Raw genomic sequence first — 72,089 nt, 5'->3', positions numbered from 1 at the left:
CTGGACTCTCCCAGAGGTCTCTGTTTCTGGCTGTGCTTGATATCATATCTACATTAAACTTTCTCCTCTACCGTACCTAGGAGCAGTCATGGCCTCCTTGTTTTTATTTAGTGAGCTTTGTGCACTCCGGACAAATGTTGAAGGAGTGGGGTTCTTTATAGGCAAAGCCTAGAAAAAAACATTAAGAGTAAAAACCTTATTCTGGATATTTCCATAGAAGGGGGAGGTCCAGGACCCTCCAAGACCCTCCTTGAAGCGTTGGTGAGATGCTGATATAGGAAAAGTTGGCTTGATTCATACTACTCTCTGATCTCCACCAAACGGCACAGTCTGTGATAGGAAGGGGAGGCCTTCCTGCTGATGGAAGTGGAGCCCAATAGACAGGAAATGAGGGTAATGGTCAGGGTCGCTCAGATAAGCTTTAGGACCACTAGGGTCAGAAGCTGCCATGAAGGCTCTGGAAGCAGATGTGGTTTATGGTGCCTTTTCTTTATCCGCCCAAGCATCCCGTGCTCTTTGGAGCCCTTCTTCAGGCATACTCAGTTCTGAGCATGACCACTGGAGGTCTTGCCCTCTGCAGTGCAGGGGCAGCTGCTGATGCTGTGAAGACCCTCCCATTCAGAGAAACACCCTTGCCTACTTTCTACTCTGCAGGAAGCCTGTGGCTTGTGGATCAGGGCAGCCACATCACAAAGGCTCACATGGCACTTTCAGTAAGCCCAAATTCTAGGGATGTTTTCCCTGCCAGGGTACTTTCTTTTCACTTAGAGATAATAATAGGGTCATTGACTGACTGGGTATCTCATGTTGTCATGGTTGATTCAAATACCATCCACAGCTTGGAAAGGGCTATTCTGAGGCTCCTTATGTGTGGTCTGGGTTCCCGCTTGCCTGTGTGGCATTGTATGGGAAGGTCATCATAGGAGTCAGTTTCTGCAAGAGGCAATAGGGTGTTTGACTGTGTGGACACTAGCCACCACAGAAGTCCATTGCTCAGAGAAGGAAGATGTCCTGGGTTGTGGGAAGGACTTCAGTACACTGGGCAGCTGAGGAAAGAGCTGTACATCCATCACGATCTTGTTAGCATTCATCAAAACCGCCTATGTCCTTGGCTCAGCGACAGACAACAGGGCTACTTGAGTTTGTTATGTGAGTCAGGCTAAGTTACTATTGATGTGTCCAGGGAGGTGAAGTAGGCAGCATCTTACTGGCTCTGAACTTTGGGGACTGAATGGGTCTTTGTTCTCTGTGGTGGTTTGAAGGAGAATCCATAAGAATGAACACTTCTTTCCCAGTAGGCGTTGTTTTTTGGGGAGGAGGTCCAGCCTTGCTGGAGGAAGTTCATCACTGGGGGTGGCCTTTGAGAATTCATAGCCTTGCCCAGCTTCCAGTTTTCTCTCGCTGCCAGTGAGCATTCAGCCTCCTGTTCTGGCTGCCATGACTTTTTTCCATGATGGACTCTTATCCCTCTAGGACTGCATGTCCAAATAAACTCTTCCTTCTCTAAGTTTCCTGGGTCAAGGTATTATATTATAGCATCAGAATAGTAACTAATACAGTGTTCTTAGCCCCAGAGTCTCTATGTCATGCAATGGTATTGCCATCCGTGGCCACAAAGAGCCTCTGTTGTGCCTGGCACTTTTCCAGATGGGCCTCTCAAGCCACTGCATGAATGCACTCAGTGCTATTCCATAGAGCACTGTTCACTACAAAGTCTACTTTGGCCATGCCATGTGCGGGATGGCCATGGGGGAGCCACAGGCAATGCAGAGGAAAGTGCTGAGTAGAGAGTGGGTCGTATTTGCACAACACAGGGAGCTGGGCATGTGCCTGGCAGAGAGCTGTCATTTTCTTGCAGTCACCTTGAATCCTCTGGGCACTCAGCACTCCCTGTGTATTAGGGAGGTAGAGGCTGGAAGGTGGCAGGCACTCAGGTGCTGAGAGTGGAGACGCAGGAGTAGATTGTGCCCATGCAGATGCTGGGCAGTGAGAGGGGGGCTGGGGCTCCCCAGAGGACAGGTCCTTAAACTGTCTAAGGAGCCTGGGCTCACAGATGTGTTCATGGAGCAGGAAAATGCAAGACCTTTAGAGTGGTATGGCTGGGCCAACAGACTGTAAACTACCCCACCATGCTGATGGGGGCATGATCTTCTCACTCATGTTGCAAGCAGAGGCTTCCACCATAGCCATTCATGCAGCAGAGCTGAGCATATAGGGTTTATTCTTGAACTAGCCCTGACTCTCCCCATCCTCTGCAGCCAGCCAAGCCCCGTGAATGCCTCCCTTAAACATCTCTCACCCAGCTTCTGGCTTCTCTTCCTTATTATTCCCGTCGTCTCTCCATGATTACTCCAAATCCTAGAGGTCTCTTGGAACTTTCCTCCATTTTGGTTTCTTCAGGCCTGTGTCTTCTTCCTCTGACCAGGGGGCTCCAGCTTCCAGGGTCCCAGCAACAAGGTCACCACGGATACTGCAAGCACCATCATCCCTGTGCAACTTGAGCAAAACTGCCCACAAATACTTGCCTGTATATGTATGACACACATGCATAGGTCACCCACACAAACGTGCACATGCACATGCTAAAACTGTCTGGAATTCCAAGAAATACATTCATTTCTTTTCAGTCTTGACAAAGTAAAGATTTAAAATACAGGTGCTTCCTGAAGGCCTGTGTTCACGGCTGCACAGCACGGACCCTTGGACTCCTCCCACAACCCCAAACCCGCGGCAGCAGTTTACGAGGTGTTGTTTTTATATTTCAAGCTCTGACTAGGACTGATGAGAGCACAGGTACCTTAAATGAAAAATAATTAAAGAGATAATTGAACTGCTTTAAAATCTTCACCTGAATGTGAACTCAATCGTTTTCAGTTCAGGAGGAAGGCAGACTCGACAGGGGATGAGACTTTCCTTTCGTTCCTCGGTGAACTTCTAGAGCAGGCAATTACTTCGGTTCTCGGTAATCTATTTCCTCTTAGTAACACATTAGTAATCAAAAGTTGAAGGCTTTCAATTTGCAGTTTCACTTGAAAGTTAGGCGCACGGATTTTGTTCAGATGCAGCCTCTTTCCTAATTGCCACAATATACCTGCCGCCCAAGGCTGGCCATGCATTTAGGATTTAAAGAGAGATGGGTAGGCGAGGGAACAGGCAGAGGAGACAGAAAGTGACTTGGGCATCCTGTGTTCACCTTCAAGTGTTGCTGCTCTCCTGAGGGCTGAAGAATGGCTGGTGATTGCATGTTGGAAGTGGACACCCAGGGGTGTGCCGCCCGCTTGTGCCATGTGCACTAGAGCAAATATATTCCTGCAGTCCAGAGTCTCGTGCTTAATGCAGAGTGATCTGTACAAGGAAGAAGGGGGAATGAGGATGCTTGAAGAGAGGGTACAAAAGGAGGGGGTGAGAAACTGTCTGACCTGCTGGTGAGGAAGGAGGCACGTAGGAAGCCCACCTCACATCTGAAGGCTGATTACTGAAGGCATGCACATCCCTCCCTGCAGCAGGGATGTCTGCAGAGAAGAGCACTTCATATGCTGGACACAGTCCCCACCTTGGCCCTGGCTCCCCTTAACACTAAAACAAGGAAGATGAGTAGTCATCCTTATACTTGCTGTCTCACAAGTGTGTAGTGAGCTCTGTCTTTAGCAACTGTGGACTTCTGTCTATGAGCCCCAAAGCATGCAAGGTTTCTAGGTGAAAGAGAGCCTTGCATAGCTCTGAATCTCCAGGAGAAGGGGTAATGCTATTCTGCACCAGATTTAAGGTTGTATATCAAAACAAATGGTGGTCATCATTAACACATTAACACATAGTGGGAAACTGTCCAAAAATGTACCAAGGCCAACCCTTTCAGCTGGTCTATAGATGATGCTTAGATCTCAGGCTAAGTCCACAGGTCAACAGCAGGGCCATCTGACTCATGGACAGGCTCTTTTTTCTGATCATCTAGACTCTGCTGAGGCCCCCTTGGCCTGCCTATCATAGCTGGTACTGGGTAGACTCCCCACAGCCATGGATGGCCTTCAGAGGTGCTAGCTGAGAATCAAGCCAAACATGTGGACACACACCCTAGTACCCCCTAGTAACAGCAAACACTGACCTTTGTTGAGAAGGCAAAGCTAGTGAGGTATTAGAGGAGACGATGGGGAGGGGCTTTGGCTCTGCTGGAGGGCCAGGGAAACCCCTCTTGGAAAGGTACAGAAGCCCAAAGCCAAACAGTTACCATAGTTAGTGAAGGTCAGTGGGTGGGAAACGTTCAGGACAGAGGGAAGTATAAGGAAGTGTTCAGCAGAGGATTTGGTTGAGTGAAAGGCCAGGGTGGGGTCTGCAGAGGGGCCTGGGCTCTGCTGTCACTGTCCTCAGACTGACTTGAACATGGCCCTGACCCTCTCACTCTTCTATTCCTATCATCTGGCTCAGTCTGGGTTCTCAGAAACCATAGCCTTCTGCCTCTTTGTTAGGGTTGCTACTTTGACAGCTGTCTTAGGGAATGAGGTGGGAAGGTGTAGAACTGTGGCGCATCCTCTCTGTTCCTGCCGGTGGGCCTAGTGCTGATTCTTCTGCCATATCCTGAGGTACCATGAGAACTGTATCCAGGAGTCCACTGTGGGACAGGGAGGAGTCAGCATGTCAGGAGCAACCTCCTGTCATGACCTGCACCCATAGTCTTCTGAAGACCTCACACATCTGAGTCCTTCATGAATGGGTACCAGGCATGTCTTGCAGCATCTCACATCCCAATATTAACAGAAAGGTTATCTGCCGAGGGGAAAGGCATGAGGCAAGCTGCTGGTGGATAGAGCATGGGAAAGAAGAGACGAAGGGTACTGAAAATGCATGGAGATCTTTAGACTACCCAAGGGTCCATGTCTATAACACACCCAGGGGAAGTTGACCACTTAAGTCCTACTGTGTCATCTTTTCTGTTTGTCTCCTAAAATCCCCCCTAATTGCTGACCATGGCTTGACCCTCTGGTATGGAGCAAATGCTTGTGTCTCCAAGTGTACATGCTGAAGCCCCAACACTCAGGGTGACAGTGTCAGGAGGGCAGAACCTTAGGCAGGCCATGAAGTGGTGAGAGTGAGGCCCTGATAGATGAAGTCAGCACCCTCGTAAAAGAGGCCCAAGGAAGATGAGCTCTGTGTCGTGTGAGGATCCTGGTAGGAACAGTAGACATTGGCCCTGGATTTCCACCTCTACATTGTGAACAGCCCCGGTCTATTGTTTGAGTCCCCAGTTTGCAGTATGTTGTCACAACTGCTTGAAGACAATGACCTGGTGATTGGTGCCTGATTCCCACCTGTCCCTCAGCTCCTCCACAAGACCCTCCCTGACCCCAGTAGATGGCCTATTCACACCCTCTCTTTCCTGTCCAGCAGCCATATCAATATTTCCACTCTGTTTCTACCAGAAGCTTTTCTTCTCAGCCTCTGTCCAGCTGTCCCTACCCATCCTGCAGGTATAGGATCAACAGATCCTCCTGGAAAAAACTTGAATCCTCACTATGCCAACCTGGCCCCATGCAGTAGGTTGGGACAAGGTCCAACCTTCTTGTTCAGCTGCCTAGTGACATATGGAGTCATGCTAGTTTTTCAGTTAGAGAAAATTATCTTCTCTCTGACTCCTTTCATTTGGTTCAGTGAGGAAGTTCTTGGCCCTCGAAGTACTTTACATCATTGTAGTAACTACACATGCTGTACGTGAAGCCAGATGATCCAACAAGTGATACACAGGAGAGAGGCAGTGGAATGCCACTGGGTGTGGATCTGGACCACAGGACAGGCAACCAGGCTGCAGCTCCTCAGAAGTCACGATCTCTGATCACAACTGAAAATCCAAAGGACCTCCTTCCATCACCTCCACTGCAGGAGCCATGAGGTCCAGCCTGTGGGAACTCTGACCCACCATAGATGCTTTACTATGTACATGTGGGAAATAAAAATCTTTTGAACCTGGCAACTTGAGTATTGAGGTGCTGGGAATATTAAAGCATATATGATACCAATTCAATCACATTACCTACTGGTTTGCAGCACATTTCAGAGAGATGTAAACCGGGGTAAAAGAGGGGAGGCCAGACCACATGCTGTTTGCCACCCAGAGGTTGAGAGCTCAGAAACAGTGATTCAATAGGTCTCCACCTGTCTTGTCTCATCCAGTGGGATCGGGTCTGTCTTCTCCACCTCTGGAAACACTGAGCCAGGCAGGGCTCCATAGAGCAATGACTCCTTAAAGACTCCAGGCTCTAGCCATGCCTCCTATCCACCTGCTGCCTGTCTCTGTTGGAGAAAATCCCATCTCAGGTTTCATCTTCCAGTTTTGGAATGTCCCCTCCATTGTTGCCATGCCTACCTTGTCTACCCATCCCTGGGTGGTACACATTGGGCCTTTCCTGGAACACATGGGATGAGTCTATAACCATGACCCTTTCCCTAGGTGTCTTGGGAGCTGATCAATCAGAGTATGCCCCGGGAAATCACATTTTCTGACTGCAGAGTAAAGTTGAGGTTATTCAACCCTTGAGTTTCTATCTCTTCCATGTGAGGGGCCAAGTCAATGTCTGGGAGTCGGGGGCTGTGGGACTTAATGAACCTGCCACTCACAGGCTACATTGGGGACACTGATGCTCAGGGACACCTGAACTTGTTGTGGATAAAGCAGCAGCACTTGAATTGAATGCCAGCTTCTCCCTTGCTTACTTTGTATCTGGCAAGTTCTTTGAACTCTGGAAATTCCTAGGAGCTCTGGGGGCAGAGGTGGGGAGAGTGATATTTGAAATCAAATGGAATCATGATGGAAATGCTGTGATGCACATGGAACAGCTCAGGGTGACCCCAGAGCGCTTGTTATCAGCTCCTCCCCTGATCCTCAAATGAACCCTCTGTGTGCCCTTTTTATCTCAATGGTTCACAGAGCTTGACAAAGCTTACTGCTGAAGAACCAACTGAATCCATCCTTGAGGCCCTATTTACAGCCCTGATACAATCTTGAAAATTACTGGAGCTGGGCATGGCTGGACAGGAGCGTGCTCTATTAGTACAGGAGACTGCTGCCTGCTTAGGGACGGGCTTCAGAGCACCTGAAATAAAGACACACAAGGTGTATTTCACGGAGGCACACTGAGCCCTGCAATCCTTTGGGTGAAGATAATGAGTTTCTGCAGAGAAAATGATGCCCTCTCCCTATGCTCCATTTTCTAGCCCCCCCCCATCTTTCTTTTAACTGATATTATCCCAAAAATTACCAGAAGGCTACGGAAAGAGACCCAAACTCTATTCATCCCTTGTCTGCCCTCCAGAGTTTCCCTTAAGTCTAGGCCACACACTCACCCTGGGTCCAGTACCGTTACATTCTTTATGAAAGGAGGAGCCATTTAGATAATGGGGCTGAAATTTCCAATATATTACTTTTGAATCCATGCTAGGAGTGAATACCAAATTGCTCTCCCACACATATTATTAAATGAATCATCACAACTGTGGTTACCTTGCACTGGGCCTGCACCACAAAGGCCCTGTCAAAAATCAGTCACAGAAGGGGGAGGGGCTCACGGGCCCTACCTCATACTGCTGAATGCAGACTACTGCTAGCTTCCGGGAGAAGGGGAGTCATTTGTCCTGAGTCTACCAGACTACAGTGGACAGCTCCAAACCCATTGTCACTCAGACAGCCCTGGCTAAACTCCGGGGAAGACAAAACAGAATGAATTGACATGAACAGGACAAAGACTTTCAGGGAAAGCAGTGGGCAGTGGGGAGGTGGAAGGTCAGAGTGATTGGTACACATTGAGTATCTGTGCAAAATTGTCAACGAACAAACTTAATTCACAAAAAAACTCCAACGAGAAGCTCATATTAGTTAACAGTGCTAACGTTCGTCTCCACCTCATGATTAATCAGAAAACATTGTCCTCCTAAGTGGTGGATGGATAAATACAGCCTTCAAATTCAGTTCTGAGCATCTCAAAGCCTGAGGGTATTTGCTATTTTTCTCAGTAATCACATATTTTTTTTTTCTGTCATTCAGTTCCTATTTTCTAAATCAGTAAAAACCTATTGGATGTGACTTGGGAATTTTCAGAAAACTAATTGGAATGATGTTTAACATGATGACAACATTTTGGAAACATTGTAATGCTGGAGAGCCAGGGACAGAAGCCCTTCTGGCCCCCAGTCTCCTGTGCCCCGCCTTCTATTTTTAAATTGTTAATCAAAACTATCCGACTTATTGCTTATCGGGAGATGGGCTAAATCTTTCTATGCCTCCAAAGCTGTTTAAATTATTCACTGTGCTTACTACTTTCACTCCTGAAGGGAGATTATCCCTTTTAATTGGAAATCTTCTATTATTTGTGTCTGAAATGTTTGAAAGAACAAGCTGGGGCGTAGCCGCTATTAATAGCCCACTGCAAGAGAGCATAATAAAGCTGAAGTTGCATGGAAGCTATTCATCGAGAGGCCCATTAACCAGTCGTTTCTATTAATCATGCCCCAAACATATGAGGGACAGTCTGGGCCCCCTCACATCTTACCGGGTGCTTTATAACTTCAGCTTTGTGCCTGCTTAAGCAAGGCTTCTGTTTCTTCATAGCTATTGTCTGCATGATTAGATGGCTATGTTTCTGTAGCAAGCCGAGCACCATTCTGGAGAGGGGAGGTGTGTCTGGAAGTCAGACCCAGCTGTTGTACACCCAGTACAGCAGCAATAGCCTGGGCTTCTGTCATGGGCTGCGAAGAAGAAGGAGTCAGCTGGCTGATGATGGAACTAGTCTATGAGAGCTTATGTTTCCAGTAACCCGAGAATGACTGAATACCACCTGTAATTGATTGCAGGCACAAGGGCCTAACCCACTCCTTAGGTCACCCAGAGTCCTACAGCAAAGATGAGATTCTGAGGGATGCCTGAGATAGGCACACCAACTCGGAGAAGCTGTGAGGTCTGCCACTGGGTGTTTGAACTGGTTCTACCCAAATAGAAAGATGAATTTAGTGCTCCCAGGCTAATGGGAAAGCCACTTCCAGGAACTCCTGGTGAATGGAGAGGTTTTTGATAAAGGCCCCCGGCCTGGTGTCTTGTTGGGTCCATGAATTTAGCTGTTATACAATTCCCACAGATGAAAACAATCATCTTCCTCCCTCTGTGTTGTTCCACCCCCTGTTCCTTCCTGTTGCAGTGACCCAAGATCTATATGGTGGTTTTATGGGGAGGGATTCCCCCTCACCCAGGAGGACACTGCCCTCTGAAAATTGGCACTGAATTTCTACTGTGGTGGGAACCAGGGGAAATTTACCCAGTGTGTCCACATGGAGTGTTCCGGACAGGGGTGAGACTGCATCCTTAGCTGTGGGCTGAGGGGTGTGTGTGTGTGTGTGTGTGTGTGTGTGTGTGTGTGTGTGTGTGTGTGTGGTGTGTGTGTGTGAGACTACTCCTGTGAGAGCCCCACACATGCCCAGGGCCTTGTGTTTAGAGGTGCACAGCTCCTGGACTCCTTCTGAGCCTGAGTCACAGATGGCAGCATGGCTGCTGTGTCTCGGCCAGGTGAAGGGGCTTCTGTCCACAGACTCAGCGTCACCCGTGCTTCTTGACTTAGGGTGACAACTCTCTAAGACTGCAGGACTCCGCCCATCATCCATGTTAGAACCCAGGAGAAGGACACTCAGCTCATCTCAGCCTGGAAGCAGAGAAGGTACCAAAAATAAGACAGTTCTCCAGTGTATGCCCCATAAGATACTTCCTCCAACTAGGTCCCAACTCCTAATTTCTCCTGATTTCTAATTTCTACCACCTCCCAATATGCCATTGGGTGGATTAATCTACCAGTGAGCTTAGAGCCATCAGGATCCAATCACTACAGCAAAACCCCAGCTCTGAACACTGCTGCAATGGGAATCCAGCCTTGCACATACAAGTGTCTTGGGAGATACACCATACCCAAACCTTAACAATGATCCTAGAACATTATGAGTTCTTTCCATTCGTCTAAGTCTTAAATTTCTTTCAGCAACTTCTCTTAGTTTTCTGGGCATGCATTGCCCACCCTTTGTCATCTTGCTTCTGTGTTCTGTTCCTTTTGATGCTATGGTAGGGGCTGCTTCCTTAGATTCACAGTCAGTTACTTCACTGCTGCTGGACAGAGGCAGAACTGGCTTTTGAATTTTTAATCTGGTACCTCATAGTTCGGCTAGACCCATCTATTTATTCTAGTAGCTTCTCAGTGGCTCTGTAGACTTGCCTGGATACAAGGCTGTGTTATCTGCAAATGTGCCTTTTTCCTTTCAGATCTGGATGGCTATTATTTCTTTTTCTTTCCTAATTGCCCTGACTGGAACTGCCAGTACCATGGTGCGTAAAAGCGGCCAGAACAGAGTGAACATGCTGCCTTTGTGCCTGATCCCGGGGAGGCTTTTGTAATTAGGCACGGGACAGCTGTGGGCCTTTGTTGGACTAAGATGAGCACTGTCATAGTTAACTGGAAGCGTCTTTTGGTAGGAGGCTGGCACAAGTATGGGTAAACACTAAAACTGAGCAGCATCGATGTGTGAAGAGCAGAAACCACTAGAACATTAGACAGTGATGGGTATTTCTTTAAGTGCAGAGGTTTGGGCTATGAAAATGGAGTGATTTCACTCACCAAGGAGGCATGAATCTCAGAGCAACTTGGTGACTCTGTATCTTTCCTACAGAATCCTACTTTCTTGGTTCCTTTGCTGAAATGTGACAAGCTCCTTTGCTGGGGGCTAGAGGAGGCAGTCAGGTCTTGAGGAGGGTGCTTATTGTAGACTTATTTATATTCTGATTGCCCACCTTCGCTCATACACTCCTTTTCCTGATGAAGGAGAGACATCTGAAGCAAATGCTTGTAATTTATAAACCAGAGAAAAGGACTGATGACGTTCAGCCAATTAAGTTGTTTAGACTTTGAACACAGTAGGAGATTCGGATTTAGAGACACTAGTAGGCTTCACTCAGAATACACTGAGCACTCCACAGGAAGGGATGCATTACCATGATCCACTGTGGACCTCAATGTGGCACCTGGTGAGTGCTGCTGGGGAGAAAGATAGACTGACTCCCTTTTGGTCCACACCACAGGAGTAGACTAGGACTCTGGAGGACAAGCATGGCTTTTGTGGGGCTTGAAGCCTGACTCCCTTTCTTTAGGCTGGACTGCCCTGAAGCAGCAGAACATAGGCAAAGCTGTGAGCTTCCCCTGTTCTAGATAGGTCAGAATTTTTGCTGAGAGTAAAGTGGGGTAGGGAGATGGACCCTCATACTGGGTTCCAGACCAGTAACTCTTCATCATTACTATGTAAGAGGAGACTTTGTGAATCTCATTGAAGCTTTGTTTATCTTAGAAGGGTTGACAGTGCCAGCATGCGAATACTTATACACACACACACACACACACACACACACACACACACACACACGCACGCACACACACACACGAGAGAGAGAGAGAGAGAGAGAGAGAGAGAGAGAGAGAGAGAGAGAGAGAGAGAGAGAGACTTTACCAGGCATAAATATGTACAGTCATGCACACATACACAAGCATAAGCAGATATTCTTACAAACATACACAGACACACGTATATGCATGAAAACATGCAGAGGCACACATGCAAGTACACACAGGTATACATAACACACAAGCACATATATATGTAAAACATGTAGCCACATGTATATATGTACATGCAACATCCTTTGTGAAAAGGCACACATGTACAGATAACTTCTTCATATACATTCACGAACACATATACACAGCTCAACGCATTTACAAAACTACACATGCACACACATACATTGTGGAATATTTTACCACCATAGACCCAGTAGGCTCTCACATGTCACAACCAATTTATTAAAAGCATAACAATTGGTCTGTGCAATGAGTGAGCTGGAGTGAGCAGTTCATTATTGACTCAGTGCCAGTTTCATGTCTCTGCAGCTTTTTAGGAGTGAGGGGGAGCCAGCAGTCAGGAGTGAGAAAGATGACTGCATGAGACCTTGCAAAATAGCACTCAGGGAAGCTGTGATGTTGGCAGCAGCAGGCAGATACAAGGTGAATTTGAAACAGCACTACATGGCATTAGTTATGGTAAAAGCCACACACTCCATGTATTGTGTTTTATATTGATGCTGATTCATTAACAGTGTGTACCTGCTCCCATTATTTTTAGAAGAAGATTTAAAAGGAAATCAAAGTTTGTTTTCTGACTTTTTTTTTTTTTTAATACAGACGAAGTCTATGGTGATCTTTGGGTTCTGTAACTGTGACAACCAGGCACTTTCAGTGTCTCCCTGACTCACCAGCTCTCTAACCTGGCCAGCTGTTTTCTCTCTCAAATCATTATTTGGAAAATTGGTAGATAATTTATTTTACTTCAGAACAGTTTTTGTCAAGATCTAGGTCAGCCTGGGAGAGTGATATTTATGTGAGCATCTCCTGTCAGAGTGGAAAGGGACAGAAGATTTAAAGAGCCGTCTGTGCAGTGGACCAGACTGGAGGATGCTTCTGTGCACACTTGCGATCTCTGCAGCCACTGTGCCTAGGCCTGTGACAGTGTGTGCTGTGTGTCTGCCTGGCACCAGCCAAGGGAATTAACAGCTATAAGTAATCTCTCTCTACCTCCCTCTCTGAACATAGTTTTGAGTTCTTTATCTGCTCTATGCTAAAAATGTATTAAATATTTAAGTATAATCTATATTAGTCTTTATTATATAAAGAAAGCATTTAGACTTTTTCCTATTTGGTACTTTTGGTTTATTCTCAATTTCTTTAATCTTGGAGGAAAAGGAGCAGGATTATTGGCTAATAGCCTTGATATGAAACATCTTTTTGCTTTTATAACAAGGTACACATATTATACAATGCTGTATGGTGTTGGCTATATTAAAAATCATTAGTGCCATGTACTGCATTTTTATGAGTGTGTGTGTGTGTGTGTGTGTGCATGTGTGCAGGAGGATGTGCATGTGTGTACATAGGCATGTATATGTACACTAGGGAACAACTTTGGGTGTCATCCTCAGGAGCACCATCCACCTCCTTTGAGATATGTTCTTTTATTGGCCTGGAGCTCACCAATTAGGCTAGACTAGTTAGCAGGGGAGATTTAGGATCTTAGGACTTTGCTTCTCCTATGCTAGGATCACAAGCATGCACTATCACGCCCAGAATTTTAAATCTCTTTTTATTTGTTTGTGTGTGTATGTGTACGTAACTGTGCATGCCTGTCTGTCTGTAGGTACGCATGAGCGTATGTCACAGTGTGTACAGGTGCCCACAGAAGCCATGGTAGATGTCATATCTCCTGAAACTGGATTTATAGGCAGTTGTGAGCCACCCAACATGGATGCTAGGAAACAAACTCAGGTCTTTTACAAAAGTAACAAGTACTCTTAATTACTGAGCTATCTCTCTAGCCTAGTGCTGGCAGTTTTATGAGTGCTAGGGGCCATCTTGGGTCTGGTGTGCTGCATTTTTATACTCAATGTTCATAGACTTGAACACACACCTGCATCTGCATCACACACACACACACACACACACACACACACACACACACACACACGGACACGGACACGGACACGGACACAGACACGGACACAGGCACAATGATATGCATGTGTTCATCCCTTGGTATAGGGCCAGCACCTGACAATCTTTCCCACTGTTCCCTGCAGATACCAAAGTCTGTGGACGTTCAAGTCCTCTGTATAAAAGGAACTAGAATTTGCATGTGACTTGTGTACATCCTTGTATTTGCTATAAATAATCTCTGGACCACTTCTAACACCTAGTAATGCAATGCTACTATTACATGCAGAGCTCTTACACTGAACTCATTAGAGAATAATGTGAATAAAATCATCTGTGTATGGTTGCTGTAGATGTGATTTTCTTGAAATATTTTTGATCCATGGTTGGTTGACTCAGAACCTGCAGAGACAGAGAGCTGACAGCATAAATTGACATGAAACCAAGTGACATGAAAGCAGACTTGGCCATTCCTCAGGTAGATGCTTATGGTGATTCAGCCTCAAAGGAAGAGATTGTCCTTGTTGTGACCTTGATTGCTTTCTGAATGACATCACCAGAGAAAAGCCACCAGCTTTCCAGAGAGAAGACATTGGCCTTCCACTTTACATGGTCTCCACCTGCATCAATCATTTGAATTGACTAATATTTGTACACAAATAAAAAGCCAAGTTGCTAAGTCGTATATATTTGGTAAACTTTTTTAGTGTTTTCTAAGTATGGGCATATTGCAAGGTGTTACTTTTTTAAATGGTATATCTGTAATTTATGAATATGGTGAAAATTATTGTTAGGCAAATTTGCCAAATTATTGTAATTTTGTACTGCTCTCTTAATTCCATTTCAATGTTACTGTTTCATACCTTACTGACTTTAATTGACTGTTCATTACACTCATAAATTTGACAATATAGCATAAGAAAAATCTATTTAATATTCAGAACTACCACAGCAATTGAACTGTTCAGAGGTGTAGTCTCAGAACTAAGTTGTTTTACAGAGAAAGCATTTGTGGGGCTGGAGGGATGGATCAACCATTAAAGGCTAGGCTCACAACCATAAATATATCTTTTCATTTTTTTTTTGAGACAGAGTTTCTCTGAATATCCATGGCTGTCCTGGAACTCTCTCTGTAGACCAGGCTGGCCTTGAACTCACAGAATTAAATCTGTCTTTTCCTCCCGAGCACTAGGATTAAAGGTGTGCAACACCACTGCCCAGCTGAATTTTTTTCCATATTCCATCCGTTTTATCCATCCATCCTTCAATCACCTAGAAATCCATCTATCTACGTGTCTGATCATTATCCATCCATCTATCCATCTGCATGCCCATCCATCTATCTATCCATCTGCATGCCCATTCATCCATCTATCCACTTAGCTGGATCCAGTCATCTTCCCATCCATTTGTTCATCCATCCACATTTATCTATTCTCTAACTAGCCATTCACTCATCTGTCAGACCTACTAACCTTCTATACTCTATCTAATCATCTATTCATCTGTCAGTCTTACATCCATCCATTCTGTAATCTACCCACACATCCATCTGTACATGCATACATTTGTCCATGTATCTATCCATCCACTTCAAATACTTATGTAGCAGTATCTAATGCCAGGCTCTGGAATGCACATCACAGGAGCCATCTTTCAGACAGAGGGAGATCCATGAAGGCCCCATTTATCATGACTGGCTGCTGCTTGGATGTGTTTCCATCTGTCTTACCAATTGCATTATTCCTTGTGTCCCAAGAACTGACCTGTACAGATGACATTATAGGTGTCATGTGCTGTGATTCTCTTGTTCATCCAAGGGAAGCCCACAGAGGATCCAGGACAAAGAGGAATCAAAACATTCATTCCCTTCACCCCTTTCTGGGAGGTTCCCCCAACTCTGCCTAAAAAGAACCAGGCTACAAGGTACCATTTTCCTGCATTCCATTTATCATACTGTAAGCTACCTGACTGGGGAATGCTGCTCCTACTCTTCACTACTGTGAATGCACAGAAGATAAAATAAACGATTCAGGGTCTTGTACAGACTAGGCAAGCAATGAACCACCTCTCTCTTGGCTAGGGTTGATTTTATTTTAGTTGTCAGCTTCATATTGCCTAGAGTCTCTTGACAACGGAGTTTGAGAGACGTCTATGGGGGATTGATAGATTGATAATTGACATAGGAGAGCCCAGACCACTGTGGTAGGCATCATTTCTTACAAAAGTGGTCCTGGTCTATATAAAAAGCCAAGCTTGTACCTGAGTGAGACAGCAAACAGTATTCCTCCATGATTTCTGCTTCAGTTCTGCCCTGGTTTCCCTCAGTGATGGACTATGACCTGGAAGTGAAGCCGAATGAACCATTTTCTCCCTAAGATGCTTTTGATCTTTTTACCACAGCTTTTTTGGTGTTTTACCACAGCAACAGGATGAGACTAGGATAACTTCATTTTAAAAACAGATTTTAGGACCTGGTTCAGCAGTTAAGAGCATTTGTGGCTCTTGCAGAGGACTGACTTTGTTTCCTATCACTCGTGTGGGACAGATTACAACCTCTATAACTCCAGGTCCAGGTACCCAATGCCCTCTTTTGTTCTCCAAGGACACCTGCAGACAGACAGACAGACACACACACACACACATAACTTTTTAAAATAAATTCTTGTAAGGAAATCCTTTATTTTTATTATTTAAAGCAAATTTTTAGACTTACTTTTTATTTTTATTTATGTGAATGTGTGTGTGTCTGCATGAGTGTATGCTGTGTGTATTCAGGTGCCTGAGGAGGCCAGAGAAGGGCGTTGGATCTCTTGGAGCTGGAGTCACTGTGAGCTTCCCACTGTGGGTGCTGAGAACCAGGCTCCAGTCTTCGCTGCACTCTTATACCTGCTAAGCCATCTCTCCAGCCTCAAATAAAATAAATTATGTGTTTGAGACAGGGTCTTTCTGAGTTGCCCAGGCTAGCCTTGAATTGATATGTAGCCTAAGCAGGCCTCAAACATAATTCGACTGCCTCAGCCTCCCGAGTCGCTGGGATGGCAGGCTTGTGCCATCCAGCCCAGCTAGAATGTGTTTAGGCCAGTTTTTTTTTGTATCTGAATGGATTCTCAAACATTAGATTTCAGAATTAGACAATGTACTCTCCTCTGTATACTCAAATATGACATGAAGACCAGGTGCTATACATAAAGGGGCCTTAGCAATGACCGTATACATCGAGGTCAATCCTCATTTCTGGGCACGTTTTTATCATAATAGATACAGGTGAAGTGTAACCGAATAAAACTCCTCTCCAAAGGCTTTACAACCAAAATTTGAGGTAATGTCATGGGTTTTCAATGGACCAGTCTCAACCTGGTGCTGGCTCAGCCTGAGATTTGCAGACAGACAACCAACCAGGCTTCAAATAACAGCAATATTTCTTACCCTTCTAAAACACTGAAAAGACCTCATCCTGCCCCAGTGACAGTGACTCCAGTCACTCTGACTCAGCTCTACCCAGTTCAACTAAGTCAGCTGGGAAACTCTGTGGGACCCACAGCGGTGGCGGCCTGCATAAGCTGTAGTGACAGCAAAGACGGACCATCATCATGGGGCAGCCCAGGGGGCCTGCAGCTCTCAGCATGGTGGCTTAACTTCTGTGAAAATGGCCTGCTGGCCAGCCACTCCAGATCATAGGACCAGACAGTGAGGTGGACATGCTCTTGGCTGTCTCTCATGCTGTCTCTTGAGTCTATAGATGAGAGGCGAGGTAGGTCATAGCGTTTGAGCGAGAGAACACAGAGCGCTAGTAAATAGTCCCCTATTGCTTGTTTCAGAAAACTGTCCCAGCGCCTGTCACTGCCTGGTGATGAATCTTGAGACCCATCCATCGGGCCATAAGAGGAGGGAAGTAGCTCATTGCTGCACAAGGACCTGCATCAATCAGGCAGTGTCTGGCCCTCAGACACTTGAGGCTGTCCTTGTTCCCTTTAAATGATGCAAATCAAATACAAAACCCAGCTCATTACTATGTGAGATTTGAGAAAAATGCAAATGAATACTTCCAAACAAGGAAAATGATGGAACCTTTCTCATCATCTCAATTTAAAGAAAATAACACCCTCCCAGAAGCTGTGACATTTCACATGGTGGCATTTGAGCGGGGACACCGGCTCCTCTCTATGGGCCATTCACAGCACAAGCTCTGCTTTATGGCCTAGAAGCTAAATGGAAACAATGGAACGTTCTGCGTAGTTCTGGGAAGGAAGGTCCATTGGGGGCGAGATGTTTTATAGGGATGTTGAAATATATCTTCTTCCCTTTAGCTGTGTCGGCTGAGCTGACCATACACTGGGTCTGTATTCTTCTGTTCAAAGTGCGCCGACTCTCCCTCATCCTCTCTTCCTACCGGAAGTTGGCACACAGTTTGGTAGCTGGGTTCATTCTCAGAAGGCAGCAGTTCCTTCTGGCCCTGACTTGGGGGCAAGAGAACACTGCTCACCTAGAATGAAGCATGCACTACAGATTTTCAGGAGGCCCCTGCTTTGCGACTTCAGGTTTGGTAGGATCTGGTCTTCAGTGGCAGAATGATCAATCTGTGGCTGAGTAGTGAGATCTTGTTTGAGCTCAGCTTGGCATCACGGACCCCTGAGGGGATCTTCTTTAGAATTCCCAGGGTCCTTGGACTGATTAGAGTTGCCGCCAGAGATATCTGAGGCTCCCTTGGCTCTCCTGCCCACTGCTGAGGACTCAGCAGGGGCTTCCTGAGTGTGTGGGATCTTCTATGATTCCACAGTGGAGTGTCCATCCACATCTAGTCTGCAGTGCCTCTAGGCTAGGAGACAGGAAAGTCTGCTGACCATGCTTGTATGTCACAAGGTCACTTGTGGGGAACTAACTCTGTGATAGAAGCCACCCTGGAAAAGGAGGCAGGAAGTACCTAGAGAGTTGACAAGGAAGTGGAATTCTGAGAGCATCCTTTCAGCCTTTTGTGGCCATTGTGAGGTTGGCAAAAGAAAAGTCAGAAACAGACCATGAGGTGCAGCCACTAGAATTGATTCCCTATTTAGCGGGTTCTGTGTCCAGTCAGTAGACCTGTGATCACTGGCAGACACAGGAGGTATGGCTGCCGTGTGATGGACTGGCACAACCCGGAGCCTGGAGGGTTGTGAACTTATCTGCAAGCACAGCATTTATTCTGATAAAAGTGCAATTTATTCTAATTGGTGTCATCTAAGCATCATTTCATTATTGGCAAAACAGATCTCTTTAGTAAATGTTCAGGAATAGCCTTCATGGCAGTTTTAACCGTCACAGATGGACCCTGACAGAAACTGCACTTAGCAAAGAAGAGTCGCTCCAACTGACCCCCACTCCCTGTACTGAGAGTGCTCCATGGCTGTCTTTCTGAGGAAGCTGGGATCACAGTGGAGCAGGCAGGCACAGGAGCACAGGACATTTTTCCTGGCAAAGGGTGGGCTGCACTAATTTGTGTAGTTACCGGGTTATAATTGTACTTGAAAGACAGCAGTTTTTCCCCCTCTGTGCTGAAGCCGTTTGGAGGCCTGCATGAACACGATGTGTGACAGGCAGTGTCTAAGTGCAGCACAAGACTCAGATTTATTTAGGTCACAGTATGGTTAATAATTAATGCAGATGGGCTGCTGATCTGAAAAGTTCTGAAGGGCTCGTTCACTTTGCTTCAGACACTTGATATTCCAGGCTGTCTTCAGGATTCCGAATTGCTAATGAGCTCAGCTTTGCAAGGCGTTAATCACGTTGGCTTGAAAAAGGCAGTGGGGATGAAGAAAACCATATTGAAAACAAAAACCCACGTGCACGCACACATAATAAGAACCCCACGTGTCCTCAGTGTAAACATGACTATTAACACACTATCTTAACTGGGGAAGTCGGGGAAAGGGCTTGTCACTGATAATGTTCTGTAAACAAGCTTAACAGTATATTTACCACAGTACTGAAAGGAAGCCGACATTCAGTACAAAGATCCAGAACTTGGCATAAACAGATCTAAGTTCAAATCCCATCCCTGCCCATTAGGTGGCAAAATGATACACCTGTTCAGCAATACACAGGAGCTGGTAGTTCATTCCTGTTGATCACCCTGACGCTCAGGAGGCAGAGGCAGGAGGATCAGGAATTCAAGGTCATTTTAGGCTACATAGCAAGTTCCAGGCCACCCTGGGCTACACGAAACCCTGCCTTGTCCACGCTTGCTTTCAATTGCTGTGATAACACCATGACCAAAAGCAGCTTGCAGAAGGAAGGATTTAGTTGGTTTACACATCCTAATCACAGTCCATTCCTGAGGGAAATCAGGGCAGAAACTCAAGCAGGCGCAGAGGCAGGCGTCAGGGAGGAAGGCTGCTTACTGGCTTGGTCATCCTGCTTTCTTATACAACCCAGGACCATCTGCCCAGAAATGGCACTGCTCACAATGGGCTGGGCACTCTCATATCAGTCAATAATGAAGAAATGCTACACAGAGACTTGCTCACAGGCCAGTCTGATGTAATTCTTCAACTGAGGGCCCTTCCTTCCAGGTAACTCTGGTTTGTATCAGGTTGACAAAAACTGACAAGCATACTGTCTCTAAAGGTTAAAAAAACACAAAACAAAAACAAAACAGGAACAACAAAACTCCAGCACACACAAATGCCCCTTTTCCTCCATGTGCGACTCACTCACTCTGGGCTTACTACACCGAACAGGACCAAAGTCATTGTGCGTTGGTTTGAGAGCATTAATAATAAACTCACCAATAATGTCTCGTTAAGGCAGAAATCAATAAAACACTTCCCCTTTGTGTCATCTGGCAACAAGTGAGCCCGGATTTGAACCCTGTACTTTGCTCTCTCTCTGTGTCTTCCATTGTCCTCTGCCTATCTATTTAGGAGTCTGCATCTCTGCCTGCAGAACGTTGTCTTGCAAATCTGACCATTCATGTTGGTCTGTGTATATCTGAATGTCTGTCCATAGCAAAGGGCTTTGCTCTCTCTTTTATTGGACATCATAGAAAGCATCATGTGTGGAAGGATTGACAGATACTTTACAGGAATCTTTAACAGAGTTTTACAAACTACCAAGTCACTGACTCCAATTTACCCCAACTGATCCAGGTCACAAACAGTATTATAAACATGGCTGTTTAGCAAGCACCATGCTGATACTTTTTCAATCAAGTATGCTGTGTTCAACATTTACAGATATTCATTTTAAAAGATTGCTTTCAACATACATTTTTTCAGCAACTGAGCTGATATGCATGTATTACTCTTGGGTCAGGGGCATGGGAAAGCACATAATTTGAGATTACAGTTATGCATTAGCTTAGGTGGTAACAGCTGATTATGTGGGAGATCCAAGGCAAGGAAGGTTGGTTGTTAAATTTGTTATCTTAAGGCAGATTCAACAACTAGGCTGAGTATACAGTAAGAGAGCAGCCTTAAGTCTCAAGTGACCTCAAGGTATACTTTGAGGTGTAACAGCCAAAGGTGTAACTTCAGCTGGGAGGTCCAATCTCTTAAAATGTAGGAGATTTGAATTCATCTTAATGCATTGCCACGCAATCATCTTGGCCCTTTGTGCTGAGTGTGGCATAGGTCATAGGCTGAGTAGCTTCTCCAAGACATTTTCTTCTCCAGTCCAGAGGCTAGGATCCAAGTTCAAGCTCATCTGGTAAGGACTCTCTCCTAATTGTGTCTGCTTCCAAAATCTTCTTGGTTGCTCTCTCTGAATGGGGTGAATTTTATACCCCATCATCACTTAGGTAGACTACAATTCCTTTATATCTCCCTCAAAATCTCACCTCACATACATCAGCTCTCAAAGGCTGCCCCTTAAACAAGCATGGACAGGTTAGGGTGTCAGTGTGATCCTGTGCCAAACAGCATGAGCATTTGGTTGACAGATCCTAGCCTCCTCTTTACAGCAGAGAACATGGAGGTATAGAGGTTGGGTGGCTAGTGTGAGATCCTGTGACCTCATTACTTACCCTAAACTCCAATTTTCTTTACAGACCAAGGGCACAGGGCATGTAGGCAGAGCCAGCTACATTTGTACCATGGCCAATGAGGACCTGCTCCTCAGACTCACACCAGAGAAGCAGCAGGAAAGGCCACAGCTCTGAGGAGGCCTATTGAGAAGCACCACTGCCTACTGTGGGACTGCTGTCTTGATGGCTCTACAGCCTGAGTCTGGGCCATGAACAGGCCACTCACTGTGTATTTTTAATGGTTTTCATTATTAATGGAAACTTCCACAGAGTTGCATTAGTTATTAAGGGATGCCCCTCCCCAAAGTGCATTTTGAGGGTCTCAGAGCCTGATGTTCTCAGGAGAAGGCACAGGTCCAAAGTGGAGGATAACAGCATCCTGGCGGCTGGAGGGACCATGAGGTGCACGTTTCCAGGGTGGGGTGACCTTCTCTGCAGCCCTCTTCCCTTAGTTACAGTAGCTACTTCATCCTGAGATGAGCTGATGAAATGGCAGACTTTGATGTCATCCTGTGATGCTGAGGGCAGATGGTGGACAGTAGGGAAGATGACTGGCTGGCCAGTCCACTACTGTGATAACCCCAGGGCCTTTGAAGATGATGGTTACTGAACTGAGGGTAGGATTTCAGGTCTCTTTCAGCCTGTGCTACAGGACAGATAAAAGCACTGACCTTGTGCTTGTGGGATGCAGTGACCTTGGAGATGCGAACAGGGACAAATAATATCCTTAGTATCTTCATCCTTCCCTTAGCCACTAGAAATGATACATATCATTGGCTTTTGAGCATCTGTAGGACATGCCCTGAGAGAAGAACAAGGGCCCATCCATTTTGGACTTGTTTGGAGTACTAGGTGGGTGAGAATTGGGGGTAACATCCTCAACTGGGCTCCACTGTGGAATCTCTACTCTGACTCCTGTCACTCTCGGGCAAGTGGGCAGTTTGTGGGAAAGAAACAAAGTGTTAAAATCCACTGGCACAAGGAAAGAGCTCTGTTGACAGGAGAACAATACGCCCTGCAGCTGAGGGAAAGCTACAGAGCAGGGCCTGGAATCCAAGTTAAGTCTACCCAGGTCTACTGAATGGGATCCGCCCTGTAGCTCATATAAGGTCACCCATGTGCCGTCATGGTGGATTGGACATGCACCTGGGTCTCTGGACCACACTCTGAAGGCCATGTAGTGAAGTCTAAGTGACTCGGATACCATTTCATCTTCTCTAAGTGATCTGTAATTCCAAGTGAGAGGGCTGCAATCAGGAGGGTAATTGGCATGTTGGAGGAACTCTCTGGTATCAGATGCTTGGCCAGCATGCTTTCATGTGGCTTCAGTGTCACTCAGCATATACTTAGGAGCAATTAATCAGCAACTAATCGCTGCTCACCACGCCACATGCAGAGGTAATTATCTGTTTAAGTTCTCCAGCTGGTCACTGCAGATGCCACTGCCAGAGTCTGGGCACAGACAGGCTTACTGAGGTGGGGACCAGAAGAGCAACAAGAGGAATTGGGGAGAAGACTCATGGTTCCTTCCATGTGCACCAAGCATTGATAAGCCTGGGGTGCCCTACAGCACCCAAGGCTGTACTGAAGGCCTCCCTACCGGGCCATTCCATGGCATAAGAGAAAGAATTAAGTTATTGAAATCCTGGGGACACCCAGCACCTATCACTCCTCATGCAGCCTATAGGCTTCACCCTCCTCCTTCCCATAAACTGTCCAAGTTCCCAGGAGGCCTGCCTGCCCCTGTTGGCCTCTAATGTTGAGTGGAACCCTGGGTAGCCCAGCTTAGGCACAAACTGCATTATTTTGGAACCAAAGTCTCCTGGGACACTAATGTCCCCACTGTAGTGGCCTCTGAGTCACCAGGTCCAGGAGCCAGGCTTCCCCTTGGTCCCTCTTGGATGTGTTTATAACCCTAAAATTTCCAAGATGCCCCTTTTCATTTCCTCCAGGAGAAAACCCAGCACACAGGTTCTAGCTCTTCCATCCAGGGAGCCTTTGGAGCAGAACATGGCCTGTGTGCTAGGTAGGGTGTGCCTGTGATTGGCTGGGGGAGGGGCAGAACCTTTAGAGTCACTAGCTGTGCTTTGGCTATGTTGGGAGCTTTGTCCCCAGCACAGTAATGTATTAGTCTATAGATCTTTAAAAGGTGGGCCTGAGTAGGTCATTTCCCCCTTATGTCATTGTGGCCACTGCTGTCTGGCCGGGTAATGTAGAAATAAGTCAGAAACACCACAAAGGGACAAACGGCAAATAAACTCTGTGGCCCTTACCTGGTACCCACCAAAAGCATGTCTTCAGTAGCTTTGTCACAGGACATGAGGCTGGACCGCAAGGCTACAGCACTACAGAGTAGGGAACTCTTATGAGTAAACCTCGTTTCAGCTGGTGAGGCTCAAGAAGGCTGCTTATAATAAATGATAAACAAAGACGAGGGGAAAGGATTTTGATGGAAAAATCTTACCCCATGTAAAGACTCCAGGAAGTCCCGGGAGTCAACTCCAGTGTCAGACAACCCATTAGCACACTCCTATAGGCTGACAGGTGACTGAGAAGTCTCTCTTCATAGGTTTAACACTAGCTTGCTGGTGATAACACCTTTAATGTGGGGGGTAGTGCAACAGTTGCCTAGGTTACAATGCAAAAACGCGAAGGTAATTTTGCTAAAACAATTACCTGGAGCCTGTAGGGATCTGATGGACAACTAACAGAGATTTAAGAAGGCAGGGAGCTTGTCTCCATATTGTCTGAATCCCCTCCACAAATAGACACTTGGGTCATTGGGAACTAAGCTAAAGCAACATGGCAGGCCTAACTTGGCCTGTTGATGTGTTTCTTCTGCCTCAGCTTTGCTTCCTCAGCAGCTCAAACACCTACAGTCCTTTGGCCCCATCATAAGGCCCAAACCGAACCATGAGGCAAAGATGCTAATTTACTTGGTAGCTTCTGAGAGGACTTGGTGACCTGCTAGGCTAGCAGGTCAAGGCTGGGATGTTGTACAAAAAAAGCATCTCTTTTGGATAGGTGTCTGTGTATAACAGGGATTTCCAGATTAGCCAATGAATAAAAGTTCTGGTGCTTTTGAGCACCACCTCTTTCATGATCACTGGCTCCTTCCTGCTTGCTAGTGTCCTGGTAAAGCAGGCTCCCCTGTCCTGTTGGTAGCGTTTCTTGCTCTCATGTATGTTGTTTCCATTCCATGAGACCCATCATACGGTATCATTTCATTGTGATCCTGCCAACCGATTCTTCACACACACAAGGGGACCATGGTCATGCCTTATGTATATTCTTGGGACATAAGACTCTCAGATGTGCAGTCCCGGAGCCCACTGGAGGCAATGGGCATCGTAACCCTTCCTGACCATCACCAGTAAGTCCCTGGTGTTCTTGAGCTCAGCTGGAAGGTGGAAGACCAGAGGCCAGGACAGCTCCTCTGAGCATGAGGCTAACTGGGGCCTCAGTGGGGCATCCTGGGCTGGTTAGCATCTGAGGAACCTCAGTATCTATATCTGTTCCCAGAGCTTTCTGTGTGTGTGTGTGTGTGTGTGTGTGTGTGTGTGTGTGTGTGTGTGTGTGTGTTGGGGGGCGTCTGGTGAGGCCACTGGGGACAGAGGAAAAGTACTCCTCTAATGATAGTCTTAGGCTGGGACTTCCCAGCCCCGTACTTTGTGTAGGAGGCCAGTGCCCATCTTCCTTGCCCATCAAGAATGAGAGCAGGGCTTCATCCCAGGCCTCTTGGCACCATTGCTTCACACCTATCTTACTGCCACAGAACAGTCACGTGACTTTATTGGAAACCCGAGGCAGCCCTTGTGGAGCAGATACCCTGGGCCTATCATCTCTGAAGGATGTGGTCACCTATTTTCTTCATGGTGTGGCCTGAATCTCTGAGTATTCTGTCTCCCTGCAGTTGCATAACAGACCCCTGAACCTGCCCCTCAAAGCATTACCTCCTGCCTGCATTCAGCTGGTGTGACTAGCCTGAATCGATAGGACTCCTACTGGCTGACTGCAGGCCAGTGGAAGTCAGTCTCTCTTAGTTGTCTCAGCACCTGTCCCCCCATAGGTGGCTTCTAGTGCAGTGGGTGGACTCCTTGTGGCCTTTCTTTCTAGTGTCACAAGGTGGAGAACAGGAACCAGAGCTTTTCAAGCCTCCAGCTCGATCCTGAACCAGCATCCCTTCTGTGGACTTTATTGATTGGGATCTGGCCAAAGGTATGAGTGAGTGAATGTGTTCTCTTGTCTCAGGATGGCCAGGAGATCAGATGCACCTCCTAGGAGCCTCCTTTTCTTACCTCATCTCTCCTGGCCCAAGCCTGCGGCACCCCATCCACCCCTCATCCTCTACATCCTGGAGACTGAAAGCTTGTACTCAGCTGGAGTCAGACAGACCAGGATTGGGGGATGCCACTGAACTCAGCACCTTTGGGCAAATCTTTTTGTCTCCCTGAGCCTTTGTAGATGCACAGGTCTATTTCTATTTCCTGGGGTTCTCTGCAAGGTAGATGGTCACAGTACATATATGTCTAACAATACACACAGTGTAGGGACACACAGGAAGTGCCTGCATTGGGTCATGGGGTTTTTCTGGCAAATATACTATTGTTTTTGGCATCTGGGGTATCTCAGCCACGCCAGAGATCTTAAGCAAGCCCTTTGACCATAGGCCTATGGCCATCCTTCCTACCTAAGCCTCTAGCCATTGGCCCATGTCCTAGAGCAAAGCAAACACTGTGCTGCCGTGAAGGGCCAGGGCCAGTGCCCACCAGCTGTTAACGCATGAAGGGAGTGTTCACAAGTGTGTGTCAGCTCAAATGGAGTGAATTCAAATGGTGTTTACCTTACTGAGGCCAATCTAAATCTCCCCCTCAAACTCATTCCCCAGGGCAGAAGGGACAGATGTTTGTGTACGGAAGACAACTTACAAAGAAGCATGGTCTCCTCTTTGCTCCATCTCACACAGCTCCAGTATCCCATTGTGGGTGGCAAGGGATTGGACAGAGGTTTGTAATCTCTGGAAGGTGCTGAAGGTGCCCCAGACCTGCTCTCCTTCCACAACAGGATTTTTTTGTCCTAAGCCAGCTTCACGGCCGTGCATGCGAAGCCAGCAGTTATTGAGAGGGAAGCCTGGGGTGCAGGGGGAGTGAAGCCCCCCAACCTTAGCCAGCTCTGGCTGCCTTCTGTTGTACCCTTAGTGAGGCATGAAAATTCTCAGGTTTATTTTTTTAAATTTGTTTGCATATGAAATGGTGCTAAATACATCAAACCCTAACAAAAGCCCTAAGAAATAGGAGACAATATATGCAAATTGCATTTACTCCCTGACCCCAATAAATGCCTGTTATTACTGCCCTGAAGAACACAATCCTTTGTAAGAGGTAGGAAGCAATAAGGGGCTATTGTTATTTTTATTTATTTTTCAACATCATTTAGAGGTGGCCAAACACTCTTCTGAAAGCCTTGTTATATAAAACATCACAGCAATGAATGGAAGTTTAGAGAGAGAATATTTCACAGGCCCAGGCCCTCTTCCTCTCCCTCCCCTGTATTTGGAGTAGTGCAGGTCTCTTGAAACTACCCATCCTGGCTGGCTCACACACCCAAAGGCCCTAAATCAGGGTATGTATGGCTTCTCCTAGCCACCCAGTCATTAGCTGGGTTGGGAGTTAATTTTTCTCCTTATTCTTGAAGAGCTAGGTGTCTTTCTGAGCTCCTAGCTTTTAGCAACAAGAAGCAGTATTGTGGGAGCAACTTTCCCAGTGAAGGCCATCCCTGCCGGCCCTCTGCTCTGATAAGCCAGGCTTCATCCCCTGATGTTTTTTTATAAATCCCTGGAGCAGCCTTAGCTCAGGAGACCGGAGCTTCTGTGCCCAGTCGGGCTGTTTAGCTCAGCAGAGATGTTCAGTGCTCATGTGGCAATCCAGACTCAGGTCTCTCATCTGTTCATGGCCCCTGTGGCTTCAACAGTATATGGGTGAGGAAAGGGAAGGAAATGCTTGCTTCCTAACCACCTGGTCATTCAATTTCCCTGGCCAGTACTCTCCTGTGGCCACATCTCCTCATTAGGAACTCTTGAGAAATGCTTTCCCAGGGGATCATGGGAGTCTGACTGATGGCACAGAGCTGCAATCTGGTGAACGATGAGTGACATTCACTATGGGCAGAGAGCATTCTTCCCATTCCACAGCAAGGGGGACAGGCTTAAAGAAAGTGACACAGTGGGACTGTAAGTCTTGACCACTGTGGGCAGGAGAGGCATGTCCAGGGTACACTGAGACTATCAACCATGGAAGACAAAGTCTTCTGACAGATATGGAGCAACTAATCAATTCAATGACAGAATAAGGCCTTAGAAGCTTGCCCAACCCCAGGAGAAAACATCACAATCCTCAGAGAGGCAGATGCTTACAGCAGATGATGTCAAATATTGGGGAACAAGCATGGTCCCCATGCTTCTCTTGGGCTCTGAGATCCAGCAGTGTGAAGGCTTATCTAGCTCCAGCACTGAAGGTTAATGATCCCAGTTCAGAGCTGCCTACAAGGACACCACCGACGGCTGCTCACTGAAGCACAGTCTAACTCTGAAAGCAGTAATGATGGCATTGCCCATCTTTCTGTGGGAGGGTGCTGAACAAATAAGCTGTGGTCAAGCCAGATGACAGAGTGAAAGTCCTAATCAAAGTAACAGGGGGCACCGTGAATCACACAGATAAATTTAAGAACATGACGTAGGCCTTGATGATAAGCTAGCTTTGTGGAAACAAAGAATGCAGACTTCCATCCACAGCAACCGGGACACCACTACATCCTAATGACAAATAAGAAGTGGGGAGACAGGGGTCAGCAATTTTGTTTTGATCCATGACAGAGAGGATACAAGACAACCATAAGCCAAGATTAGAGACAAGCAGGTGGGTGGGTGCAGGGTGTCACTGTGACCCAAGGGCGGAAACCATTGAGGGGACAAGTGCTGAGTCAGAAATCCTGGCCTGTGATATGAATTCTTGGGGCTCAATGTAAGCATCTTAGGATGGAAGCCTGGGGTGGTGGGCCTCTACTATGAGGAGGGGCTATCCCTTCTAAACTGGGACCAAGATGTCTGCTGAAGCATAGGTATAAAATATGGGGTAGAACCAGCTCAGCCCTTGGGAAACATCTGGAGACTTTCTTTGAGGGACTGGAAAGAGTTGGAGGGGAATTGAGGTTCAGAGGCTAAGAGGGATGAGCAGGACCTGTGAACAAAGGGGAGGACCCCAACTCTGAGAGGAATAATGCATTTTTGATCTGGTTTATCATTTAAGTGTGAAAATCACATACTCTTTGTGGTTGAACTGACAGAATCCCTTGCTTCAATGAGAAGGGTGAGGCAAGAGGCTGAGGACCTCTCAAGGATGTCAGTGTATTGCTGAACAAGGCAGGGGCCAAGTTCAACTACCTACAACTACCTACTGTAAAGTCCTCCTCTCGGTTTGCTTCCTCTCCAAAAGCATCTAATGGAACAATATGGGGAGGAGGAATAGCAGCCAGGGATGGTAAACAATATTGTATTTTGATAGGGCTGCATTCATTTGCAACAATGGGGGTGACTTGAGGGCCACTGTGCTAACGACTTAGAAGATTGTGTATCATTTGAAACATAAGTAAGGCTATTTATAGAGTTTGTCTCAGAAACCTCTCTCAAGAGGTGATCCTCTCCCATAGTCAACTTCTGAGTGATCTGTCAGAAAAAGAAAGGTAAAGTTCCTTGGCCACCAAACAGCAACAGAAGGAGGAGAAAGAGGAGAAGGAGAAGAAGAAGGAGAAGGAGAAGAAGAAGAGGAGGAGGAGGAGGAAAGGGAGGAGGAGGAGAAGGAGGGGAGGAGAAGGAGGAGAAAGAGGAGAGGGAGGAGGAGAGGGAGGAGGAGGAGAAGGGGGAGAGGGAGGAGGGGGAGAGGGAGGAGGAGAAGGGGAGAAGGAGGGGAATGAGGAGAAGGAGGAGAAGGGGGAGAAGGAGGGGAATGAGGAGAAGGAGGAGAAGGGGAGAAGAAGGGAAGGAGAAGGGGGAGAAGGAGGAGAAAAATGAAGAGGAAATGGAAGCCTTTACACACTGCGGTAATGGCACAGTCACTTCAGAAAGTGGTTAACAACTTCAGAGAAAGTTAAACACATCCTTGTGACATAACCCAGTGATTCCACTCCAAGGGCTCTGTCTAGAGAAATGAATATGTATCCACACAGACAAAGCTGTATACTGAAATCTTTGTCGCATCACTGTTACTAAATTCCCTACAGAACAGACAATCTCCATGCCCATCAATTGAAATGAATAAAGTTCGGGGAGCCATACGACAGAGCACAGCTTAGCAGTAGAGAATTCTGGATTACTCATGGCTGCCCAATGTCCCAGATGCTACAGGTAATGGTGGACAAAGGGAGGGAAGAATCCTGACACCAAAGACTACCTTGTGGCATTCCATTCGTGGCACATCCAGAAAAGGCACATTTATCAAGAAAGAAAGTGGTCAGTGGTTTCCTGGGGCTGAGGGTGGCCCCTGAGATGAACTGTGGCTGGGTGAGAGGGAGCGTTGGGGGTGATAGACGTATCCTGAACATGGTTTGTGGTGATGGTGGTCTGAAGCTCTACACTCACTAAAGGAAGCTGCACTGCACCCACACAACAGCGAATTTCAGGTCCAGATGGTATGCCAGGAAAGCTGTTTAGGCAGCACAGTGGCTTTTCCATGAGGCAGATTAAGGAGCCCTCCGACTTTAAGTCCTCTGCCATGACCTTCCCTTTGGGCAGAATTCCACCACCCAAGCGGTGTCAGATACTTCTGGGGGTTCTATAACCCCTGTCTGCAAGAGAGTTTGCTCTTTGTCCTTACACAGACATACTTTTCTCACCTCTTGCCTTCTAGAAGGCCAGTGATAGCCACCAGACTCCAGAGTCTCTGACCACTAAAGCTTCAAACACTGCACCCTCCTTGAGTGACATGAGGACCAGTCCAGCTTGGCTGATGGTCCACTCATCTGCTTATCTCCATTCTGCTTTTTGATCTTGTTGTTGACGGAGGCACCTTCCAAGTGGCAGGTTGTGATGCATGTAATGTCATCCTACCACACTGCCTAGACCAATGTGGCTCCCTGTGACTGAAGGTCATCAGCAAGTTCAGGGATTCTTTAGGCCCTATCCTGGTTTGTCCAACCTGAGGGGCTCAGAACAGCTGCTGGTTGTGATCTATTATCCCCTGTCCTTGGGTTGTTCTTCCTGGTGTGATAGGAGACCTGGAGCCAAAATGGTGATTCCTCCAGAGACACTGGCTCCCCAGCATTTGTGAATGCTACAGTGTTGTTCATAGATGAGGTCCCACTGAGGGGGGACAGGGGGTCTGTACTGGTTGGAAGTCTCAAAGATACTGTCATACACAGATGCCTGCAAGGGAGGTATAAATGTGGCCAGCAGACTTTGGAAGTTGCCATGGTTCCCAGCCAGAGTGAGTCCAGCCTCACTTGGGACAGACTGTTCCCACAGAGTGTTCCCACAGTGCCCTGGAGCTATCTACTCTGAAGCAGGGATCACACGGCTCAGTAAGGTTGTCCCCATGGTATGGAAGCTCATCGTGAACCTTCATTCTGAGACTTTGGAAGAACACAATGACATTTTTCTTTTGTTTTTAGATATTACAGACTCATTTAAGGTAGACTTCACAGGAGCCAAGTTCACCTGCCCCCTAGGGACTATTCTTGACCACTCAACATATTTAAATCGAGTTTTCAAACCTTGCAATTATTGGTTTTTTCCCTTTGACTGTAACACACCCTGCAGAAGCTGCATTTGTGGAATACAGATTCAGAGACAGGCTTTTGAAGCCAGAGACACAGCTCAGTCTAGACTGTAGGGTATTTTGGCAGAAAAGCATTAATGTGAAGTGTACATGCTGAGAGTTCACTCATTTTTTCTTCTTAAGCACATTTTAGAGAAAGTCACCTGGCCAGGAGAACTTACAATTCAGGCTTACTCAGAGCAGTGTATATTAGTCAATGGGCGACTGTCTATCCACCTGCATGGTTAGTTGGGCCTCCAATGGTGTCCTGACTGGACACAACTATCTGCTGCTGGTAGAAGTATCAGTCACTTATCTCTGGCTTCAGGCCAACTGGTCCTCACCTGGTGACACCAGTGAGGGGACCTCACACTGACACACGTCTCTGGTGTCCCTGTTAAGAGTACTGACATCCTAGCACCTGAACATGTTTCAGTAATACCTGGTGGTGCTTTAATTTCCTTCTTAAATAGGCTGTTAGGCAGGCCTAAGGATGCTGCTACAGAAGCCTGAAATACTAGCTGCTCTAAGGAAGAGTCGCATTCCACAGACCACAATTCAGGCATTGATGTGAACCAATCATTTTTACAGACCACAGTTCAGGCACTGATGTGAACCAATCCCCTTCACAGACCACAGTTCAGGCACTGATGTGAACCAATCCCCTTCACAGACCACAGTTCAGGCACTAATGTGAACCAATCACCTTCATTTTCAAAGCAATAACTTGGCTGAGGCTAGCAGATTTCCATTCATTCATGGTAGAGTGAGAAAAACAGATTTGATGTAACATTTCATCAGAACTTTTAAAATCACAAATTTAAATATATAAAAATATGTGCCTTGACCCAGGAAAGCTTGATATCTAGACACTCAAAACTACAAAGAGAAAATTCCCTTTTGCTTCAGATAAAGAGTCTTTGGTTTAGTTAGGGCATCATTCAGAAAGGCAGCCTCAGTGGAACAAAGTGTGCTTTGAGGGTGAGTATGGTGCTCAAGAATTGGGGCTGGAGTTGAGGAATTTTAGAAAAATACAGAGAAATGACTGGAAGCTGCCAAGGCTCCTCCCTTGGTGAATGTCTCAATCGACTGCCATGATATGGTTTCTTTTATTCCATTTTATTATTGGCTCTAAAGTGTGATGCTGAAGATTTGGATGATGTGAAGAGATGCCATGGCTGCTTCCAGGTGAGAAGGTGCAAACTCCCCACTGAAGGAAAGAAAGTCATCATGTGCTGGCGATGCAGAGATCTGTGGTAAGTTGTCAAAGCTATTCTCTCCCTGTGCCCACATTACAGATTAAACCTCTTAGGGATGCATAGGAGAAAACACACCAGATACAGAAAGTTCAGTAGCATTGGAGGCCCAGGGTCTGGAATTTTAGAACATGCACAAATGGGGTTGTGTCCTGATGGATCTGCTGGGCTGTTCAGGATGCTCAGGACCCTCCACAGAAGGACCAGAGGCCTGTCTCACCACTGGAATTAGTGATCCACACCCGTGGTGTTTTCTTTCTTATAAACAACTGTGCTGGAAGTGAGGGAGGTGGGCTTCAGCTTCTCACTGCACCTTAACTCCTTGTCCCTGAGCTGACCCACAAGATCTTGCCTAGTCTGGCAGTTTCCTAGCCACCTGAAGCTCTTGGTAGGTAATTAAAAACACTGCCACAAGGCTAGCAAAGTTGATCAGGGGGCAAGCCTGACAACCTGAGTTCCATGCCCAGAACCCTCATGCTGGAAGGAGAGAATCAACTCCTGAAAGTTGTTCCCTGAGTTCCATAATTTGCTGTGGCATTCATGGGTAGGCTCACAACCTCATAAAAAGAAAGAACTACTGTCATGACACTGGTTCTGTACACCCCTCATTTCTGTCCTCATCTGGCCACTCACAGGCATCTCGTCACAAAGCAGGCTTCCTCCATTGCCCAGAGTTTGCTTCACTGAAGTGAGTTAACGAGCCCAATTATAATCAAAAGTGGTAGGCTGAGCCGAAGTCTGCATTTCACGCTGCTGCTACTTGTAACGAAGGCATTTATGCCTAGGCAGAATGGCCAACCACGGGCTTTTTGACAGTCAGTTAAGGCTTTTAGAACAAGTAGCTTCCACGCTGGCAAAAACATGTTTAAAAGCCAGACAATCATGATAATGGGATGCATGCTCACATTCCAGAACATCCCCAGGAGTGAACAGAAAAATATCTTTTCTTTAGTGGAGAACAAGTTCAGGTATTTAAATCAAGTAGAAGTCACCTGGATGTCTGGGCACAGGGAACCACAGGGATGAGGGGCTCTCTGCAGGAAACTCTTGGCTGTATCCTTCTGGCACACACTTCAGTTTGGAAGTCTCATTGATAGGAGACTCAAGGGCTGAAGGCCTGTTACTTCCAGTGCTCAGGTACTCCGAAGAAAGGTTCTGTTACAGCTGGGCAACAAATAGGCACTTTGTTTCATCTACAGCTGTCTCGAGATATTGGTAACCCAGCCCAGGCTCCAGAGGTACAATGGAGGTCTCTGCAGGACTAAGAAGCATGGCCAAGGTCAAGTTTATGCTACTATTTAACAACAGGCTAGAGGCAGGGATGTCCAAAGTTTTAGAGAGCCGTCAGTCATGATGAGTCCCCAGCTAGCTGCCATGAACCTTTAGTCATTATGAACCAGAGGATGGCATTTTCCCATTTCAGTGCCTCTAAGAAAGGACTACCAGGCCTGACATGTAGGGACCGGGGAATCAGTGACCCTAAGGACAGGTCCATCTGGTGGGTGGCAAGAATTCTGGCAAAGGAAGGAGCAGAGGGGGAAGTGATCAATAGATTTAGTGGTCAAAAGACGTCAGACACAGAAGGAGAGGGACTAAAAGGGATCTCCTTGAAGGTAGGAGCTGGGCTGTAGAGGCCCTGGGGTTAGAGCAGGGCCTGGTGGACATTCCAGGACCATAGGAAGCACAGGCTCAGGGAGCCTGCTTCTATGTGGGCAGCTGTGGGAGCATGGCAGGAGGAAGGGGCTTGATCCTGGAGCAACGAGTGAGGCTTCTTCACAAGCTGAGCCGCTGTGCCACAGAGCCTCCAGTGACAGGTGTCCCAGAGACCCAGGAGCCACAGCTCAGCCAAGAGCCTGGAAGCCTCAGGCCGGTGCCTGGATTCCAGGGCTTTGGAAGAACAGTAGGACCTCAGTGGGACTTGGGCCTCCAGGGTTTCAGAGAACGTGACAACATCGGGTACACAAAGGGTAAATAGGGGCTTCACATTGATGTGGCCATGAAGTGCACACACAGAAGTATGCACAGTGCACGTGTGGGCAAGCATGCATGAGCCAATGGCATCCACTCATGTGTGTTTACCAGCGCGCATGCTTGTCATTATTCATGTGTGCATGTCTGTGTACATGTATATATGTTAGAGCTAAACTGGGACGGACTGCCTGTCACTCTCTGCAGGCAGCTCTGGGTGGGTAAAGCCTGGGTGAAGGATACTGAGCTGTAACGGGCTGCTGAGTCTCTCCAGTGCCCAGTCTCTGCCTTGAGATTGGCTTTGAAGGAGTCTGGTTAAGATCTTCCCAATTTGATTAAATCCCTAAAACAATCTCAAAACAAAGAAACAATTTTTTTCCTTGTGGAGGCTGGAGGGGGTCACAGGGCTTCACTTAGCAGCATAAGGGACCCTTATAGAACAGGGTTTTGTGTGTTCACAGACAAATACAATTTGAAATAAAATCTGACTTACAGGAGGAGTAGGGCTACCAGTGCTTGTTCCTAGGAAACGTGTGTCATATCAGGGCTTCTTAATTTTTTTTTCTGCTTGTGACCTCTTTTCTTTTGAACACAACCCCAGGTATACAGAACACAAAATAGATACACAAAGAAAACATCTACTGATAATAAATCATAAAGAAATTTATTTTAAAACAACTCTTTTGTATAGATACAATTTTACCATTTATTAAAGATGAAAGGAAATTTGCATACTAATGAAATAGATATATTTGCATACTAATGAGATGATTTGCTTATTTTTGCATAGAGAATTAAATCTTGTCTGAAGATTTAATACCTTGGGACACAGAGCATCTTCAACATTTTTCCTTTTCCCTTTTTTAAAAAATTAATTTGGTTCCTTAACAATTTCATATATGTATGCGAGTCATTTTGCTTATTTTCTACTCCCAGTCTCTGTTATCCCCTTCCCATCCTTACCAACATCCCTTTCCTCCAGTCCTTACCAATTCATTTTCCAGACTCAAGACTTTGGGTTTGGTTTTGTGACTCAATTAGTACCAGGACCCCTCTGTGTGGCCATCGGGGTCATCAGTGTGTACCAAGCTGAAGGCCATGACTCTCCTGCTCCTCGAATCTATCAGTAGGAAATAGTTCAGCTCACTGGGGCCCTGGGCCTTCCTCTACCCACGCTGACTGTTGACTGGCCCATTCTTGTGCAGTCCTGGTATGGGTATTCACTGCAGCTGTGAGGTCCTGATGATAATGGCTGTGCCTTGCTCGCAAGATGGCATTTCACAGCCCTTTGCCTATCTTACAGGCTTACTGTAAGTGATAGTAAAGTTGATCAATATTTTGATTTTATAATTGTCACTGCTCAGACTAGCAGCACATCACATGAGTAAATAGTACAAAATGGCAGAAGCACATTTAGGGCCATTTCAGAAACTGTTGGAAATTCTGTCTTCATCTCAAGCCAAAATTTATTGTACATTTTTTTTTATTCAACTCAAGTCAACCATGTCAAACTTTCTGATATAATTGGATCCGAAGACGTACTGAGGCAAAGCTACATTGAGGAACGACGGTGGGAACATATTGTCTTTGTTTTCTGTAATTAAGCCATTAATTCCACAAGAGCAGAGAACTTTGTATGTACAATAAAAACACTGCAAATAATAGGCACAATCTTGAATCTCAGGGCCGAGCGTTCGGCTGCGCTGGTTAGTGAGTCCTGACTTAATGGCTCATGTAGTGTGAGGTGTGCATGTTGTGCGTCAAGAACCAAAGCTACCGAAGTCAGACGGCACGAGGAAGAGCGAGCGTTGCCAGGCACCTCAGATTGACTTTGAATTAATTTTTGCATTCAGGAACTTTTTACTGTTACCAACCATGCTGCTTCAGCATTTAATCACATAATTCTATATGGGTCTGGGACCCATAGTTTAAGACGCTCAGGCCTGCAGCTTCTTGCTCCCTCACACCACAGCATCTCTTGAAGGAGCTGATTTTAACATTAAGACAACTGACACCCACTTCCTTATTCCCAGTTCCCAGAGCACATGTCTGTATGGTAGAAGGGGGGCTGTCTTTCAAACCCCAAGTCTTGTCTCATAGAAGGCCAAGAAAGCACAGAGGGCCTCGAGGGCACAGTGAGGGAGAAGGGACACTGCATGTGCCTGAGTTCTCAAATGCCATAGTTCCTGGAGCCCAGCACAGCCCCTTGCCCCAGCAGCCTGGGCTCACAGCGATGCACTCAGCAGGGTTGGGCCTGGGCTTAATGTGTGTCCTAGGTTGCTGCATGCACACAGAAGGTCTCCTTGGGACACTATGGGATGGGAGCAGCCAGTGATTCAAGGAGTCCCTCGACTGCACCTTGAGCGCTGAGACCCTGTCAAGTGGCCTGTTGGCCTAGGAGCCAGGTCTCTGCTGTTCCCAGGGAGCTCTTCCTTGGGGAAGAGCCACTGGTGCTTGGTTGTGCCTCTCCCTGACTTCTTTCTTTTTTAAAAACAGATAGCTGGGAACCAGGACAAGGGGTACCCATCCAGGTTCCTATCACAGTCTCCTCAGGCTAACACCTGTTTCTTGAATTGATATTTGACTTCAAAACAATAATGGCTAGTGTGATGTGTCCTAAATTTCTGTGAGAAGCATTTGGATTTTTTGAGGAAGTCCTGGGGGCTGCAGTGCACAGAGAGGGTCTCCTCTACAAATGGCATCCAATAAGCTCCATATCCATGCCCTCCCTTCATGTTGTAGGCAGCTGTGGTTGTTTGAATAGGAATGGTCACATAGGTTCATATATTTGAATGTTTGGTCATTAGGGACTACTTGACAGGGATTAGGAGGTGTGGTCTTGGAGTTTGTGTGGCCCTGCTGAAAGCAGTATGTCACTGAGGGGTGGACTTTGGTACAGAAATTGGTACCAGGGACTGAGATATTGCTGTGATAGGCCTAACTATGCTTTTGTTTGCAGTAATACAAAATACTTTTGGAATTTGGACTAGGAAAGCAACTGGACACTTTAAATGGGTCTTTCTTAATAGATCATCCTAGTAGGAGCATGGAAGACAGTGGTGCCGAGGGTGATTTGAATTGTGAGGGCTTAACTCAAGATGTTTCAGAGGGGAAGAATATTAGTATGTGGCCTAGAGACCATTCTTGTCATGTTTTGGCAAAGAATGTGGCTGCTTTTTGCCCTTGTCCAAAAAGTTGGCCCAAGGCTAAATTGAGGAGTTTGGGATTAATGGTGTTGGCTGAGGAGATTTTCAGACAGTCTAGTATTGATTGTGTTACTTGTTTATTAGTGTATAGTCTTATGAAGATTTAAACTGAAAAAGAGCAAGTTGAGCAAGGAAAAATATAAAACATACAGTTTGAGGAGAAAAGGGGCACCTGGAAGTCCTGTACTCAAGGAGAAAAACAGATGAAAGAAAAGCCTGCTAAGTGGAATAAAGGGAGTGGTGACCTCAGGGCAGGACCCCACCAGATAAACTTCCAACTTGTAAAAAAGGAATTAAAGAAAAGCTTAGGGAGGGGGGGCATGGTGGTACATGCCTTTAATCCCAGCACTTGGGATGCGGAGTTAGACAGATCTCTGAGAATGGAGCAGCATGGTCTACAGATTGAGTTCCAGGAAAGCCGAGCTTAGGCAATGAAGGAAAACATGGACAACAGAAAGCTGGTGAAAAATGTGTTTGAATGAGGGAGGTGTGTTCCGGCCTCAGCAAGCAAAAGAACTTGGCAGCTTCAGCCATGTGGTTCTGGCTTTAGAGTAAAGGATAGAAGAAAGGGGTTGTTGGTTCTCCATCTGTAACTATGGAAAGCCTCTGAGGCCAGGCATGTGTCAGGGGTGTCCCTGCATAGAGGACATTGTGTCAAGATGTGAAAGTGAAGCTTGGATTTCATTGGATACCCCAAGATGTTAGCAGTACCAGAAGTGTGGGATACCTGCCAAGGAGAGCTGGGAACAGGAAATGGAATCAGCCCGAGAGAGAGAGAGAGAGAGAGAGAGAGAGAGAGAGAGAGAGAGAGAGAGAGAGAGAGAGAGAGAGAGAGAGAGTGTTGCAGTCAACAAAGCTGAAAAGAGATGGAGATCTGAAGAGTGTTTTGACATGAGACGTGGAGATACAGTTTGGATCAGATGCCTGGCCAGTTTTAGGTTCTGTTTTGGTCTGGCATTTCCTCACTAGCTCCCTTTCCTCCCCTTTGGAATGGTAATGCACATTCTGTGCCATTGTATATTGGAAGTATGTGATCTGCTTTTTGAGTTTGATTTTACAGAGATTACAGTTAAGAGATTGTCATGATTTCTCTGAAGAGACTTTGAACTTTGGACTTTTAAACGGTGTTGAGACTGCTGTAGGCAATGGGAACTTTTGAAGTTGGACTAAATGTATTTCTGTATTATGATATGGCTACAAGCCTATAGGGGGGCTAGGGAGTGGAATGTGATGGTTTGAATAGGAATGGCCCCCATAAGGCTCAAATATTTGAATGTTTGGTCAATAGGGAGTGGCACTAATTGTCAGGGATTAGGAGGTGTGGCCTTGTTGGTGAAAGTATGTCACTGGGGATGGGAGTTGGGGTTTCAGAAGCCCAAGCCAGGCCTAGTCTCTTTCTCTCTCTCTCTCTCTCTCTCTCTCTCTCTCTCTCTCTCTCTCTCTCTCTCTCTCTCTCCTGCCTGCCAATTGAGATGTAGAACTCTCAGTTACTTCTCCAGCACCATGTCTGCTTGGGTGCCTCCATGCTTCCTGCCATGAGGATAATGGACTAAACCTCTGAATGTAAGCAAACCACAATTAAATTCTTTCATTTGTAAGAGTTGTTGTGGTCATGGTGTCTCTTCACAGCGATATAACACCAGCTAAGGCAGCTGCCTATGTTCACTTTGTCACTTACATGGAGAAAGTATCTGTGATGTCAGCATTGACTGTCAACTTGATAGGCTCTAGGAACACTTGGGAGACAAATTCCTGGGCATATATACTAGCTCATTTTCTGTTACTGTGATAAAAGCCATGAGCAAAATCTAATTGTGGGGTAAAGGTTTTTTTTTAAGGTTATCAGTCATAGTCCATCATCAAGGGAAATCATGGTAGAAACTCAAGATGAGAATCTGGAATCAGGAACTGAAGCAGAGGCCAGGGAGAAACACTGCTTACTAACTTACTTTCCAGGGCCTGCTCAGCTTGCTTTCTTATACACCCTAGGGCCACTTGCCCAGAGGTTGCACCATCCATGGTGGGCTGTGCCTTCCCACGTCAATCATTAATCAGGAAAATGTCCCCACAGACTTGCCTGCAGGCCAATCTAACAGAGAAAATTCCTCAGCTGAGGTCCCCTCTTCCCAGGTGACTTCAGCTTGTATCAAGTTGACAAAAACTGACAAGCACAACATATCTGTGAGGAGTTATCTAGATTATATTAATTGGGACAGAAGACTCACTCAGAATGTGGGTGCTGGCACCCAAAACCGAATAGAAAGGAGACATCAGCTGAGTACCTGACTGCATCACTCCCTGATTCCTGACTGAGATCACAATGTGACCAGCTGCCTCATTCTTCTGTTCCCATGAATTCCTAGCCATGATGGGTTATGCCCTCCAACTGAAGCCCTATTGAGGAGAATTTATAAATGTAGACTTAGGAATAGTGTACAGTCTTCCTTATAATTATGCTCCATGTTAGAAAATAAAATAAATATATATAAAGTAGCTGGGTCCTTAGTATTACATGTGGCTGACACATTCTTTCCAAGGCTCTCTAAGGGCAGTGCAAGTCATAAAGGCAGCTTTCAACTACTTAGTGAAGCACACGTGTGTAAGAATGAGTTCTGAATTCCAGCCTTACTTGTATGGCGACAGTACCACTGTAGTCCCACCATGGTTATTTTGGGAGAACACTGTTTGCCTTTCTGGAGTTATATATGCAGAGGAGTGGACTTTTGGAAAGGAAGCTAAATAAAGTTCTCATGTCACTCAAGCTGTGTCTCAGGGACATCTAGGAAAAGATCTTTGGTCACACTCACTAAGAGGTGTGATAAGAAATGTGCTATATGAACTAGAAGATGAGCCATACCAGAGGTGAGGAGACCCAGAATTAGGGACTTTGAGATAGTTTACTCTTGTGAGAACATAACTGACTGAGGAGACTCATTAACAATTTTTCCTTTATTCTGTTTCCTTATGTATTATCAAGACTCAATATAGTTATAAATACCTTAATTGTTTTAATAATTATAACATGTATTTGTAATTATGTATACATAGCCACAAATTGTGCAAAATATTCAGAGTGGTTTATAGCTGTTGGTAGATTTTTTTTTTTTTTTGCCTATACCCCTTAATTGACAATAGTATTCCCAGCACCGAGATAGTGCCTGAGCTTAGCAGGTTACTCAAAATTATTTGGATTGAACACCGATCTCTATCCTGAAGCAGGTGCCTTTCTGTCTACTGCTGATGGCTTATACATATTACCTGCTCCATGAACCAAAGGCAGCCGAGTGGTGACAATACCTTTGTCCATTCCATAGACCTGGGAACAGACAGACACTTGACTACACTCAAAATTCTGTTTGGAATGTCTTTAGCTCTTACTGAGTTACCATGGTGTCTTAGATAGGGTTTCTACTGCTGTGATGAAGCACCATGATCAAGAGCAAGTTGGAGAGAAAGGGGTTTATTTGGCTTACCTTTCCAGATCATAGTTTATCATTCGAGGAAGTCAGGACAGGGACTCAAGCAGGGCTGAAACCTAGAGGCAGGAATCGATGCAGAGGCCATGGAGGGGTGTTGCTTACTAGCTTGCTCCCTGTGGCTTGCTTAGTCAGCCTGCTTTCTTATAGAACCCAGGACCACCAGCCCAGGGATGGCACTACCCACAATGGGCTGAGCCCTCCCCCACTGATCACTAGTTGAGAAAATGCCTTACAGCTGGATATTATGGAGACAATTTCTCAATTGAGGCTCCTTCTTCTCTGACAACTCGAGCTTGTGTTAAGTTGACATAAAACCAGCCAGTATACTTGCCATGGATGTGACCAGAATGAGATATAGTTTATGCACAACATCCTAGTATCCTGTTGGTCCTTTAGAGGTTGCAGCAAAACCTAGAGACTCAGAAGCTAAGCTGTTCTAATGTCAGATGAGTAAACTGAGGCTTGAGTGTAAGGCTCAGAGTAGCTAGAAATCATGAAAGCTCCAGGGCAGTCCCTGTCTGAGGGCTTGTAACTCCCGTGATGATCTCACCACATGTTACGTGCCCTCCTCCATGCACTAGCATCTTCTGTTGATAACACACACACACACACACACACACACACACACACACACACACACACACACACACATACACACAGTGCTTATCACCCTGTCTAATCTTTCTTCCAGTTTCTGATCACCCCATCTATCTTAATAATTTTTTGATCTAACTTACACAGCCTGAATCCGCAAAATGTGTTTTGCCAGCTGGCAGGACATTATTGAGCTATATATCATGATGGTGACATCGAACCTCACTAGTGAGTGGTGGTTACAGATGGTGGCAGGGCCTTCCTGGAGACCCAGGCCAGGAAAATTAGACCACACTCAGTTTCTTAATGGTTTTTTCTCATTTGGTTTTGAAAATGACAGAATATCAGCCAATATGTTCTATAATTCCAAAGAGTAATAATGCCGAAAGGTTTTGTTTTCTCATTAAAGATGAATGGGGTTGACATTTCAATAGATCACCTCCAATAGGTTCCTGCTTAGATAATTATTAAACATATTTTCCAGTACATGGTAGCCTGGCCTCATCTGCCTGGATTTTAGAGGAGAGAACCATGCCGCTTCCCTGCTTCCCACCACACTGGTGTGGCCACAGGAGTCTGTTCCCCCCTGGTGTTGAAGGCAGCCATAAAGAGCAGAAAGGTTAAGGCTCTGGCAGTGTCCAGATAGCCTGCAGTGACTACCAAGGGACTCCCATTGTGCTCAGCCCTTCCTAGGAAGCTTGCTGGCTTAGACCCCACTCACTCATCTTGTCCTCCAGGCCGTAATTTTCATTCTAACTTCAATTATAGAGGCCCACCTGCTATACTGCATCCCCTATGTCTCCAGGTAGTGGAGGTGGCCTAGGATGACAATGGGCCTAGAAGACTGTGGCACCCAAATGGCAGATCATGGGTAGTTGTCCCTGCTTAGGGCACTGCACCACACAAACCAGCTTCAAATACAAATAGTGAGCCAAAAATCATGATGATACGTACCCATAATCCTAGCACATGGAGATATTGTCACAGGTTCAAGGCCAGTGTAGGCTAAGTAGTAAGTATTGGTCCAAACAGGACTACATATCAAGACCTTGACTCAAGAAAATAAAAGAGGGGAAAGGAAGAAAGAAAGGAAGGAAGGAGAAGGAAGGGGAGAAGAAGAAGTCCCACCCAACACACATGCACACTGATTTTAGTTGCCATCCTTGATGGATGCATGATGTCTCACAATGTCTGGAGGACTGGACCTCCAGTACCCACTTGGTCATATCTCTTGCTTGGCTCCTACCACGTGAGCTGTTTGCTCTGCTGCTCCTTCCGTCTACTGGGTGGTCCATTTGCAGCTGTGATGGTGGGGGATGCAAGCCACGTTGAAGGGAGTACAGTCAGCCACACTCGATGGCTCACCGTATAGATGTGCCTGTCCTCTGTCCACCCTTCCATGTCCTCTACTGCAGTGCTGTAGACACAGAAGCTTGGGTGTGTGCCTTCTTACTTCCCAGGGTCCTGCCCCGGTGTGACGCTCACTCCAGGCTTACCTTCTGTCCAGGGAACTGAGAAGCTGCCCCGTCTCTTCACTCTCAGGGCAGAACTGCTTCTAGATCTCTGTTCCCCATCTCCTTTCTAGACAGAGAAGGTCCCGCAAGCTCACTTCTCTCACAGACCTCAATCCTCTGACAGGCCTTAGATGGAACCTGTCACACTTGTTGCTGTTCTGCACATGCTGGAGTTCAGCCTCAGGTCTGGACACAGCTTCCAGAATCCATGGCCAGTACCTTGAGATTGGACACTAATTCCCAGGCTCCAGGTACAACTGTCATGACCTTCGAATGCTCACTTGAGTAGCATCAGCCTGGAGCCAGCCTTGGGTCTGTGCTTATCAATGGAAGAACATGGCTATTCTGGTCTTGTCATTCATCCCAACTGATGAATGACACTGGGACCTTGCTCCATTAGGGCCACTTGGCAGGTGACCCTCAGTCTTCTCTGCTGGGTTCCAGCAGTCCAGGGAGATGACTGCCCTGTGATATTGTTCCTAGACACCCCAGAGTCCCCATCACTCTTACCGTGTGTGTTTCTCCACTGGGCTCTTCTCTTTTATAGTCCTACCTCCGCTAGCACCTTCTGGTGGTCCTGCTGGGAGTCTGGGCTCTTGTCCTCTCATTACTCCTCAATTCCTTATCTGGGAAGACGCCTCTATTTTCTGTTCCCTGTTATACAGTCAGCTTCCAAACCAAGTAAGTCCCAGACTAAATTCACCACTACTCTAAAGGTCACTTCTGATTTCTCCTTCCTTTAAAATATATTTTCTTCATTTGAATACAATAGCATTCATTCATAACATGAAGGAAAATGTGGCCTGTACCACCAAGAGCCCATGGCATCAAGGTTGATGAGAGCTGAGAGGAGAGAGAAAAAGGAAAAAGAGTCCATGGAGAATACATGAGGCTGTTGATCTTGCCTTAGGCCTATGACTTGAGTGTCTTGTCTAGTTTTATGTCAACTTGACACAAACTAAAGTCATCTGAGAAGAGGGAGCTTTAACTGAAGAAGTTGCCTCCATCAGGCTGTAGGCAGGCAAGATTGTATGGCATTTTCCTAACTAGTGATTGGTAAGGAAGGGCATGGTCCATTGTGGGTGGCGACATAGCTGGGCTGGTGGTTCTGAATTCTCTAAGAAAGCAGGCCGAACAATCCATGAGGAGCAAGCCAGTAAGCAGCACTCCTCCATGGCCTCTGCATCAGCTCCTGCCTCAAGGTTCCTGTCCAATTTGATTTCCTCCTTGGTCTCCCTCAGCGATTCAGGATGTGCAAGCCCAATAAAGCCTTTCGTCCCTAAGTTGCTTTTGATCACGGTGTTTTATCACAGCAAAAGAAACCCTAACAAAGACATTGGATATGTATTACTTTGGCTCCTGTGGGCACTACTCTGGACCACCATTCATGTAACAAGGAAAAATTAAACGGCATAGGGAGTGCATATGATCATGGCCGAGCCACAGGGAAGCAGGGAGAGGAGGTGTTGGCAGTGGTTGGCTTCTACTGGAGAGGGGGCTCTGCCTCTGAACAGGGATTGTTGTTTAAAAGTACACAATGACAATGTCCTGTTTTCGGGGTTGTCTATGGGACCACACTGACAAATAACTCAAAAAGAGATAACCCATACCTGACTCTAATCTTTCTAGTTGATAGCCTATGGTGTTTGGAGAAGGCACTCCCACTGTGGGGCAACTCTATTTAGATTCCATATACATGTAAACATCCTCGTTAGATCAATTGCTCTGGCTTCTACAGCAGTAGGAGTCTACATGGCATTTCTGAATGTCTTTAGTGTTAGCTTTACTGCCCATACTCATTCCTCAGCCTTGTCTTCCCACCCACCCGTTGATACCTTCCAGTTTCATTAGTTCCCTTTCCCTCTTCATACTGGTTGCATTCTCTCTCCCTTCCCTTGAAATCCCCTCCCATGGCCCCTTACTAGTTTCTAACTCCTGTGCATATGCCAATCTAAACACACATGTCTAAAGATTGAAAGCTATGTACATACGTACATTCCTCTGGAGACATTTGTCTTTTTGGAGCTGGGTTACCTTAACTCAGAAATATTTCCAGCTCTTCCCATTTCCCTGCAAATTTTATAATTTCATTTTTATTTACATGTGAATAATATTCTATTGTGTATATGAGCTGCATTTTCATTATCCATTTGTCTGTTAATGGACATGTAGGCTGTTTCCATTTCCTGGGTATTGTGAAAAGAGCAGCAATGAACGTGGGTGAACAAGTATTTCTGTAATAGGATATAGAGTCTTTTGGGTATATGCCCAGAAATGGTATAGCTAGATCACATGGTAGATTAATTTCTAGCTCTTTGAGGAAGCTCCACACTGATTCTCATACTGGCTGCACTAATTTGCACCCCACTGGCAGTGAATAAATGTACCCCCTTCCCCACACCAACATTTGCTATCCCTCCTTTTTAAATCTTAGCCATTCTGACTGAAGTAAGATGAAATCCCAAAATAGTTTTAATTTACATTTTCTTGATGGCTAAGGATGTTGGATGTTAAAAAATTACTTCTCAGCCATTAGTATTTATTCTTTTTAGAACTCCTTGTTTAATTGGATGCCTTAGTTTTTAATTGTATTGTTTGTTTCTTGGTGTTTATTTTTTTTCTTGTTCTTTATGTATTCTAGATAACAACACTAGTGATCCCACTGGTAAGACCCTATTGCTGAAGATACCATATACTTGAGTCATAGAATATGGAGAACTCAAGCTGGTACAGACCTGGAAGCTTCCTCCCCACTGGCTAGCTTTTGTAGTACTGGAGGGTGTTATGCATGTGACTGGGGGGGGGGATGTCATCAACAGTCTTGCCCAGCTGTGAACCCTGTGAACTACAATAATGATGGGCCTGGTGAGATGTGCTCACTGCTGCTGTAGTGGCACAAATGTTATGGGAGTAACCAACCATTTTCTGTTTGGCTTTAAAGCCCTTTCTACAAGATAGAGCTCATGGCTGATACAGTAAACTGGGGGGAAAATGACTGGCTAAGTCATAGGCCTCAGGGGAGAGCCTAATAGTATTAATGTGTTAAGTAGACATAGAAATTAACTGCCCTCTAAGTTCTTATCATTAATATCTGTGGTGTGTGTGTGTGTGTGTGTGTGTGTGTGTGTGTGTGTGTTTTGCCTGCATGCACGTCTGTACACCATTTGCATAGCTGATTCCCACAGAGTCCAGAAGAGGGGGTTGGAGTTCCTGTAACTAGAGTTCTAGATCATTGTGAGCACCATGTGGGTTGTCGGAATAGAACCTATATCCTTTGGCAGAGCAAGCCAGTGCTCTTAACCACTAAGCCATCTCTCTAGCACCCAGTTCTTATCTTTATACCCATATATTGGTGTAGCTCTGTGCTGAATGGGGCAGCCATATCATACCTCTCCCTCAAGGCTCAGGAATCATTGTGGGGGAGAAGTGGGGAAAGATGATGAGAGCCAGAGGCAGTGGACATCAGCAGGAACAATATCTGCTGGACATGTCATGGCAGTAGGTAGCACACATGAACTCCCAGCACATGATGCAAGTGTTACAGCTCTGAGGGAAAAGGCTTCCCCAGCAGAAGTGTTACAGATCTGCTCTGGGGTGGGGGAAGGTTTTCCCACTGCAAGTGTTCCTGTTCTGAAAGGAAAGGTATCCTGGAGGTCTGGAGCCAAGGAATGCCACAAAGCCACACCACACAACAAACCTCACACAAGAGATTTATTGGGAGGGAAGAACCCAGGAAGGTGGCCGCCCCTGCTGCAGTAAGAAGCAGCCAACAACCGAGTAGAAGAGAGGGTTCATATAGTGTTTCTTGGGGGTGGAGTTTCCAGGGAGGACCTTTCTAGAGTGGGGATTGGTGGGTTTTCAAGTCCAGAGCTTGGACGTTTTACTCTGTAGGTGGGGACTGGGTCCAGCTCTTAGGGCAATTAAGAGTTTTCTGTGGGTGGAACCTTGTGGTTGGAGGTCCTCAGAGGAGGGGCCTGGTCACTTGGGTGTCTTGAGGGGCATACAATGAGCTACATAAGATCAAGACAGTGAAAACCCCTGTGCAGATAGGATGGGTAAGGACTCATGAAGATTCACTGCTTACTTGGTTGGGGGGGGCACTGTTAGCAATCTATGGCTACTGGACAAGTGAGAGTCAGTTTTCTTCAGGGATGTGATCCTGGAGAAGCTACACACACTCCTGTAGTTGATCCTATAGCTGTGTACATAAATGGCAGCACTAAATGGACTTGGTGGGTTTAAAAAAAGCACCCATGCTTTTTTAGGAGGAAGGGAGATAAAAGTGGGGTGTAGGTAAGACACTGACTGGGAGGGGTAGAATTATAGTATAGGCATACATGGAATTCTCAAACAATAAAAAAAATGTGAAGGCAGAATACATACCTAAAACCTTCCACTTTGCATTGGAAAGTATAATTAAGCCTTTAAATTAGCTCACATGGGGCTGCAGGTGAGCACCATTAATGTGTCATGAGGCTGCAGCTGGAACTTAGAAATGGCTATTTTTTTTTCTTTCCTCCTCCTGATCTGGTGACTGCAGACGTTACACTTGCTCGGATTTCCAGCTGGATCTCAAGTAATACAATTAGCTGCATTTGTTTTTAATATGAGGAATTAGAGCCCAAAGTCAAGGCTCTGACTCAGGCTCTGATAATGAGTTATGGGAGCCAGAGGCTGCACGGGCAGAGAGCAAGGACGCTGCAGATGCATGGCAAAGAGGACGGCTGTGGAGGCCTGAGGCTGCCAGGGAGACACACTTGGTTTCATTCTACTTATGCTTATAATCATACAGCATCAAAGCTCACTGCAGAGAAGGGACCCTGTGAGGCTGGGCTCTGCTGTCTATGCCCAGTGTTCTGCCCCATTGCCTAAGGTCCAGCAGCTAGGAGCTCACCTGCAGACTGTGGGGCACAGGCCTTATCATCCTGATCCCCACTATTGACCCACCCCTCAGGCTTGGTGCTCCCCAACCTCCATGTGTGCTGAAGGACACCATTCCAACCCCTCACCCACCTCTCACACAAAATATAAATAAAGAGATCTTGAAAGTGTAGAACAGAGCTAAATCGGAAGAGAGGTTTTAGAATGACGAGCCTGTCTTTTCAGCTTTCAGTCTCTACCAGTGACAGAGGAGCCATGGTGCACACGAGACAGCTCACATGTCAGTGCTCAAATCCAGAACCCAGTCCTCCATCTGCTCTCTCCCCCTCCAGCCAGCTTCAACCTCCTCAGCCACATGCTGCACTTCCCTGACCCTTTAGATGCTCGTACCACTGTGAGCCCTGATAGCTGGGGCTCATTAGGTTTGACATCCTCCTCCTTCAGTGCAAACCTGAAGCTTAGCACAAGCATCCTGAATCCACATTAGGTACTGGCTTGAAGCCAAGACTGAGAGGTCAATCAACGATCAGGTCCACAACCCCACATTTCCCATAGGGTGAAAGCTCTTCTTTACAGCTCAGGCTTCACGTGTCAGCATCCTTCTTTTATCCAAGCACAATTCCAAAAGATAAACTCTGAGCTGGGCTATGTTCTCAGCATCTCTGTTGGGTTTGGTAGATGCCTCTGCCTGGGTGTCAGCAGGAGCCCGATTCTAACCCCTGCCGTCTTCTTCAGGCCTGCCACTTCCTGCCTCCATCACCTGGGCTTCAGCGTCTCCTTCTTTCTTCTACTTCCCTGTGGGGTCCACAGGCCTTCCTGCCAGCTGCTACCACCTGTAGCTGCAGCTATAAGGTCCTAGATTCCAGATGTTGGGGGCTTTAGCCAAAGGCAGTAATCAGTTTACCTAGACAGAGCAGAAAAAGAAGAGAGTGGCCTCCTTCCTCTCCCCCTCCTCATTCTCTCCCTCTTCCTCCCTTCTTGTTTCTTCTGTCTTCCCTCCCTCTGTCCTCTCCTTTCCTCCACCCCCTCCCTCCATATGGCCCCTCCCTCTCTCTGCCTGCTCCCTTCCTCTTCTCCTTTTCTTTCCTTCATTGGTTCAGCAGAGGAGCCTCGGCATCTATTCTAAAGGCCAAGGTACCTTCAATCGACCCTCTTCCGGTTGTGCTTAGGCCAGGAAAGGCCAGATAAGATGTCAGAGTTCAGCCCTTTGCCAATCAGGTGATGACAGACAGGTCCTTGTACAAGGCCTACTTCCTCTCCAGGGTCACATAGCTTTGGGGCCATCCATGTAGGCAGAACAAGTGGAGGGTCACAGGCAGGCCTGGTGCTGAGTTCCAGTGACGTGGCTCCTCAGATCAGCCTTCCCTTACATGTGCTGAACAGTCATGTGATCTGGAGAGGTGTGTGCCCTTCAGTGCACTCATGCAGACTCAAAGAGCCATGCAGCCTTCCCTTACGTGTGCTGAACAGTCATGTGATCTGGAGAGGTGTGTGCCCTTCAGTTTACTCATGCAGACTCAAAGAGTCATGCAGGGCAGCTCCTCAGCCTGACTCTGGACCTGGGTCCCTTTCTCTATGGCTGGCCTAGAGCTAGCTACCCAGGGCCCTGCCTCCTGCACAAACCTCTCCAAAACCACCTTGGCTTCTGTGGCAAGGGTCTGTGAAGGCTGCTGTGGATAGCCAGGCTCTCAGAGTCAGCAAGGAGCCACCTCACAAGAGGCACACTCAGCTCACATCTGTATCGGACTCTGGAAGCAATTGCATAGGGACTACCACTTTCTACCCCAAACTCCTTGCCCTCCAGGCTGCCCACTGGCATCTTGACTTAGTGGAGCCAGATCACAGGAGAGCTGCCTAGGGAGGGGGCCTTGAAGCTTCCTCTCAGATCAGTGTGAGCAATGAGGCCCTGCTGGAGAGAAGAAGACCCAGTTCTGAATTCCTATCTCAGGCAGTTGCCTGAGATAGCTTGTCTGGTCATAGCTCGCTTTCTGACGACACTGGAATATACCATGTGACAAAGAGGATGCTCATCTCTTTCAGGTCAGATGCTTTTCCATTTTATGACCTTTAAAAAAAATCTTTTACTGCGTAGGCAACTGTCTTAGTAAGGGTTTTTGTTGCTGTGAAGAGATACCATGACCATGGCAAATCTTATAAAGAAAACATTTAATTGAGGTGATAGGTTATGGTTTCAGAGATTCAGTCCATCATCATCATGATGGGGAGCATGGTGGTATGCAGGTTGACATGGTACTGGCTACATCTTGACCAGAAGGCAGCAGGAAGTTGACTGACTGTCACACTGACTGCAGTTTGAGAAAAGAGACCTCAAAGCCCGCCCCCATAGTGACACACTTCCTCCAATAAGACCACATCTTTTTGGAGGGCTATACCTTCTAATAGTGCCACTCCCCTTGGGGGCCATTCTATTTCAAACCACTACAGCAACTATTCAGGTAAGACACATAGACAGGACATGTGGGAAGGTGGGGTGCACACACACTGAATACCTAGAAGAACATACCAGAAGGTTGTCCCACTATTCACAAGGGGTCAAAATGCAGACCCAAAGCCATGGTCTACCCCATAGTCTGCCCCAGGGACTAGGCACCTTCTCCCTTCTAGAAGGAACCTGTGTCACTGGGGTGTGGCCAAGTCCCATCTCTACTTCATCTTGTCCTACTAGGTTGGCCCCAGCACTGTTTCTATCACCAAGGACACACACATTTTCATGTTAGAGGAAATTAAGAATGGCCCAGGCTCTGGGGCCTTGTTGGAACATTTTAACAGATACTTAATAAAATCTATGTTTAGAGGCATTAAATAATTGAAGTGTCCTTCATCTGCACTTGCTGTTAAAAAGGAGTTCTAAGTGCCAACATTGGAGGAACTGTTTATAAGGGCCTGTTTCATCCTCACAGCCCCCCACAGGGCTGTAGTTTCTGTTCTCTTCCTAGTGACCAAGGATTGAGGGAGGAAAAAGATACCAGCTAGGGATCTCTAGTTAGGAAACTCATGCTGTTCCCACCTAGCTGGTCACTGCTACTGTGAGTGCCAGTATCTATCTCCTGGAGGCTGGAAGCAAGTGTAATACAGTGTGTAGGCTTGTTCTTTTAATTTCAGCACAGTGGCTGTGCCTTAATCTACTGCTTTTTCAGCCAGCAATTGTGACTCTGCAGTTACCAGCCTGCTTCTCTGGCACTGGCCCTGTCTCCACTGCTAAAGGTAGCTTTAGCTAAATCTCTATTGTTCTATTTATGAATAAGACTCAAGGTTCAAAGGCTGGGGTGAAAACTTGCTAGCTCAGAGAGGCTGGGTCTCAACTAGCTAACCTTCTCTCCTTGCTGGCATCTCCAAAAGAGCCCATCCTTCTGCTCCACCTAAACAACAACAACAACAAAAAGCCAGGCCGCTCCAAATCTCTCCCTACTACTTCCTGTGTCTCTCTAGCTCTCCCAGACACCCTCTGATGCTCTATGATCACTTTCTATTAACTGTTGCTCACTCAGTCTCCTGACCCAAGGTTTTATTTAGTTAATGCAAATGCAAACTTGGGGTTCACAGTGTGATTGAATGTCCCCCAACACAGGCTGTTGGAGCCCAGGGGCTGATGCAAGGCATGGGGGGTGGGGTGGGGGTGGGGCAGGGAGTGCAAAGGAACGGTCCTCACGCCTAGCATTGGGTGGAAGAGCATAACTGAGAAAGTTAGCCATTGGCAGTTCTCCAAGGGCAGGGGTTCCTGATGACAGAGAGCTAGGAGGCTGTGCACAAATGGAAGTGAGTAGACAGGGCCTGTCCAGATGACCTTTGAACCCATCATGATGGCACAGCTAGATACTCACATAAGGCCTGGGGTCCAGTTGGCTTCCCGGGAGAACATATTCAGTTTATGAAATAATTAATGAGGAGAAGGTTGAGTGTTTTGATGAGTGAACATAAAACCCACAGGCAACTAAGGAACGCTGAGAGCAGGAGAAATCGTCTTCCCCGGGGAGGAGCATGGCAATCGGTTGCCCAGTGTCAAATGATCAGCTCTGAAAGCATGTGTACAAGCACCACTATACAGACCAAGTAGGTTATATTTAGGAACACATACACATACACACATACACACATATGCATTCAATACCAATTAATGAAAAAAGAGCCCATGAATGTGAAAGAGTTTGTAAGGAGGGAGATGTGGGAGGGCTTGAAGGGAGGAAAGGGAAGGGAGGGATGTTGTAATTATATTATAATCTCATTTTAAATTTAAAAAGAAGTGAATGATTGAATCCAGGAATGCATAACACAGCTAGAACAGCAGGGAACAGTGGTATAAAGGCACGTCGAAAGGAAGAGAGGAAGGTGGAACAAAACACCAGAAATCAGGGAGGAAAGAGAAAGCTGAGAGGAACAGAGGTCAGGTAAAAACAGCCTATGGGCCTGCTCTGACAAGCCTGGGGGCCACTAGCCTTTCTCTGGGCGGCCAGGGGCTGCAGGAGTGTCTCTGCCTGGGTTCTGCAGTGTTGGGGAGCACTTGTGTTTCAAAGCACCCCACAGCAAGGGCTGGGACAATCACAGCCTGAGCCCCACCCAGAAAGCCCAGCTGGTCATCATCAGGCCATCCAAACAGAACAACACCACGTCCCAGCTGCCTCCCTCGTCCAGCACCATGGCCAATGTCATCGTTTCTGTAGGCCCGGGGGAAGATTCCAGCAGAGCCACATGATGCATCGTGTGTGCCCTGCCTGCTGACGTGTGGCTTCGGTTCTACATTCTCTCCTGAACATGAATCAAATCAGTGCTCTGGAACAAACTTCACCAGAAACACTGATCATTAGCGTGAACAGATGGCTCTGTGCTGGGGCATCCTGTACCCAGCAGAGCTGTGGGGACCAGGCCTACCAGGGTGGAAGAATCTATGCCCATGTGTGGCTCTCCCACTCTGAGGGGTAACCCTTGCTTGCCAGACTAGCTTTTCTGAGTGCTTAACTATGGAACTCCAGAGCACTGTCAGCAGAAGTGTGCCCAGTGGTGTGTTTATCAGAGAGGAAGCTGAAGCCAGGGGTGATCAAGAGACTTGTCCGAAGTCACAGGGATCAGCAAGATGGAGCCAGAGTCCGAAGGCTCACCCTCGGGAGTCAGAGTGCAGGTTCACGCTCTAGTGGAGACTTCTTAGGCTATGACAGCTCCAATTAGGATAGGAATGGCTCACCTCACCCTGAGAGCCAGCATGGCCCAGTCAGTGAGCAGATGAGGTCGCTTCATCATGAAGCATTTCACGAGCTACTACCGCAGCTACATAGGAGGCCATGACCAGGCCTACTAGGTAGGGAGGATGCTGGGGCCCGCTCAGCAGGAGTTTCTAATTTCCTGTTGTGTGGCTCTCTCCTGAGGGTTGGATATGATCGCTAGTGTCTTGAAGTAAAGCATCTGTGCTTGCCCACAGGTGACATTCCACTGTAGATGAAGGGCTGGGGGCTCATGAAGGTACACCGGCCTCACTAAGCCCATCCCTTCCCCGAAGTAAGGTAAATGGTGAATAATTCCTACAGGGAACTCCCACTAATATAGCTGCCCAAGTCTCTCCTGTAAGCAACCCTGATTAACTCATTGGTTCACCACCTGGGCTTGGACGGAATCCTTTGCTCTTCCGGCATTCTCTCATTTGGAACAAACAGACATTTCTTTATGTCTTTCCACGGGGAAAATGCATAACACTTGTTTCTGTGTGATTGACACATGCCCAGCAGAAGGGTCAGATCAGTGGGCCCTGGTGGAATGGGCACACAGAAGGTTAATAGTGTAGGAAGCGTCCTTCTCTCCCCGCCTCTTCCCCATTCCCTTTTACCTACCTGCTCTTCTGAACCCCTGGCCACTCTTGCTTTGAGAAATTTGTAGATTCTTGTCACCTACAGCCACTTTGATGAAGATACCTGTGATACCAGCACTTAAATAATTATGACTGCTTTAGCATTTTACAAAAATTCTCTTCAAGATAGAAAATAAATCAAATAAGTACTTAGGAAAGGCCAAGGTATCTCAGGCACCTCTGAGATCACAGCCAGAGGCTAATGTGTGGTCTGACAGGTGAACACACCTTCCTCCACCCTCCTGAGGTCTCCTCTTCCTCATCTGCACATGCAAGAAGAGTACCCTCTCCTTGATGGGGGTGTTGAAAATCGAGGATTGGCATTTCAGCCAATGCTGGCGTTGTCTCAAACATTAATCAGTCTTCTATTATGAATGGCTCAGATGTGGAGAGAAGTTGGATAGAATTCAAAGACTTCGCTCCCTAACAAGCGTGCACCAACAGTTTCCTGAGACTAAAAGAGTCTTACATGGCAGAGGAGGAAAAAATCATTAGAGTCTCTAATGACCCTGGCTTTGCTCTAAAGGCTGTTATCTCTGGAGCCGCACTGGCATGCGTCTGGCGCGCCTGAGAAGCGAGCCCCTTCTTTTATTCATAAGCTCAGTTCTCATTAGCCTCCTATTTCGGATCCCCATGGACGCATGGTGGGATCCCCATCCTTTGAGGCATGCTGGCTGTCTGCAGCAAAGTAGAACCCCTGTTTTGATTCCCATGCTTTAAAATAAAGGTTTTAGTTCATGTTCTGTTCCCTGGCTGGCACATGTATGGCTTTTTTTTTTTTGAAGCAGCAGTTTCTGGAAGAAACTCATTAATAATTATATTTTTGCTGATACTGGCGAAGACACAATTATTTAGAAGTCTCCAGGGACATTCAGCCTGGCTCAGAATCTGCTGCTGCTGCTGCTGCTGCTGCTGGAGTCCAAAGTCCTAGAGCCTTTGGCTGATTAGAGTGTTCTAGTCAATACAAGGCTGTGGTAGCCTGTGTATAGAGGGTGGAGGGGGGCCCACACTGTGAGCAGATCTTCCTCACTGGACCACAGAGGGCATGCAGCTTTGAAGACAGCTAGAGCTATCTCTCCAGCCACATACACTGTGGTCCAGGGCATCGTTTGATGGCTTGTCATTGAGTCCTTTGCTGGGATGCCCAAGTTTCAACTCAATTCCTCACAGTACTCACAAGCTCTCAGAAAACAAGAGGCTGTGGCTGGAGAAACCAGAGGTCTCAACAACAGAAGAGCCACACCCATAGTGTGAGGCTTGGGATTCAGTATTTGGTTCCATTTTCAGCTTCAGACAACACTTATTTACTCTGTGTAAGAGATTGACTAAAGATTTAAAATGCATATATTTCAGGCTGGCAATGAATTACAGTAGGTAGACCATTTGCCTAGCACATACAAAGCCCTGAGTTTAATTTCTGTATTGCATAAACTGGGCATGGTGCCACACCACTGTGATCCTAGGCCACAGAAGAAGGATCAGAACCCCAGGTCATGCTTTGAAACAATGAATCTGAGACCAGCGTGGGATATGGGAGATTCATCCTAAAAAATAAATAAATAAATAAATAAATAAATAAATAAATAAATAAATGAATGAAAAGGACACAAATCAAAACCATGTATTTAAAGAGAAATCTCAGACTTGCAGAAGTTGACCCCCCTCACAACACTCCCTTATTGGGAAAAGAAGTTGGCTGACCATTGCCTTACCTGCTGACTGATGTCACCAAGGACATGGTTCCCAGCTGGGCCTGGCTCAGAATGAGGGTCTGGCCAGAGCCTTTAGGGCTTTCTCCTGGCTCTCTGCATGGGGAACCTTCAGGGTGTCTCCACACGAGGTATCAGGCCAAATGCATAATCTCGAAGTGTGGAACTATGAACCTTCCACACTGTAGGTCTGGGATCTTTTAGTGATTCTCCAGATTTCTCTTTTCTTCTTAGAAAACCTGCTTTTAACAGTCTTCTGGTGATTATTTGTAACACATGTGGAATTACTGGGTAAAGTCAGACAGTTCAGAGTGGAGGGACTGTGGGGGGGAGAGTCTTCCTCAAAGCTGATGTTCAAGGACTGTGTTGTTCTCAGATAGGCCCTTCCTCCCATCAGTGCTGAACTGTCCTTCCTCAGGAACATATACATGTTTGCACACATATACATATATGATGTCTAAATATACATATATATGTATATACGCACTTATTTTAGTGACCAATGTTCACATTAAATTTTCAAGTTGAGGTACAGATTTAAACAGAGAATTCTTAACAGAAGAATCTCAAATGGTCAAGATACACTTAAAGAATCCTTCAACATCCTTAGCTATCAGGGACATGCAAATCAAAACGACCCTGAGATACCATACCTGTCAAAATAACTAAGATCAAAACCACTAATGACAGCCTGTGTTGGAGAGGATGTGGAGCAAGGGTCCTTCACTGCTGGTGGGAGTGCAGACTTGTACAGCCACTTTGGAAATCAGTATGGCAGTTCCTTAGAAAATTTACCAATCTACCTCAAGACCCAGCAATACCACTCTTGGGCATATTCCCAAGGAATGCTCAATCATACCACAAGGACATTTGCTCAACTATGTTCATAGCAGCATTATTAGTAATAGCCAGAACCTGGAAACAACCTAGATATCCATCAAACAAAGAATGGATAAAGAAAATGTGGCACATATACACAATGGAATACTACTCAGCAGTAAAAAACAAAACAAAACAAAAACCAAAAAACAATCATGTCATGAAATTTTCAGGCAAATGGATGGACTAGAGAAAAATCATCTGAGTGAGGTAACCTAGACCCAGAAAGACAACATGGTATGTACTCATTCATAAGTGGATATTAAATGTAAAGTAAAGGATAACCAGGCTACAAACCACAACCCCAGAGAAACTAGGTAACAAGGAGGACCCTAAGAAGGATGCATGGATCTCCCTAGGATGTAGCAGGAATCCTAATTGGTCTTAATAAAAACCCAGAGCCAGATATAAGGGTAAATGTTGAAAGATCAGAGAGAGATAAAGGAGCCAGCCACTAGAAAGACTTCTTACCTCTACCGAATCCTCAGCCTAAAGGACTGAACTACTTTCTCCTCCCCACTTACATTCCTTTCTCTACCCAGCCATATCACTTCCTGTCTCAACCTCCCTAGTGCTAGATTAAAGGCGTGTGTGTCTCCCAAGTACTGGGATCAAAGGCATGAGATCCCAAGTGCTGGGATTAAAGGTATGTGCCACCACTGCCTGGTCTCTATGGCTAACTAGTGGCTGGCTTTGCCCTCTGATCTTCTGGTAAGCTTTATTTGTTAGAGCATACACAAAATATCACCACACTGGGAAGGGGAAATAGATGAGATCTCCTGGGTAAACTGGGGGTGGGGGGGTAATAGGGGAATGGAAACATGAGGGATTGGGGGGTCAAGTTGGGGGCAGGACAGAGGGGGAGAGTAATGAAAGAGATATCATGATAGAGGGGGCCATTATGGGGTTAGGGAGAAACCTGGTGCCAGGGAAACTCCCAGGAATCCACAAAGATGGCCCAACTAAGACTCCTAGCAATAGTGGAGAGGATACCTGAACTGATCTTCTCCTGTAATCAGATTGGTGACTATCCTAATTGTCATCATAGAAACTTGATCCAGTAACTGATGGAAACAGAGGCAGAGATCCACAGTCAAGCACTGGGCTGAGCTCTGGAAGTCCAGTTGAAGAGAGGGAGGAGGGATTATATGAGCAAGGGGCGTGGAGGTCAAGATCATGATGGGGAAACCCACAGAGACAGCTAACCTGAGCTAGTGGGAGCTCACGGACTCCAGACCAGCAGCTTGGGAACCTGCATGGGACTGACTGAGGCTCTCTGCATGTGGGTGAAAGTTGTGTAGCTTGGTCTGTTTGTGGGGCCCTTAGCAGTAGGACCAGGACCTGTCCCTGGCACATGAGCTGACTTTTTGGAACTATTCCCTAGGGTGGTACGCCTCGCCTGGCCTTGATGAAGTAGGAAGGAACTTGGTTCTGCCTCAACTTGATATACCATGCTTTGTTGACTCCCATGGGAGGCCTTATCCTTTCTGAATGGAGATAGAGGAGGAATAGATGGGGGGAGTATAAAGGATGTGGGGGGAGGAAATGAGAGGAGAGGAGGGGGGAACTGATTGGTATGTAAAATAATTCAAAAAATTTAATAAAAATTTTCGAGTTGATAAAATGCCCTTGACCTTTAGCCATATTGGGTGAACTCTATCTAAACTTAATCCCCCATATATATTAGTTACTTTTTTTGCCCCTAATACAAGAGCACCTTAAGGAAGGAAGGCTTCATTTTGACTCACAGTTTGAAGATACAGTTCATCACGGCATCAGGGAGGCAGCTGGTCACATCTAGTTAGGAAGCAGGGAGAGATGAATGCTTATGTTCAGGTAGCTTTCTTCTTTTTAGTCAGTCCAGGACCCAAGCCCATGAGATAAGGTCACATTTACAGCCAGTCTTTCCACCTCAGTTAATCCAACTCATAAACTCCCTCAGAGACATGATCAGAAGTTTGTCTCCTAGGGGTTTCCACCTCCCGTCAGGTGGACAATCAGTGTTAACCCCCACACCATGCATACAGGGCTTTGCTTTCTACCATTTGTGCATTTCAGAGTCCACTCTATTTCTCCAGGAATTGTCCCTTGCGTGTTAGGCACACGGAGACCGTTTTGACAATTTTCAGTCTAGGAGTCTACCAACAACCCTTGGGTGCAGAGTCCTTCTTCCACAATGATAGAGGGAAGGAGGCCAGGTGGCTAGGCCACTGCATGCACACACACTCACACAGCTCAAAGCACCCACACCTGCCTGGGAAACTGCTGATAGCTGTTTAGTCCATGAGTCCTGAGTGGTGAAGGCCCTCTGAACCCTGAGGACAGATGTTGGGATTCAAGGAAAGGTGCTGATCATGAGGTCCTGTTCTCAGAGCTTTGTGTCTTACATATAGATAGGGACAGACCACTCAACATGGCATACATTCAGTTAGATCAAAGTCTGTGGGCCCTGCAGCCTGAGTACTATTCTCTGGAACCAATGCTATGGGCCCTAGCTGAGATCAGCCTTGCAGAGTCTGGCCACTTTACGGCAGTTTGCTCCCAGACATTTGGGCTGGGGAAGGTGGAATACCAGCTGCCCACGGGGGTTTTCTCTTTCAGGGAGAACCTGCTGTGGTCAATTTTTATCTTCAAACACTGAGAATGCATTCATATGAAAATTCCTCTGCCTCTTTGTGAGTTAGCCAAGGCCAGCTCAGCTCCCGTAAATACTTCCCACATCGGGACTGGGACCAGGAGACTCCCTCTCTCTAGGCCTCAGTGTCCCCAGGTATAAAATGAAGACTCCATTGAGCACTGAGAACAGACTTCAGATTCAGGTAGTTCATGATGCAACATGCAGCCAGGGTGGTGTGTGCTAAGGACTCCAGCAAGGAGAGCTCTGCATTACATCATCCGGAGGAACCTGCACCCATCTGTGCCTTTGTTTCAGAAACATGAAATTATTTATCACCCCAGAAAGCATCTACTCTGTACCTGCCAGGCCCAGGGCCCACCTAGATCAGCAGGTCCTTTGCACACAGCCCGTCAGCTCCGTGGTTACAACACTCTGTTCTGATTCCAACGACCACCCTGACATGGGCCTCTTCTGCTGTGGCTTCCACTTCTCCATTCTGTTGCACTCCTTATCCTCTCTACCCGCCCACACCTGTCTGAGTGCCTGTCACCTCCACTGAGAGTCCCCAGCTACTTAGACCCCTCCCTGTCAAAAGGCAGACACAGAAGGAGATGTCCCTGTCTTCAGGCCCTGCCAGCCACTCTGTCATGGAGCCACCGCTCCTGTAGAAGGGCCTCTCACTACTCATTGTCACATCTCTTATATCTCTCAAAAACCCAGGGTCTTCAGGGCTATGGATAAGCCAGAGTCCCCTGTCCTAAGCCCCAAGCACCTCATATTTGGTAGGCAACCTTTCCTGGGGTGAAAAGATTTTAAAATTTTGCTTTTCTTTTTAAATTCAATTGGATAATTTCTTATCAACACCCCAATTAAACTGTATATTCACTATATAGGTCCACATACACTTTATGATTAAACAAGCACTTCTATATCTTTATATTGATAAAAGTATTTATCTAAAGAAGAACGTTAGCTGGGTGAATCCCATCTTCCCATGAGATGTGCGGTGAAAGCAGGGGTGTTAATGCTTTTGGCCAACGTCTCACACCTGGGGAGTTGGGGCTGGCTATTTTCTTTGAGCGCTTGCAAAGAACTTGTGTATTTAGACCCTCCTGCTTCCATGCCAGTGGTCAGTGATCACCCCTGTCTGTTCGGTGTCCCTGGGAAGGCCCCTCTTCCCATGTGTGTAACCTAGGAGCTCTTCTTCAGGTCCTTATCTCTGTGGCTTCTATCCACAGCACCGCATTTCTCTGTGGGCTTCCTGCTCCCGCCATTGCTTTCTCTGAACCATCCTGATCACGGGGAGTCTCCACTGTCTAGGCACCACATCTCCCAATGTTTTAGTCAGCCATGGAAATACCTTCTAGAGCTGGTGCTTTTGAGTTTAGCCCTCACACCATCTCCTGGGCATCGCAGGACCACATGACCTACTATCTCCCTGTCCCTTCCCTGGAACGTTACCTGGATGCCCTCATGTGTCTCCCAAATTTTCATGTCAGTTAACCTCCTATCGATACACAGACTCTGGAGTAGCTCCGGGTTCCTGTCACAATATCTGCACATCTAGATGCGCCTGGCCCTACCCAAGTTACTTATGTCACCTACCTTTCATTGTCACCTCCAAACTTCAAGCTCTGTCTTCCTTCACAGTGGCTATAGTAAATCATTCTAGCTGATTTCTGTAGCACGGATCTTAAAAGTTCTTATTAATAAAAACAAATCTGGAGCCAGGTATTGGGATGAATGCTGGAAGATCAGAGAAACAGAACAAGCCACAGCCACCTCACCTTGCCAATTCCTCTGCTGATCCTGTTTCCTCAGACTGGAAGCCTCTGAGTCCTCATCCAGAATAGATCTCAGCTGAACTAAAAGGCTTAACTAGACCTAGTTCCTGGTTTTCATGCCTTATATACCTTTTTGCTTTCTGCCATCCCTTCCTGGGATTAAAGGCTCACTTCCTGGGATTAAAGGCGTGAGTCACCATGCCTGGCTGTTTCCAATGTGGCTTTAAACTCACAGAGATCCAGATGGAGCTCTGCCTCTGGAATGCTAGGATTAAAGGTGTGTGCTACCACTGCCTAACCTTTATGTTTAATATTATGGCTGTTCTGTTCTCTGACCCCCAGATAAGTTTATTGGGGTGTGCAATATATCAACCACAGATTTCACCTCCTTAGATATTGTTGCTTTGGGTGGGGGTCCACTCAGTACACTACAGTTAGGATGACTTCCCAATCCACAAATTGGGTCACTGTTGGGCTGCAAGATTCTCGTGTGACTCCCAAGATCTCTGCTATGACCTAGATAGGGCCTCATGAAGCTCAGGTCCCAGCATTTCCTCCTCTCCTCTTGGTTCTCTCTGTCTGTGTCACTTGACCCTGGGTGTCTTAGCCACAGAGGCATTTGTAACTCTGTAGAGGTTTTCCAGCCCCTTCCTGCTTCTGCTGCAATGGGATCCCTGCTTTCACTCTGCCTTTCCTTGGACTATCCTAGCTAGGAGCCAATGTTGAGCACTCTTGTTTGGGAGGCCTTCCTGGGCACTGATGCCTAAGCAGACTTTCCCAGATTGCTCTGGGCACCTCAGTGTCTACATCCTCTTTCATGAGCAGGTCCCCATCATTTTACTGATTTTCATCCTCCTGCAGTGTGAGTGCCCGTGACAGGGTCTGAGTCAGTGTTGTGTCTGGCACAATGCTGGACATGGTTAAGGCTAGTACAGCTGACTGAAGGAGGCCTTTTGGAGTCAGGGGACTGGGGCTGGCCAGGAAGACCCTCATAAAGGTAAAACTGGAGGTCCTTTCTGTTCTTCTCTTCAGGCCACCTGGACCCTGTGTTTGATTTGGTCCATTTTGATGGATGCGTTTTTCTTTTATTTTACATGTGTGGGTGCTGGTGCATAAGTCTGTGTGTGCATTTGGAGTACAGAAGGTGACACTGGATGTCTTTATTAATCCTCTCTACCTTAAATTTGAGGCAAGGCCTCTCATTGAACCCCAAGTTCCTTGTTTTGTCGAGACTGCTTGGCCAGTGAACCCCAGACATCCTCCAGTGCTGGAATAACAGATGTGTGTCACCATGTTTGGCATTTTACCTAGTATCTGAGACTAGAACTCAAGTCTTCATGCTAACAGAGGCTGTCTCAGCTGATAACAGTACACTTTACCCACTGAATCATGGCAGCCAGAGTTTCATGTGGCCAATACTCTCAATGACAGAGTATATGAGTCTGTTCATTAAAAAGCAAGGAAGAAAACTAAATCTAAGTTGGGGAGTGGAAGGGAGGCATTTTATCATAGGTAGAATTCTGGATTTTTAGATTGTAACATACACTTGCCACCAGGATTAGGCTGCTGGTCCTAGGGCACAGGACCATTCTCAGAGACCCAGTCTGCATAACTGATATCTGCGCACGTAGTCTGCAGGCACTCAGTCAAGTCACCAGTGGCAGATGAAAGACCCATTTCTTCTTATTTAGAGCTCATTACAGCAAGCAGCTGGTGTAGCGCCACTCAGCCACTGAGAACAGCACCACTGTGGGGAGATGAGCTGGCTGACTCTCTCCACCCTGCCTGATAACCTCTGGATGGTGCTCACCATGCCCACCCACCTCCCAGTTGTCCTTGATGATATGGTAAGGGTGAGCATGAAATTTTAGAGCTACTTTTCCTTTGAGGAACAATATTCTATCCAGTTATCATCTTGGAGGGAACTGGTATTGCCTGTTTGAGGATGGTGTGGATGGGCCAGTGTGCTTACTAGGGGCTGGACAAACTGCAGAAGGAAATGCTGTGTCTAGAGGCATGGCAGGGAGCTTCCGTGTCCCCTCTACTTTCAGGGCTCGATGAGGTTGCAGAAAGGTTACCAGTGTTGGTTCACACAGGAGTCTGAGGTACACCGGAAACTTCAAGTCATGTGATAAAGCTGGCATTTGACCAGAGAGCCTCTTGTCTGCTCATTTTCTGAAATGCCATGGATTTCAAGGGGGGTGTTTTCCTAGTATTTTTTTCTCTGTGATGTTTGCATAATGTTCTGACAAATTGTTTTGATTAGTCATAATGAAGTATCAGTTCAGGTCTCTTATAATTTCCAAATTTAGGCTACTAATGAGGTGAAAAAACTTAGTTTCCCTCCTGGCCCAGAAGAAACTGTTGGATCCCCTGCACCTAGAGTTACAGGTGGTCCTGAGCTGCCTAGTGGATGCTCCAGGCTGAGCTTGCATCTTCTGGAAGAACAGTGTGCACTGTGAACCACTGAGCTTCTCTCCAGTCTTCACCCGTTTTTCTTGATAAGTGTATTTTTAACTTGTTGCTGTAAACATAAGCTTTCAATGTATTTAAAATGTTGTCTTACACTTTTGCAAAGCTACTTCAGCTGGCAGTGAAGGGGGGGGCTGTTTCCCTTCTCATCTCGGGGCCTTTCCCCTCCTCTGGCCAGGGCAGACTTGCAGATCTTCCATCCTGCAGGAGCTTTCCTGGGCCAAGACTTCAGCCAGGGCTTTTTCAGGGACTGTAAGGTACCAGAAGTGTTCTATCATGAACATGTGGCCAGGCTCCAGGAAGACTGTATGATAATCCCAACAAAAGCTGAAGGGGTACTTTGTAAAATGTAACATTTAAGGCTCTCAAGGAGAGCTTCTATCCTAAAGCGGAAGGGTTGTTTATAACATAACAAGTATCTACCAAATGCCTCAGCCAATAGGAAATTGAAACAATGTGAAGCTGAAATAGCCCCAGTGAAACTTCCTGAGGCTTTGCTTGCTGCTAAGGCAGGAAGGGATGACTCCTGCAGGGGAGACTGCTTGCTGCATAGGTCACAATCTGAGCAACGGGCCAGAGGAGGGGGAAGGCCCTGAGATGAAAGAGAAGCAGCCCCCCCCCTTCTTCGCCGCCAGCTACAGCAGCTTTGCAAAAGTGTAAGACCACATTTTAAATACATTGAAAGCTTATGTTTACAGCAACAAGTTAAAAATATACCTATCAAGAAAGACGGTGAAGACTGAAAAGAAGCTCAGTGGTTCACAGTGCACACTGTTCTTCCAGAAGATGCAAGTTCAGCCTGGAGCATACGCTGGGCAGCTCAGGACCCCCTGTGACTCTAGGTGCAGGGGATCCAACACTTTCTTCGGGGCTCTCAGGGCATCTGCACTCACATGCACATATCCATATACAAACACACATACATGCACATGATTAAAAGAATAATAATAACAGTCATTTAAAGTAGGAAGTGTAAATGGCTTGTCAAAGAACCACAGAAAGAATGGAGAGGCTCTGGAGACCTGGTTGGAGGCTGCTGCTGACCTCGAATGGGAAGGAGTCCCCTCCCACTCACTTTGTCCCCTCACTCCAGTCAGCTTCCTCTGCGCTACTATTTCAGTATCACCCAATTTCCCCATCACCGTTCTTCTGTCAGATGTGTGACATGTAGAAACTGAATGGACAGGGCTAGGGAATGCCTTGGTCCCTAAAGCACGAGGAAGGACCTGAGACTCATCCCCAGAGCCACATAAAAGGTCAGGGTACAGTGGTGTGTACTTTCAGTCTCAGCACTAGAGGGGCAGGGACAGGAGGAGCCTTGAGTCTCCCATGCCAACCAACCTTAGCTTAGTTGGTAAGCTCCAGGTCAATGAGAGACTCTGTCTCAAAGGAGGCAATAGTGCTCCTGAAGATGACTTTGAAACCGTCCTCTGACTTCTATACCGCCCCTCCAGCAACACACAGACATATGCACAGATACACACATGCACACACACGCACACACGTAGACACATATTGCATGTGTACCCTCCATGTTTTTAAAAAAGAAATTGAATGGATGAATGTTACCAAGTATGGTTGACGCCTGTGGTTTAGAAACAAGCTGTTTGTGTTTCTTCTTTACTGACTTGATTCTGTTCATAAAGCTCTGAGTGACCTGCCTGTCGGTATTTTGTGCATATGCTATTGTATAACTAAAATGAAATGTCTTTAGAACCCAAAGAGCATTTTAAAATATATTTGGAAGTTCCTATGAGACTGTGTCAAACTGGTGCCTAGAAGCAGCTTTGTAAATGTCTCCATTAGGCATAGATTGTTAAGCATCCACAAGCCTTCAGACTTACCGCTGTCTGATGCTGAGGCAATGGGTTCATCCCACTCACTCCTCTCTAGCACAGGCAACAAAGGGAAGGGTCTCAGAATATGTGCACAGCACCATTTTCATTGTGTCTTAATCTGTGTCTTTGTGTGCAGCAGTGTGTCTCAGTATGCGACCCTTGTCTCAGCAGCACCCCCTGCAGGAGGTCTTAGTTTCATTTAAACAGCTTTCACATCCAGCTATGATTTCTCTCCTAATTTGATGTATGGTCATTTGGTACCTTCATGGTCATGTGAATGGTTTTCCCAGTCCTTATTTTGTTTGGCAGTGTTTACTGGACACCACTTGGCTGAGCAGTGTGGGGAGCTATGGGTAAGTCCCAAGGGATTTACAAGAAGGAGACAGATCTCAGGCAGATGGAACACGTGTTGTTAGAAATGAGTCTGGGGTCTCAAGAAAATAACCACACAATCCAAATTATTTCAGCAAAGGCAAAAACTTTTACTTCTGCAAATGGATGCATAACTGATCCAATTCAAGCAAGCAAGCACACCCAGCTGGTTTTTCATTCCTGAGGTAAAGGGGTCGGTCCTATGCCTAAGTCTGAGTGGTCAGCGCTCAGCCTCACACTGTTACGTGATTGGCCAATTTAAAGCAACACATCTGATGAGCAGAATGGAGTCTTGAGCACCAGATGCAACCTTGAGCACTTGTTTTGATTGCAAGAACTGCTGGCTGGCCCTGGAGGAATTGGAATTTCTGCCAAGCAGTTTCTTTATGATATTTTTTAAAAAATGGAGTTTTATTTTATTGAGCTCTTTGGTTGAAGAGACAGTACATTTTATTTTTGTTTCCCACAGTGTCACCTTCAGGCTGACAGTGGAGGTGTCCGGTGAGGTGTAGACCAGGCACCGCAGCACTTGGAAAGGTGCACCTGCCACCCACAGCCTGGACAGCTATGGCTGTCAGAGTCTCTCAGCCCCATCTACCGCTCAAGTATTTCTCGTCTGTTTGTTTGTTTGTTTGTTTGGGTTTGTTTTTCTGAGACGGGATTTCTCTGTGTAGCTTTGGCTGTCCTGGGACTAGCTCTGTAGACCAGGCTGGCCTTGAACTCACAGAGTTCAACCTGCCTCTGTCTCCTGAGTGCTGGGATTAAAGGTGGGCACCACCACTGCCCGGCTCCTACTCAAGTACTTCTAACACTCTTTTTATAGGTGAAAGAATGGATCTCTTAACCAAAACAATTTCTTCTTGTGAAGTCAGAGAAAACAGTGAGGGACGTCTATGGGAAAATGGCTGCAGTCCGTGTCTTTCTGAGAGGAGGAACTAGTGTTCCTCCTGGTTCTTTCAGAAGGAAGAAAAAGGGTGGGCGAGTGGGGGAGGAAGTACCTGACCCCGGGGCCTCTGCTTGTTTTCTGGACACCTTTCCTGGGAGCCCACTGGGATGGGACCATCACGTCTTCATCCTCCGTGTTCAGGACTCCTCCCAGACTCAAGCTCACTCAGGACAAGAAGAATAAATTAAGTGGCGTGACTTTTAAACAATTTTCCACACTCTGATGACTCTTCTTGAAATCCACATTGTTTTTTGGCAATGGTTTCTGTGTTTGGAAAAGAGGAATTGAAGGTTGCAGAAAGTAGGAACTTGAGGTAGGGTTGTCATTCCAGATGGGTGTGTGCTGTGGCGTGAATCAGGGCAGCAGAGCTGGGCTCTTAGGTCCCCTCTGAGAGGCTGATGGGCAGGGGTGGGGTGAAGGCAGGATGGGTGCAGAAGGACACTTCTGGGCAGGTGCCTTGATCCTCTCAGATGCCTAAGTTCCCAGTACTAACTGTCTGCCATGTGAAGCCTGGGCCCCGCAGCTCCTGCGGCTTCCAGCAGCACCCCACAGGCTGCATCTCCCTCTTTTGAGGACTGACTGGGGTCACATGGCCAACCCTTAAGTGAACAGATCCAGGGAAGGCAGAGGTAGAACTGAGGTCGTCAGAAAACACCACCCTAGGTTATAACCCATCCTTACCGGCGAGGGCCTTCTCCATCACCTTGTCAAACCCATTGTACAAACCTGTTGCAATCAAATGCTATACAAAGAAAACAAATAGAAGAATAACAGTGTGTGAAGAAACAGTAATGGAATTTTGGTGAGAAAATTACTTGATAATAGCTTGCATTATCCCCACAGTGAACAAACTTAAATATGCCCAAATTTATGTATATTCATTTCAAACAAATGTTAATTAAACCAGCTATAGTCTAATTTTCAGGTTTGAAGATTCAGAGTGAGACAACCAGCCTTGCTCTCTAGAAGTGGTGGAAAAAAAAACATAACAAAACAAAACCCACATTCTTTGTATTACTTTGTGTGTTCTAAGAGAAAGTGCCTCTCTTCCGATATGCACACTTAACAGCTGAAATAAGCATCTCTCCAGTTGAGTACTACTATTTAAAAAGCTACTTTGCTAATGTGCCTTTGAGTGTGTGATGCATATGGTCATATATACAGAGGCCGGAGGGTTGTCCTCAGATACGAGTCCTTACTTTCAACCTTGTTTGAAATGAGGTCTCTTGCTTACCACTGCATGCTCTCTCTAGGCTACCTGGCCCATGATCTTCCAGGGAGGGATCTCTGTCTCCCATCTCCCCATACTGGCACTGGGATCACAGATGCCCACTACTGCTCCAGCCTTACATGGGTCCTGGGCATCTTAACTCAGGTCCTGACGCTCAAGTATCACTTTACCTACTGAGCCATCTACGCATCCCTCCTCGTTTTTGAGACAAGGTTTTACACACCCAGAGTGACTTTAAACTTATTATGTAATTGAAACTGGCCCTGAACTCTGGATCCTGCCTTTACTTTTCAAGTAAATGCTGGCTGAATATCTTTTCTTATTTTGGTCATGATTCCAACAGATGTCGGGAAACGTGGCCATGGTCTGGGCTGGAGGGAACTCTTTGACCCTTCTCTGTGTTGTAGGAGGAGGATAATTTTCTTCCTAGAGTTTTACTGTGTACAAATAACAGCTCTGCTGCATTAAGGAAAGTGACTCATAAGGAGGGCATTGAGGTTCCTGGGTGCCCAAGGATGACAGGGCCAACTCAAGGCTCCATGGACAACACACAGAGGAACGAATGTGGGGTTATAGTTAGACATCTGGCCCTTTCTCCAGAGAGTTAAGATGTGCTGTGGGAATTCAGAACGCATCCTGCCTGCTCTCTGCCTCTATTTTTATCTAACATATGCTGTCAGTCAGACCCCTCTTCCTGGCCCAGCATAGCAGGGAATAAGACCTGTCTCCCGCTTGGATGCCTCTAAAAGCCAGGTGCTCCAGGCAGCCTTCGCTTCCCTAGTTGAGGGTATAAAGACTTGATTATAGAAAGATGGGGTATGGGAGAAATGGAGTTTTCTTACTTCATTGTGAGGACCTGGGTGGGGACCATATGAACGGGCTGGAGACAAGGCAGTGCAGAAGGCAGCTTCCCATTTCAACTGCACACCCACCCATCAACTTTGCACACTCTGGCCCATCAGGATGGCGTCTGTTCAGGTTACTGAATTTCTGAGCCTCAACTCTGTTATCTCTGAAAGGAAATGATCACCAGGACTGCTGGCTGTAGGGTCAGACAAAGGACCTTACAGGGCTCCACACTCAGGACTTAGTGTAGACACCAAACCTCAGAGAATCTGTTCAGGGAGTCTTAAGCATGTCAGTGTCCAGGCCCGTCCATTGCCCAAACTTTCTGTCTAAGCACTGGATGGTCCACTGAGCACATGAATTTTAGGTCACTTACTTCCCATGTGTCTGCCTGGGGGCAGCTGTTCTAGGCAACACAGGTGCCCCCCCATGTCCTTGATTTTGTTCAATAGTGGCCTCTTTCACGGTGTTTTGGCCCTTAAAATTGTCCGTTCCAGCTGTAATCTGTGAAAACAAGGCCTCCTAAACTTGAGTGATGGGTGTGTTAAATAATAATGGCAGAGAGACTTGGAAGCTGTTTCGACCCAATGTTCTGGGCAAAACTTGGGCAGCTGCCCAGATTCAGGCTCGGGTCCCAGGAAACAGCCCAGTTTGCAGTGTCTGAGCAGTGGGGCAGAGGCGGGGAGCACCCCTATCCCGGCTGCCCTCGACCTCCCTAGATAGTCATGCTCTCAGGCTGTTAGAGGTGCTGCTGCTCAGCCTGGGACCTGAGCAGATGCTCTCAAGCCTGCTGTAGCCCTGGGTCCCTCTCACTGGCCATGGGAGTCATGATCTGACATGGAGGGATCATGAAGGGGGTTCAAAATAAGGGATCTTATGGACCCCTGTCTCTGTCCGGTTCCCACAAAATAAACTGAGAGGCAGGGCAAGGACAGAGACTGCAGCTTCGAGTCCCTTGTAGCTTCACAGGCCTATGAGGTGACAGTAGACAGTGCTAAGGGGCTGCAGCAGAGGGCCAGCACCACCAATGCAGCCCTGCTCACCTCCTGCCCACTGTTTAAATGCTCACACCTATTAGGAAAAGGCTCAAGGCCCCCATTTCATGCACGCAATCTAGGATGAAGACTCTGATGCCACTGGAAACCAACCCTAGGAAGCCAGGTTCCAAAGCAGCTGCTGTGATGTAGGGTCACAAGGCAAGGACACAGTGACAGCAGCCAGGGTCCATATGGTGCAGTGTCAAGAAGCAATGTTCCTGAGATACAGGGTCAGGAGGCTAGGTCCCTGTGACACAGCACAAGAAATGAAGTCCCTGTAACTTAATGTCAGGAGACAAGGTCCTTTGACAATGTCAGGTGGGCTGTTCCAATGGAAGTCTCATGAGGAGGAGTGAGAAAGGGTGAGAGCTGGCCACACAATTACCCCTTCCAGAACCTCTCCCTGCCAGCCAGACCAGAGTGGCCTCTCACCCCTGAGGCTTGAGATGGGCATGTTTTTCTCTTGCTAGGTCCTCTGTGTCAGCATCTCTCAGAGTCTCCTTCTCCCATCCACACTCCCAAATGGTGCCCTCATTCCATTTGCTAAGGTGCAGGAACTGTCAGTCTCTTCCGATAGCTCTCCCAGGACAATGGCAATACTTCTCATCACCAAAGAATAGTTTCTTCTGCTTGTCCATGTTCCTTACAAAGTACAGCACTTGGTGAGTTGTCATGAGATGGGGTCAGATGAAAGGGGTCACTTTTGAGGTAATTACAAAATTGAGTGTTGGATGACAGAGACCCTGGGCTATGAGGCTTGGACCTATGAGTTGGATACATATTCTAAGTCAACCTGTTGGAGACTCTCTTCTCTAATTTAGCCATGACATTTGTTTGGCATATGAGTTGTTAAACAGGAAGCTTTGAATGTTCTGCTTCAGAAAGCCTTAAATCATTGCTAAAGAAGTCAAGCAGGGCCCCAGAATGAATAATGCCAAATGCATTGATGCTTCTTGTTTCTTAATGGAAAGATACTGCACCGTGACGCCTAAAGGTTAGCATAAGAGGAGTGGAGAGCAGCTGTAGAGCTGTGCTTGTTTCTAGAAGTTTCTGAAATCACTCTGTGGTAAGAACATAGGGCTCCCCTGTGGGGCATCCTCTGGTCCATTTTGGAAGACAGATGTCCAGCAGCATCTTGTCAATCTCCATGAGGCTGACTCCGATGGGGGTAGGGGTTCATCATCCAGCCTAGCAGAGTGAGTATCCAGGACCCAGAGAGTGGTCCACAGGACTTTCTCCCCATGATGCTTCCTAATAAGTGAAGGTCATAAAGTCACGGCCCATCATCTTTAAGTTAAAATATCACAAAAATAGTTGTCTCTTAAATAGAAGTTAAGGAACACTGTTAAAAGGGTCATGTCTATTCTTTGATATGCCTGCCTACACATGTATTGTTATAATATGTGCCTAGCTCACATACATAAGAATGAGGATGAATTATGTTTTATACAAGTTTTTGAGACAGGATCTCATATTCTAGGTTGACATCAAAGTCATGATCTTCTTGCTTCATCCTCACTAGTTCTGGGATTATAGCCATGAGGCACCATGCCCGATTCACAATTCCATCTATCTATCCTTTTCTATATGTATGCCTCTCTGTGTTTTCTATACATTAGCACAGAAGATATAGGCACATGGAAAATTGTCCCAAGTTGCACAAAGCTGGTTTGCCTGGTTTGAGCCCTTTGTATGATGTAACATCTCCACATAAAATGTTTAGGTTATCATGTGTCTTAGTCAAGGTTTTTATTGCTGTGAAGAGACACCATGACCATCATGGCAACCCTTATAAAGAAAACATTTAGTTGGGGTGGATCACTTACAGTTCAGAGGTACAGTTCATTATCATCCTTATGGGGGGCATGGCAGTATGCAGGCAGATGTGGAGCTAGATGCTACATCTTGCAGGCAATAGGAAGTCAGCTGACAGCCATATTAAGGGAAGCTTGAGCAAAAAAGACCTCAAAATCTGCCCCACAGTGACATACTTCTTCCAACAAGGCTATACACACTCCAACAAAGCCACATCTCCTAATAGTACCACTCCCTATGAGATTATGGGGGGCAATTACATTCAAACTACCATATCGTATTAATGGATGTGAACTCTTTTGGGGGAACCAAGAATTTACACATGCAATCTTCTGCTAATGGATATGTAAATTGCTCAAATTGTTTTCCTCCCCATCCAGTGCTTTGGGGGCAGTTGTATTCCACACTTGTTGATAAACTTGTGATTGTGTTTGTT

This window comes from Peromyscus maniculatus, chromosome 1 (assembly GCF_049852395.1).
Source record: "Peromyscus maniculatus bairdii isolate BWxNUB_F1_BW_parent chromosome 1, HU_Pman_BW_mat_3.1, whole genome shotgun sequence".
NCBI classification, from domain to species: Eukaryota; Metazoa; Chordata; class Mammalia; order Rodentia; family Cricetidae; genus Peromyscus; species Peromyscus maniculatus.
Note: the sequence above shows the minus strand (reverse complement) of the source record.